The sequence below is a fragment of the Mastigoproctus giganteus genome, chromosome 14 (genome assembly GCF_048544385.1).
Source record: "Mastigoproctus giganteus isolate SK-2022 chromosome 14, ASM4854438v1, whole genome shotgun sequence".
Lineage (NCBI taxonomy): Eukaryota > Metazoa > Arthropoda > Arachnida > Uropygi > Thelyphonidae > Mastigoproctus > Mastigoproctus giganteus.
In genome coordinates, this window is record NC_143588.1 from 6539467 (window position 1) to 6611555 (window position 72089).

A 72089-nucleotide genomic window follows, 5' to 3' on the forward strand; every position below is an offset into this window, starting at 1 on the left:
AGGAGTCGCTGACCTGAGTCTCTAGGTCAGAGACTCCTAACCCACCTGAGTCTCTAGGTTATCTCACTGAGCAAGCCAAAAAACAGGAATGAGGTGATGTAATTTTATAGGCATGAATAATATGCACAATGGCAGCTCTGTAAGGTGGTAGATTGATTTCTATTGGCTACTTGGAATTTGCATGCCAGGATTGCTATTATATCAAATTGCCTTTGGCAACCCTTCACAATAAAATATTTGCAAAAAACATTTGCTTCTTTTGTCGAGCAGTGTAGGTGGTAGGCCAACTCTCATTACTCGGTGCAATAAGACTATTTTGTTTATTGGAGGCTTGAAGCAGTGAAATCATGTTTGTTCTCCAAAGCAAATGAGACAAAAAAAAAACTAATCGACCTCTGCCCATGGCAAACAAACTCGACATAAATCAAACCTCCTATAATCTCATAGGACTGAAGTGAACCAACAGTTTCGGTCCAGTGGCCTACCTAGCAGCCAACATTAATTTGAATATTAATGACCTCCTCCTTCCTCTACTGACTAGAAATCCTGTCTAGTTTTTCTTATGACATTACACTAATTAAGGTGTTTAAGACTGATTGGATTGAGCAAGCTCAATCTATTCAAAGTTAGCATTAGCAAGGCACATGATGCAAGAAAGCAAGCTTATATAGCACAGCCATAAAAAAAAAAAAAAAAAAAAAAAAAACCCTTATTTCATCTACCCCTCGCTCCAAATGCTTGTCAAGTTCTGCCTTCAAATCTATTTAAGCTATCAAATTCTATGACAGATGGAAGTTTGTTCCAGCAATCAACCACCAGCTGGCTAAAGGCAAACTTCCGCACATCTATCTTACAACCGTCTTTCCTCAATTTGAATTTATGCCCTCTCAGGTGATTATTCTGAGCAAGAGGAAGAATTTCATCAGCACTGAGTTTGCTCAAACCATTCAAGGCTTTATACACTTCAGTCAGATCACCTCACAGGTGCCTAGTCTCCAGACACTGTAACTTGCAAAACTTAAGCCTTTCTTCATAAGAGCAACCCTTTGTTCTGTTTACTAATCTTGTTGCCCTTTGCTATACTAGTTCAAACAGATCTACATCCTTCTTAAAATGAGGCTTGTTTGTTTGTTATTTGGTTTTTAGGAGCATTAGAAACTAAGGCCATGTTGCTTCGGGGGTATGCGGTGGTAATTCCCTGACCTTTCCGCATCCTCTGTATTTGGTGGTTACGGGCTCGAACTCCGGTCTAATCAAGAAGCGTGTGCTATGCACTGCTGCTCCTGCCCACCTGGATATCGAGGCGCCTTAAAATGAGGCCTCCAAACCTGCATACAGTACTCAAGGTGTGGCCTGACCATTGCCTTATACAAGGGGATAATCAACTCCTTATCCCTGCTAGAAAAATTCCTGTATATCATTGACAAGACAGCATGATCTACTTTTGCAGACCGTTTGCACTGCCAGAAAACTTCATATCTGCCTTCACAATTGTCCCCAGGGTCCTTTTCATTCTCTCTACCATTGTCAGTGTGGTACCACAGAGTTGATACGTTACTCGGGGATTACTGCTTTCCATATGTAGTACTTTACATTTGTCAATGTTAAACTTCATTTGCCACCTCTCAGCCAAACTGCTCAACCTTTCCAGATCCTGTTGCAGCAGTGTACTGTCATTAGTGTCATTAACAACCCTGCTAACCTTCATATCGTCTACAAACTTGGACATTAAGCCTGATATACCATCATCAATATCATTTATGAATACAGAAAACAACAATGGACCCAACGCTGAACACTGAGGAACTTCACTAATAAAATTATTCCATGAAGAGCAGTGTCCGTTGATTACCACTCTGTCTTCTCCCCCTCAACCACCCCTTTATCCGTAGCAGCAATTTGCCTCCAATGCCACACTGCTCCAATTTGTGCGCAGTCTTCCATGTGCAACAGTATCAAAGGCCTTTCTAAGATCCAAATATATGATATCAAAGTTATTCTTTGCATCCAGTTCCTTTGTGACTACATCACAGTATCCAATCAAATTAGTCAGACAAGACTTCCGCTTAACAAACCCATGCTGAGTCCGAGCTATAACTGAAGTCTTGTCTAGATGATCCTGTAGTGCTTCTTTAACCAGTGCATCCATTAATTTCCCTGGAACAGAAGTTAAACTAACAGGTCTGTAATCCCCCTTTGATCCTCGTTTGTGGATTGGGGTCACATTTGCACACCTCTAGTCCATGGGCACCTGGCACCTCCCTTGAGTCCAGGAAAGCTCTCATAATTATGGCTAAGGGTTTTCTTACTTCCTTTGCTGCCTCCTTTAACATAACTGGATAGATTCCATCCACCCCAGGTGCCTTTCTTATGTTTATCTTCAACAATTTCTCCTCCACTTTACTCTCGGTTATTACAAGATTATCTAGCTTACAGCCAGAGTTGAATACACCTCTGGCATTCCCCTCCTTGAATAACTCCTCATGTGTGAATTTAGATGCAAAATATTCATTTAGTTTGTTAGCTACCTGAGCAGGATCATCAACAGTTGAACCATCGATATCAAGTGGACCAATCTGATTCATCCCCTTCCTTCTAGAGTTTACATAAGTAAAGAACTCTTTGCTGTTTTTCTTTGCATCCTTTGCCAAAGATTTCTCATAATCTGCCTTCGCCTGCCTAAACTGCTTTGTAACTTGGCTACAGATCAGCTTATATCTATCATAGGCTTCTGTGTCACATGTTAATTTATATGCATCCCATGCATTTTTATTCTCTGTCACATGTCTAATTAGTTCATCTGACATCATTTAGATGTCAGATGAACTAATTAGACATAATAGACTAAATCTTGAACAATATTTCTTTATTGGTATGAAAAGCCTAGTAGCTTCCAAGATTAATTCTTTGAATGCTTCCCATTTTGAATTTGCTGTTGGTAACATCATCAGTTGGTCCCACCCTATAGAATTTAAATACTGTCTCAGACCACCGTAGTCACCTTTACAAAAGCAAAAACCCTTCCCTTTACCCTTGATGGTAGTTACCTCGTTGAGTAAATCCTACTTCAGCACACTGTGATCACTGCCACCTAGTGGTTCTTTTATCTGCAGATTCTTGATTCATGAAGAATCACTACTGATAATCAGATCAAATGTATTACTTCCTCTAGTTGCCTCCCGAACATGCTGCTGTAGAAAACAATCATCCAATAAATCCACAAAAGCCTTGCTAGTGTGTGAGTGACCATCCCACAAATTCCAGTCAAACTCTGGGAAATTAAAATCCCCTATTATAAGACTCTGATTTATTGGCCCATTCTATTTCTCTGCACAATTGCTCATTATACTCATCTGATTCATTTGGCCTATAACACACACCTACTCTCATTTTTCCTTTCCCAGTGCTTAAGTCACACCAAACAGACATTGCATTGTCCACCAACATCAATTGGATGCACTTCCTTAGATTTTATGTGTTTCTTAAATAACAGCATAACCCCTCCTCTCTTTCTGTCCACATTGTACTCCCCAAATTCCAGTTCTGCACTGCTTAAGTCTGTGTCACACCATGTCTCTGATATCCCAACAATATCTGCCTTTGATGAGCCCTTCAAGCTCATCGAATTTATTACCTATACCCCTAGCATTGGTGTACATGCACCTCTTTCTACTCTTAGTTACCCTAACACAGCCCATGTATTTACTTTTTCCACTATGACTCCCAGCATTCCTGGAAATCCCCATTGCCTTGCTTTCCAGGCTGCTGCTTAATTGCATTTCAATAGAAGTAGTGCAGGAATAACTTTTACCTCTGCCAGCGGCTACTGTTAATCTATTAGTCCGTGTATCCCCCCCAAGCTAGCAGTTTTCCGACCCATCTAACTCTGCCTTGATAGCATCAGCAAATATTCTTGCACCCTTTCTATTTAAGTGTATCCCATCCCTGTAGAAGCAGTCTCTCCTGTTAACAAGCACAGACCAGGCTGAGAAAAATTCTACCCCCTCGAGTCTTGCACAATCTCTCCAGGGCTGAATCGATCGACAAGGCTCTCATCATATACTCCCTCCTATCGTGTCTGGGCAGAATTTCAGACACTTTCAAAATCAACTCTAACCCACGGCTTTTTTTCAGCATTGACTTGTACTTGTTAAGTAATTCCGCCGGTCTCCTACTCTTAATATCATTAGTGCCAACGTGTACAACAATATCACCCTTTGTGCCCTTAAAAGATGATATCTGCTCTACAACATCATCAACCTTTTCCCTTGGCAGACATACCCTGGTCCTGTTCCATCTATCCTTTTTGCACAATATGTTCCCCGTTTCTCTGACAATAGAGTCACCTACAACAACTAGTTCCCTTGGGATTTGCGGCTGTGTTGCTTGATGTTCAAGTGCAAGCTCTGGCATTGATGTGGGCAGCTGAGAGCTTGGTGGACCCCTCAATTTAAATTCTTCGAGGGCATCCACCCTGTCCTTCAAGCTCTCATATAAGCCCATAACAATGCTGAGTTGGCACCTGATTTCCTCGCACTCCTTACATCGCGCATACACAAAGGCATTCCCCTTGGCAATATCCTGCCCCATTCCTGATTGCTCCACAAACATCAAACAAGTAGTGCATTTCGATAGACTGTGATTCAGAGGACAACTGTCCCCCCCATTCAGTTTTCCCCTGAGCTACAGCACTTCCATAAGTTTGAGCCTTTTGCTTTGTTGCTCTTGTCTGAGTTGTGATTTCTATTCAAGTTCAATAAAATTCCAATACAAAATATAACCCTAAACTTATATCCCAATGCAGTTATAACACTATATATATACAGGGTGTTTCAGTTAAACGTTTCAGAACTTCTAAGAGGGGTAGGGTACATCCTGACAACTCGAAATCATATAGCAATGTGGGGTCGGAAATGCTTTCCTGAAGCGGTGTTGTACACAGCAGCACCATAAAAAGGAAAGACCGTAAGTGAGAAATCGTTTTAATAATACATGAAAAGAAGCAAAAGGTACATGGATTAAAGTAAGTGTTCGAAGTTTCTTCAACCTCGTATTACTTTCGCACAGTGGTACCTTGGAAAATGTGCTACAAATCCCCTTTTTCCTGCTGAAGTGTTGTTTTCCGATGAGGCATCCTTCACAAGGGAAGGAATTTTCAACACGCATAACGACCATATCTGGGCGGTCGAGAACCCGCATGCAATACGACGTCGTGCAGCACAGATTCGATTTTCGGTCAATGTATGGGCCGGTATTATGGAGATCACCTCATCGGACCTTACCTGTTACCGTGTCGTCTAACCGGACCTATCTACTTGATCTTTCTGCAGCAAGTATTGCCACAACTTTTGAGAGATGAACAGATTTCTGCATCGACGCAACAGACAATGTGGTTCCAACACGATGGAGCCCCTGCCCATTATAGCGGAGATGTTCGTAACTACCTGGATGTCACATTTGGTCAACAGTGGATCGGACGTGGTGGTCCTGTGCGTTGGCCTGCTCGGTCACCCGACCTATCATGTCTTGATTTTTATTTCTGGGGTCATATGAAATCGCTAGTTTATGACACCCCTGTTGACAATGCTGAGGAGCTGGTTGCAAGAATCGCAGTAGCTGCCGAAGAAATTCGAAATTTGCCTGGAGTATTCCAGAATGTTCGAATGTCCATGCGTCGGAGATGTGAGGCGTGCATTGTAGCCCGTGGAAGAAACTTCGAACACTTACTTTAATCCATGTACCTTTTGCTTCTTTTCATGTATTATTAAAATGATTTCTCACTTACGGTCTCTTTTCTTTGTGGTGTTTCTGTGTACAACACCGCTTCAGGAAAGCATTTCCGACCCCACATTGCTATATGATTTCGAGTTGTCAGGATGTACCCTACCCCTCTTAGAAGTTCTGAAACGTTTAACTGAAACACCCTGTATATGTATTTCGGTATTGAATGATATCTCCGAGTTACGTTATATGACTTTCTTATCCCCTGTCAACTTATATGTATTAATTTATGATGTTACGTTTGTAAAAACGTGGTCACTATATTTATTTAGTTAAAGTACAATTCAGAGGACAACTGCCCCCCCCCCCCTCAGTTCTCCCCTAGGCCACAGCACTTCCATTAGTTTGAAGTTGGTGGAATTTTTCTCTTACTCAGACTACATAGAGGAGGGGGGCATATATTCAAACTGAGAAAGGATGTTTGCAGGATAGATGTGTAGAAGTTTGCCTTCAGCCAGTGGGTTGTTGATTGTAGGGACAAACTTTCATCTGTTGTTATGAAAGTGAGTAATTTGAGTAAATTGAAGGAAGAACTAGACAAATTATTGGAGGGATGGATGGTGTGGAAATTTTTTTTTGTTATTGCTTTATAAGCTTGCTTTCTTGTATCATTCACCACTACTAATACCTTATGTTCCATCTTCTAGCTTCAGAAATCAGTCTCAGCACAAATTGCTTAACTGCTCAAATTTCCATTGAATCCTTAAATGCCGATCCACCTTTGATTTTAACCAAGATCACACATCTGGAATCTCTCTAATAACATAATGTTATTATACAGACTTCCTGCTGTTCAAAATCACTCTCAACACATTCCTCAACGATTCAATATTCAATATTAACTGTGCAGCTCTAAACCCACAGAAATGCATATTCTTCATCATTATCCCTTCTACTTCTGATCTGTGGAACAACTTTTCTTCACCCATTATTTCTTGAAAATTGTAACGTACAGAAATTCAACTCCAATATCACCACATATCTTGTTTTCTTAACCTTAGAACCATACACAATACTAAAGTACTACAGGTTTTGTTACCTTTTGTGTCTGAGATTACATAAATTAAGTTTTACATAATTCAACTTGTAAAAGCTGAATTATATAATTGATGAATGCTTAATATTTTTATGGAAGCTGCTAAGTTATTGGAAAATTATCGAGTATGCAAATGTGATATTTTCTCTAAAAATACTTTCTTTTACAAAGAAAAGGTGGCCAAGGTAAAGAAAGCCAACACGAGAACCACGGCAAACTTCAGAAAACTTACCAGATAAACTGGTTTGCCGCTACTGCAGTTTCTCCCTGCATTCTCGGTAAACAGATGGTGTGTGTTAGTGGTAGCGGCCGTAGAAGTCGAGAACGATATACTGATTGACACTTAGGCATGACAGATGACGTAATGATTAGTTTTTTCCTCATTGTTAAAAGCGGATTATTGGAGTTCATGAGTTTTTTTGCTATTAAAAAAACCATATTACCTGATTTCTTTGAACGTTTTTAAGGTTAGGAAATAATAGGAAATGAAAGAAAGATTCTTTTTATATATATATATATATATACACCATAACATCAATGAAAAAAACTTAATGTTGTGATGTTATTGTCTGTAAAGTCTATGTGTCAATCTATATATCGTTCTTGACTTCTACTGCTGATACCGATAACACACCATCTGTTTACCAAGAATGCAGGGAGAAACTGCAGCAGTGGCAAACCAATTTGTCCAGTAAGTTTCCTGTAGTTTGCTGTGGTTCTCATGTTGGCTTTCTTTACCTTCAGTGAAAAGGTTATTACAGAAAATATCACATTTCAAAACGAATTAAATATATATTTATTTTTGAAAGTAAATAATTAACATTTTCACAAATGATGTACAAAGGAAGATATAATTATTGATTTTCTGATATTGATTTTTTATATAGTATAAAGAATAATTTAACCCCAGGGGCTCACATGTGGTGAGTATGGGCTTGGCACACCAAGGATCCTGAGCTGGATATCACCATTCTTCTCTTTCTTGGTGATTCCCTTCTACTTTTGACACTCTCGCTCTCTCTCTCAAGGTAGCTCAAGAATTTTTTTTTTTTTTGGCTGTTGCAGCATAAGCCTCAGGCTTTCTTGCACTATATAGCTAATAATAATAATAATAATTCTTGACAGTAAGAAAACACTTGCTTCATTCTTCAGAAAATTATGTGAGTCACACTATCACATCATATGAAGGGATTTTTTTTGACTATCTCATTAATTCAAAACAGGAAAATATCAAAAAAATGCATCACCAGGAACAACCGAGCTGGAAGCAATATAAAAGACCATATGATTCTCCTTAACATAAATTATGGGATGTGGACTATTTGTTCCTTAGGGGTACACCTATCAAGGTGTAACATCACTTCTTGTGCCTCCATGTCAAAAATTAATTTGTTAAGAGATAGTCATACCACAAGCCAGGGTCTAACTACTGGAATTCAGTGGATGCATATGAAGTCAGATGCTATACCAACAGCAGCCACAGCACAAGAAAAAAAAAAAAAAAAAAAAATCTCCTATTTGTAGTTTTTAATATGCATTAAAAAAATGTACACTGAGTATTTGATATACGATTCTTTTTCAAGCAATCACATTTTGAAAATGCACGCATTAGTTCCAGATGGATTAAATTTGAATTTTCAATGGCAGTATCCAGTGGTCCAAATGGAACATTCAATAATTTCAATAAGCTAGTGTAAATGCATCATGTCTGTACAACACAGTAAATTAACCAAAATTATTACAGTGGTATCATTTAATTACATCTCATATTATGAATGACTTTTATATTTTGAATAACTAATGCTCCCCCAATAGAGAAAGCTATTTTTACTTATTCTCAGTCGAATACCACTTATTTATTTCTCTATTTTAGAAGCATTACTTATCCGGAGTATAACAGAATAGACAACTTATGAAGGCATTCACAATATGAGATGTAATGAAACGATGCCACTATAATAACTTCAATTAATTTACTGTGTATAGACATGTATTTGCATTAACTTATACATCTGTAAATTTTCCCAAGTCTGAGGCACTTTCGCCCTGAATTTTTATTAAGTATCAATCTCAATAATTAAATATTCCATTAAATAAATAAATTCAATAAATAAGATTAATAATTTCATATTATTTTTAATATGAAATATTAAAAATAATATTTTTAATATCAAGTACGCACATGACATTCCTGCATATGAAGAATGGGAACAGCATTCTGGTCCATTCCCAGCATTTGCTTTGTCCAAAATAAAAGTCAACATTAAGGATGCCAAACTCAAAGGTGCTCAAGACCATGCTACTATAAATACAGAACACACCACTGTGTATTAATGTAGGGAAGAGATACAGTTCAGGGTTTAGACCAAAATGGATATCAGATGACCTGATCAGACTAATAGCAGAGAAGAAAAATGTATGTGATTATAAATTATCAGGGGACAGTGACCTAGAATGAGTATAAACTAGTCTACAATAAAGTTGCTTAGGAGGTTATGCAGGCTAACACAGATTGCAAAAATTCTTTGCTAAGAATGCAAAGAAAGGTAGCAGAAAATTCTTTGCTTATGTTAAACTAGAAGAAAAGGTATAACTGTTGATATAGAGTAGTATAATTATTGATGATCCTCTTTAGATTGCTGACAAATGATTAAATATTTTGTGCCTACATTCATGTGTAGCGGAGTGGTCAGAAGCAGTAGTACATGCTCTTTGAGTAGACCGGGGGTTCAAGCTCCTGATTGCTAAACTGGACCAGTGTGGCAGATTACAGCCCATTTCCCTCGACATGAATTGTTGAGGAGGCTTCCATCCTCCTCAACAATTTGTGATTTTTGTGATAACCAAGAGGAAAGTGGAGGAGAAATTTTATTAAATTTAAAAACATAAACAAAGACACCTGGGGCTGACAAAATCTATTCAATTGCATTAAAAGAAGCAAACTTACAGCCATAATTATGAATTCAGGGGAGATTATGTTCTCCAATTTACAAAGTGGAATCAAAGGGTGCAGTGAGTAATAACAGACCTGTTAGTCTGACTTCTGTTCCAGAAAAAATAATGGAGTCACTAGTTAAAGAAGTAATGAAGTAAGGGTCATTGAGATAGGAATGCAGTTATATGGCAGTCACAGTATGGATTTATTAAGGGTCAATTTTGTCTGACCAGTCTGATTGTATACTGTGGTGCAGTAACAAAGGAACTGGATGCAAAAAAATAACTTTTGACATCATATGTTTAGATTTCAGCAAAGCTTTCAACACTGTACTACATGAAAGACTGCTGTGCAAATTGTAGCAGTGTGGCATTAGAGATAAGCTACTGCTCCCCTCCGGATAAAGGATAGCCGAGTGATTTAGGTTTAGATTTTATTGGTGCTTAGCAACTAAGGCTATAATGTGCTAAAACCAAGGCATGGAAAAGATTATGGTAAAATATTTCAGTGACCTAAAAAAATTAGGTTACTATGTCAAATGGTATTACAAGATAAAGGTATAACAGCGATAAAAAAATATACATTTTTAAATAAGACTAAAAATGTTTAGGAACTTTAAATAATTAAAAATGGCTGACACATGGTTGTTGTTGGATAAAATCTGACAGTGTATAAGGCTCAGTCAGGTGACTAAAAGCAGTAAAATATAAAACATGTTAGCATTAGCATTAGCATTAGTAGAGGCATATGATGCAAGAAAGCAAGCTTATTCAGCATCAGCCAAAAAAAAAAAAAAAACCCTCTCCCATTTCACCCCTCCGTTCGTTCGAAGTACCTGTCCACTTGAGCTTTAAATTTGTTTAGGCTATCAACTTCAACAACAAGTGATGGAAGTCGGTTCCACCAACCAACCACCCGCTGGCCAAAGGCAAATTTCCGCACATCTATCCGACATCCGTCCTTCCTCAATTTGAATTTATGCCCTCTGAGGTGATTATTCTGAGAAAGATGAAGAATCCCATTGGCATTGAGCATGCTCAAACCATTCAAAGCCTTATACACCTCTATCAGATCACCTCGCCAGTGCCTAGTCTCCAGACTCTGTAATTTGCAAAACTTAAGCCTTTCTTCGTAAGAGCAACCCTTTGTTCCATTTACTAATCTTGTTGCCCTTCTCTGTACCCGTTCCAGCAGCTCTACATCCTTCTTGAAATGAGGCCTCCAGACCTGTATACAGTACTCAAGATGTGGCCTAACCATTGCCTTATAAAAGGGAATAATCACCTCCTTATCCCTGCTAGAAAAATTCCTGTATATCATTGACAAGACACCATGAGCTACTCTTGCAGCTCGTCTGCACTGCTCAGAGAACTTCATATCTGCCTGCACAATTACCCCCAGGTCCTTTTCATTCTCCACCACTGTCAGTGTAGTACCGCAGAGTTGATACATTGCTCTGGGGTTACTGTTACCCATATGTAGTACTTTACATTTGTCAATGTTAAACTTCATTTGCCACCTCTCAGCCCATCTGCTCAACCTTTCCAGATCCTGTTGCAGCAGCATAGCGTCAGTAGTGTCCTTAACGACCCTGCCAACCTTTGTATCATCTGCAAACTTAGACATTAAACTTGATATCCCATCATCAATATCATTCATAAACACCGAAAACAACAATGGACCCAACACTGAACCTTGAGGAACTCCACTAATAACATTAGTCCACGTTGAGCAGTGTCCATTGATTACCACTCTCTGTCTTCTGCCACTCAACCATCCCCTTATCCATAGCAGCAATTTGCCTCCAATGCCACACTGCTCCAATTTGTGCAGCAGTCTTTCATGTGCAACAGTATCAAAAGCCTTTCTAAGATCCAAATATATAATATCAAAGTTATTCCCTGCATCCAGTTCTTTTGTGACTACATCATAGTATCCAATCAAATTGGTCAGGCAAGACCTGCCCTTAACAAAACCATGCTGCGTCTGAGCTATAACTGAATTCTTGTCTAGATGATCCTGCAGTGCTTCTTTAACCAGTGCCTCCATTAATTTACCTGGAACAGAAGTTAAACTAACAGGTCTATAATTACTTGTGTCAGCCTTTGATCCTCCTTTGTGAATTGGGGTTACATTTGCACATCTCCAGTCTATGGGTACCTCCCCTGAGTCCAAAGAAGCTCTCATAATTATGGCTAGGGGTTTGCATACTTCCTTTGCTGCCTCCTTTAATATAACTGGATAGATCCCATCCACCCCAGGTGCCTTTTTTATGTTTATCCTCAACAATCTCTCCTCCACTTTCCTCTCAGTTATTACAAAATCATCCAGCTCACTGCCAATGTTTACTTTACCTACATCATTCTCCTTCCTGAATAACTCCTCATGCGTGAATGTAGATGCAAAATACTCGTTTAGATTGTTAGCCACCTGAGCAGGATCCTCAACTGTTGAACCATCAATATCCAGTGGACCAATCTGATTCATCCCTTTCCTTCTCGAGTTCAAGTATGTAAAGAACTCCTTTCTGTTTTTCTTTGCATCCTTTGCCAAGGATTTTTCGTAGTCTGCCTTTGCCTGCCTAATCTCCTTTGTGACTTGGTTACAGACCAACTTATATCTATCATAGGCTTCCATGTCACCCATTAATTTGTATGTATCCCATGCATTTTTCTTCTCTGCCACATGTCTCATTAGTCCATCTGACAACCATTTAGGCCTAAACCTTGAACAATATTTCTTAGTTGGTATGTAAAGCCTGGTAGCCTCCAAGATTAGTTCCTTGAATGCTTCCCATTTTGAGTTTGCTGTTGGTAACATCATCAGTTGGTCCCACTGTATAGAATTTAAATACTGTCTCAGACCATCATAGTCGCCTTTACGAAAACAAAAACCCTTCCCTTTACCTCTGATGGTAGTTACCTCCTTGAGTAAATCCCACTTCAACACACTGTGATCACTGCCACCTAGTGGTTCATTTATCTGCAGGTTCTTAATGCATGAAGAATCACTACTGATAATCAGATCAAGAGTATTGCTCCCTCTTGTTGCCTCACGAACATGCTGATGTAGAAAACAATCATCCAATAAATCCACAAAAGCCTTGCTAGTGTGCGAGTGACCAACCCACAAATTCCAGTCAATATCTGGGAAATTAAAATCCCCCATTATAAGACTCTCTGATTTACTGGCCCACTCTATTTCCCTGTACAATATATTATTATACTCATCAGAGTCATTAGGCCTATAGCACACTCCTACTCTCAATTTTGATTTCCCTATGCTTATGTCACACCAAACTGACTCGACACTGCCCTGTCCATCGATGTCAACTGGCTTCACTTCCTTTGACTTTATGTATTTCTTAATTAATAGCATAACCCCTCCTCCCCTCCTGTCCTGTCTATCCTTTCTATATACATTGTATTCCCCAAATTCCAGTTCCGCATTACTTATATCTGTGTGACACCACGTCTCTGATATCCCAACAATATCTGCCTTTGATGTTTTGAGCAATACCTCAAATTCATCAAATTTATTTACCAAACTCCTAGCATTGGTGTACACGCAGGTATACATGCACCTGTTTCTATTCTTAGCTACCCTAACACAACCCATGTGTTTACTTGTAACGCAATGACTACCAGCAGTCTCTGAAATATCCTGCATCTTGTTTTTCAGACTTCTGCTCATTTGAATAGAAGCAGTGCAAGAATCACTTCCACCTCTGCCAGTGGCTACTGTTAATCTATTAGTCCTTCTATCCCCCCCAACTAGCAGTTTTCCGACCCACCTAAGACTGCCTCGACAGCATCAGCAAAAATTCTTGCACCCTTTCTATTTAAGTGTATCCCATCCCTGTAGAAGCAATCTCTCCTGTTAACAAGTACAGTCCAGGCTGAAAAAAATTCTACCCCTTGAGCCTTGCACAATCCCTCCAGGGCCGAATTGATCGACAAGGCTCTCATCATATACTCCCTCCTATCGTGTCTGGGCAGAATTGCAGACACTTTCAAGTTCAACCCTAATTCACAGCTTTTTTTCAACAGTGACCTGTACTTGCTAAGTAATTCCGCCGGTCTCCTACTCTTAATATCATTAGTGCCAACGTGTACAACTATATCACCTTTTGTGCCCTTAAAAGATGATATCCGCTCTACAACGTCATCAACCTTTGCCCCTGGCAGACATACCCTGGTCCTATTCCACCTATCCTTTTTACAAAGCATGTTCCCCCTTTCCCTGACAATAGAGTCACCAACAACTACTAGTTCCTGTGGGACCAGCGCATTCTGCCTAGGGGGCTGCCCCTGTGTTGCCTGATGACCAAGTGCAAGCTCTGGCGTTGATGTGGGCAGCTGAGAGCTTGATGGGCCCCTCAATTTATTTCCTTCGAGGGCATCCACCCTGTCCTTCAAGCTCTCATAAAGGCCCATAACAACGCTGAGTTGTCGCCTGATTTCCTTGCACTCCTTACATCGTGCACACACAAAGACATCCCCCTTGGCAGTATCATGTCCCGTACCCGACTGCTCCGCAAACATCAAGCAAACAGTGCATTTTAATAGACTGTGATTCAGAGGGCAACTGCCCCCCTCAGTTCTCCCCTGAACCACAGCACTCCCATTAGCTTGAGCCTTTTGCTTTGCTGCTCTGGTCAGAGTCATGATTCCAATTTAATTCAATAAAATTTAAAACAAAAATTAAATCCTTAAGTTATATCCCAAAACAGTTATGTTATATATATATATATTTTTTTTTTTTTTTTTTTCGGTATCTAGTGTTCCCTTTATACAACTTCCGTATCACGTGTACCACTATAGTTATGTATTAATTATTTGTTAAGATTAAGTCGTTATATATATATAGAGTTAAAAATACAATTTAATTGACAATAAAGTTTATCAAGATTAATAGATTTACTGATTAATTGACAATATTATATTATGCAGTATACTACACTGCTATCGTGTAAAAATGGCGGGAATTCACGAACGGTATTTCTACGGACTCGTAAGTATTGATTAGCTTCGAAATCTCGCTATCTCAATTTAGAATAAACTAAGGATCCTGACTAGGTCTATAATCTACTTATAGAAGATAATTTGATATAACAATTGGTTAATAAATCGACTAAATTTGGTTAAAAGACCTCTCGTTCAATTTGTGACACGTGGATTTGATACCGTTACCGATACTAAGTAATATCTACGAAATCTCTGTCTAAGTTAAACTTTAAACTAAGTATCGTAACTAGGAATATAAAGCTACTCTAGAAAATAAGTTAATATGACAATTTAAACTAATAAAGCAGAAATAAATCAGGAAAAACTTCTCTGTTTGAAGAGCTTTAAGGAGCAATGTCTGCCCAGGCTAACCTCGCACCCAGACTCCCTGGTTATGTCTATAATGTGGACACTCAGTTACAATATTCTGAATGCTTAAAACATTTTCACAATTCTCACACATAGGAGTCATATGCCCTCAGTGTGAACAAATGTGTAAGATAACTGTGTCCTATGCAGAGGCAAGCAAAAACAACTCCCTCTCTATGGTTCCTGTGCAGATTAGACTGCCAGTGTTGGATTACAGGCTTTATCTGATAGAGTTTATTCGTGACCTGCCCATCCCAAGATTGTTGCCATTGAGAGAATAATTTGGAGTGTATCATATGCCTGTAGTCTGTACAGGGGATTAACAGGCTATGACTATTATGAGTTTGTGATGATCTGACTGTGGCATCTGGTGGCTGGGTGGTAAAAGTCAGAGACTGGTAATTAATGGGCAGACTAATAGCAGAGAAGCTAATATTATTAGTAAAATCCCTCAGGGTTCAGTGCTGGGCCCATAATGTTTGAAGTTTGCAGATAGCATAAAAGTTGACAGGGTGGTTAATGACAGAAATCAAGATATACTATTCAATATGACCTACAAAAATTAGTAAGATGCATTGAGAAGTGGCAATTTAGATGTGTCTTACATTTATCAATGCTAATCATGCACAAATGCTATATTAGGTTATTCTGTGGTAGCAGTAACCACAGAATAACAGACCATTTGGCTGTCCCACATTCAAGATAGTGGAGAACAGTCTGACATGACTGTACAACTGATATGAAGTTCTCTGAGTGGCACAAACAAGCTCCTAGGACAGCTCACGTAGTTCTGTTAATGATAAACAGCAATTTTGCCAACAGGGACAAGGAGGTGATTATCCTGTTGTATAAGGCAGTATCTTGATTACTGCATATATGGAAACCTGCTTTCAGGAAGGATTTGGATAAATACAATATGTTTAAAGTTCTTAAAAATTATGTACTCTCACCTGTATTACTATATTCAATAATTATACTGAATCAACGGAACAATAAATTCACCTGCTTGAATTTGTTGAAATATCTTGACAATGAAATCAATGATTTATCAGGTGTCACAAACTGCTGCTTATTATTCTGAATTTTAGAACTTTCTAATCTTTTCTAATCTCTGTAACTGTGTCATATGATGTGTTTGAAGATGATTCCTGTACGAAAGATAAAATAATTTAATCATGGATTATTAATATATGAAATTAAAAAAAATTAATTTTTTACTAGCGTCTCTTAATAAAGCAAAACAATGAAATCAACTGATTTCATTGAAATCTTCATAGATTAATTTTCAGTACATTTTCATAGAGAAAAGTCAGATTGAAGTCGATGCTTATTTTACTACTGGGTTTAGATGAACTATACAGTTGTGCAGTTTTGAAAATCAGTTGTAACCAGACCTACTCTGCTGACAGCAATTTCGTCCAGATATTTGTAAATGTTGCTTCTCAGATTAGACTCCAGCGATTTTGTGCGTGAAAGTATCCACAAGTTTTCTATAAGAAAATAAATATATGAATAAATAATCATATAACATCATATCACATGCAAGTCAGGGGTATGTAGATAAAGAGACTGGACAAAAAATTAGCCATTTGTGTATTTATGGCATATAACAGATTGATCATGTTTGTCTTCTACATTTGTTTGCTTAAAGCACTGACATTAGAGTATAAGGTCAACCCTTGTGACTTAAGATGCAAGGGTTTTCACCACTAAAGATGGGGCACAAAAAAAGATACTAGTGAGTGACAAAAGAGGAGTGATAGCATCCTGTTAAAGAAGTAACTAAATTTTCAGGTCAGAAAGAAGAGTAATAAGAGTTTTTAAGATATGGTGTGAAATAAATCAGAAACCCGCAACAAAATTGTAACTGAAAGCCTGTGCTAAGTGATCATAACCAGCTGACAAATATCACACCTAGTAAACAAAAATGAAAAAGATTTTAAACAAGACAAGAACTGTTGAAAACCATAAATCATGTACCTCATACTGTGAAGATAATTATGCAACATTGATATTTGCAATAGGGTATCCTGAAAAACACCAATGTTAAAGTTACACATAAGAAAGCTCAGCTAATGGGCCAAAAGACATAAAAACCAACTATTACTGATGTGGTCTGATGAATCCTAATTTTTCCTACACTCTACTGAAGCATTTCATCCAGACTGTGTGCAAGATGCTGTACTAGTGTAGTGGGTCAATCAGTGATGCTTTAGGGATGTTCTAACTATTATGAAGTGAGTTCTTGAAATACCTACCAGGATGCATCAGGCTTACTATTCAACTATTCTGGATGATCAGGTTCAGGGGAAATTATGTCCTTTGCTCAACATTTGAGGGATACTCGTGATTTCAATACACTGTATTCGAAGATGACAATTGTCTGGTTTACAAGGTCTCTACTGTTTTAAAGTGACACAAGGAAAACAAGTGATGGCAGGGCATTTAAATTAGCCAGCCAATTGACCAGATTTAAATACCATAGAGAACATATGAGACTATCTTGAACAGAAAGTGAAAATAACAACAGCATCACAAAATCTGAATGAATTACAGGCTCAACTGTTCACAGAACGGCCTAATATTGATATAAATTATTTAATGGGTCTATGTGAATCCCTATGAGAATTTGTGACATGATTCATGTTAATGGATTACACTATTACTTGAAATTAAATTTTAAATTTTTTAGGAACCACAGGTGACTAATTTTTTGTTGGTGCTTAACTATCGGCATATTAGTAATGGCCGCATGGTGCAAGAAAGCCTATGGCTTATGCTGCACCAGCCAAAAAAAAAAAAACAAATAAAATAATAAATAAATAATAATAATTAATAAAAGAAAATGAAATTAAACCTATCATCCTATGCGCTTCCCTCACCCGAAGGTACTATCCAAATGACCTTTGAATTTCCCCAAACTGTCAGCCTCTACCACCCATGTAGGCAACTTGTTCCAGTAATTTATAACTCACCGGCTAAAATAAAACTTCATGCAGTCCAATCTAAACATTTCCCCCCATAACTTGAATTTATGTCCCCTAGTTCTAGCATCATTTATAATCTTGAAAATTTCGTCCTCATTCATTTTACTGATGCCTCTCAGAGCCTTAAACACCTCAATCAAATCTCCTCTAAGGTGTCTAGTTTCCAAACTCTGCAATCCACATATTCAAAGTCTTTCTTCATAAGGATGCCCTTTTGCCGACCTCACCAGGTGAGTTACCCGTCTTTGCACCCTTTCAAGAAGCTCGATGTCTTTCTTTAGGTGCGGTCTCCATACTTGAACACAGTATTCCAAGTGTGGTCTAACAAAAGCCTTATATAATGGGATTATCACGTCCTTATCTCTACTTGCAAAAGTTCGATAGATCATCGATAGGACACCATAGGCTTTCCTTGCACCCTGTTTACAATGCTCAGAGAATTTCATGTCTGACCGTATCATAACACCCAAGTCCCTTTCCTCCAGTACTGGGTTTAGTTGAACTCCACCAAGTGAATAAGTTATTTTGGGTTTACTGTTTCCCATGTGTAATACCTTACACTTTGTTGGATTAAAGCATAGCTGCCATTTTTCTGGCCATTCCTGAAGCCTATCTCGGTCTCTCTGAAGAAGCTCAGCTTGACAGTGACCATTAACTACTCTACCAATTTTAACATCATCTGCAAATTTAGACATCACGCCCTCTATCCCTTCATCGATGTCGTTTATGAAAATTAAAAACAACAGTGGTCCTAATACTGATCCTTGGGGAACCCCACTTCTTACATCAACCCAATCTGAGGAATAGCCATTTATCACAACCCTCTGCCTCCTTCCCTGAAGCCATCCTGCTATCCATCTAAGGATTTTCCCAGTGATTCCAACCTGTTCCAGCTTATAAAGCAACTGCTCATGCTGAGTCAAAAGCTTTGCTGAAATCTAAATAAACAATGTGGAAATTATTCCCTAAATCCAGCTCGTGAGTGACCCTTTCAAAATAGCGAACCAGATTTGTTAAACATGATTTTCCCTTTACAAAACCAGGCTGACTATCGTTGAGAATTTCAATTCGATCCAAATGATCCTGAATTCCACCCTTGATCATTGCCTCCATGATTTTCCCTACCACTGAAGTCAGACTGACAGGTCGATAATTTCCTACTTCACTCTTAGAGCCACCCTTATGTATGGGAGATACATTGGCACTTTTCCAATCCAACGGAATCTCCCCAGAGTCTAGTGATGCTCGCATAATTAGCCTCAATGGTTCAATGCACGCCACCCAATTCACTTGCCGCCTCCCTTAAGATTATAGGGTATATTCCATCAACTCCAGGAGCCTTACTGGCCTGTAGGTTCGAAAGTTTTTTCATTAAATAATCTTGCGAAATTTCAATATCATTAATTACATATTTTTCAACTTCGAAAAATGAAAATTTAGTATCTTTACACAAAAAGAATCAAAAGAAAGTCACATGGATTAAAATTCAAGATTACTTGTATGGCCTGGGCTGCCAAAACAGTTTCCTTGGAAGGGAATCCCGTGACCTGCTAGCTCTTTCACCGAGATTTGGAGGAAGATGTAGTTTTTCAATTGAGAACTTTTTCCTCTTCAGTCTAAAAGCCAAGTTTTGGGTTGGGTGAATGTGATAAGTCTACGAATTAAGTTGTGGAAACTAATGCAGATGTAGTAGTCTTTTATACAATGCAGATGTAGTAATCTTTATACAATGGATTTGTTTTCTTTTCTGATCCTGCAAAATGCTCCAAAATAATAATAGTATCACTCATTTGATGCAACCTTGATGTGAAAGCTGAACTTTGTATGAAGTTACTAGAAACTGTAATCACAGCTGCAGATTACAATGACCTTAAGATAACCTTTAAAAAATATACAAATTTCAAAATTACTTCCATTTCACAATTAGTCCACAATTAGTCAAAAGTTTGTCCAGTTCAGCCTTGAATTTATTTAAGCTGGCAACTTCCACAAGGGCAGATGAAGTTGACACTCCTTCCTAACTGTTTTAGACCTCACCCAACTAATACCTTAGACTTGGCGCACGATAGCCTTAGATGCTGATGCACCATTAAACCTCCAATAACCAACCAACCTCCCCCAACTGTTTTAGTCTCCTCCTTAACAAAATCCTGGAACCCTGATTAGAACCAGTGAGAACTGGTGTGTGTAACGTTTGCATACATTGGATAATCTTTCAACAGAAAATATGTTTGTCTCTTTTGCTATCAAATGTCAACATTCCAAACAAAATGTTTCCTAAGTCGACATAGGTAAAACCTACAAGAGAGAAAAATAAATGAATAAAAAAAATACAAGCAGGCTAATGTAAACATGCTAGAAAGTAAAAACAGGCCATCTTATTTATTTTCCTCACATGATAATAATGCAATTATATTATATTTCAACGAAGCCTGACAATGAACACTTACCTGTATGACCAAATAAGTGGCTATAACGAGGCGACTCGAAACAGGCCCAAATCACAGCATAATCAACATAATTGGTGTCGAGCACTCTGTATTTCATGAACAGCTGCACTACAGGCATATTAAATGTATGAAATAAATAAAAAGAAAATAAATAAAAGAAAATAAATTTAACATTCTCACTTAAGAATATAAACTGTACATATATTCACCAAGAACAAACCTTTGTGAATATATGTACTTTTGAATTTAATGGAGTGCACTGCAAATGAACTCCAGTTCTTGTTCTCAGAATAACAAACACTTAAATTATAAAGGCAACTTATACATACAAATACAATATAATCATCAGTATAATCAACTGGACAATTCCCAATGAGTAAATATTAAAAACAATGTTTATTCCAAGTAATTGTGCAGTTTACAGTAGTGGACAACAGCACAGTGAATTTGTCCAATCAAATTTCTTAGCAAATAATTAAGCATCTAAGTCTCTTCATCCTTAATGGCAGTACAATGAATACTCATAATGGAAAAGGTCTCAGCACAATTTAGTTATTCCCTTCAGTTATTACAAAATCATCTAGCTCACTGCCAGAGTTTAATTCACCTCTGGCATTCTCCTCCCTGAATAACTCCTCATGTGTGAATGTAGATGCAAAATACTCATTTAGTTTGTGAGCCACCTGAGCAGGATCATCAACAGTTGAACCATCAATATCAATATGAAATTTACATTCTGCAAATTTCAGCGTCTGGAGACTAGGCACTTGCGAGGTGATCTGACTGAAGTGTATAAGGCCTTGAATGATTTGAGCAAGCTCAATGCCGATGGGGTTCTTCCTCTTGCTCAGATTCTGCACCTGAGGGGGCATAAATTCAAACTGAAGAAAGAGAATTGTAGAATAGATGTGCGGAAATTTGCCTTTAGCCAGCGGGTGGTTGATAGTTGGAAAAAACTTCCATCTGTTTTATTGGAGGTGACCAACTTAAATAAGTTCAAGACAGAACTAGACAAACATTTTGGTGAATGGATGGGTGAAATGGGAAGGATGTTTTTTTTTTTTTTTTTTTGGCTGATGTTATATAAGCTCGGTATCTATATGTTTTTGCCATTCTTTTTTCCTTTTGTACTTCCACTCGTTAATAGGCTGTATTTTACACTTTCCTCAATTTTACCTCCTTAATGTTTTATTAGATGTTTTCCTTAAGTGTTTTAATTTCTATAGTTTCTACTGCATGCCTTTTCTAGATACTTCCATGGGAATTATTCTTCTGAATATGCATTTGTAATTCCTCACTTTCTTCCAAACTTGTCCAAATATGCTACAATCAGTCTGCATCCATTCACTGTCCAACTCCAAACTCACTGAACCAACTGTTCCTCTTCCTCATTTATCCCTTCTCCTTCCATTCTCTGGAACAGCATTCCTGCAATGAATTTCTCAAAAATTACAGTCTACAGAAATTCAATTCTGTTCTAAATATGATCTGTCTTGTCAGCCTTCAAACTATGCATGGTGCTATGTAATACAGATTCCAATACCTTTCATATCTGGGTTTTCCATAGAAAGAAACAGAACACAAATTACACAAATATGTACCTTATGCTTTTTGATGATCAAACAACTGGCTGCAGTTTATTTGCTACTTCATTGAGAAAAAAACTTCAAAGTGAAAAGGGAAACAACTGTAGAGATGAAAGGTAATTCCAGACTTGTATTTGCCATAAACTAATTTTATTATTATTATTATTATTATTATTAGCTATATGGTGCAAGGAAGCCTGAGGCTTATGAGGCGAAAAAAAAAAAAAAAAAAATTCCCGAGTTACCCTGAGAGAGTCAAAAGTAGAAGGGAATCACCAAGAAAGAGAAGGATGATGATGATATCCAGCTCAGGACCCTGGGTGTGCCAAGCCCATACTCACCAGATGTGAGCCCCTGGGGTTAAATTTTACTGCACATACACTAAGTTTGCACTTGACTGCTAAAAAGTCAATCATGTGTTACAATCTTTTAAGATGTATTAAAACTTCATTTCAAATGCATCACTTCAATGAAGTTAAATTATCAAAACTGGCATGTGGGCCCCTTTGATAACTGCAACATAATGCTGTAAATATGGTATGCAAATATAGACACAAAAATAAACTTTAGTGAAAATAATTTTATAGGGGTATATAAATTTTATTGTTCCTTTCCTGCAATAACTTGCAGGAAAGGAACCAGCGGATCTGATTATACTTAAAAAGACAATGGAATATGCGATTAAGAATAATAAGAGAATAGAACTTATGGGAATAAAATCTTTGTAGAGAAGAGGGAAGGGAGTACGGAAGACATGATTTGAAAGTAGAAAAGAAAAGGTTACAGCAAGATATAGATTGTATATTGCAGGACAGATGGAGTGGTTCTGCTAAGGGGCGTGTTACCTTTGCCTTTCTGCCTGGAGTGAAAACTATGAAAGAGATTTCATCTTGGTCTGGTCTAGGCATGTTCTAAACAATGTTAATAACTGGACATGGGTTAAAGAAAAGACTGGTAGAGCTTGGTGTAGAAGAAAATCCAATGTGTATTTGTGGGATGGTAGAGGATACAGAGTATATTTTACGGCAGTGTGTAAGATATGATACACCAAGGAATATGTTAATTAGGCAGATTGGCTCCGACTCATGCACCTGGAGTGACTTGTTTAAGATTACAAAATGGAATGAAGCTTTTGCTGAGTTCACTGGAGAAGTAGGCAGGATTAGACAATTGTAAAAATTTGTATATATGCAAATAGTGTTTTTATGGAGTTGAGATTTAGTTGGAATTGGAATTTATTAATCTTATAGTTTATAGTTGTATAAAAAGGAAATGTTGAAAAAAAGTCTAAAATACAAAATATAAAAATATATTGATGAATTTTATTGTTTAAAGTTTTATATTGATTTTAGAGTTTATAGTTGCATAAAAGAAAATGTTGTAAAAAGTATAAACTACAAAAATATATTGATGAATTTTAAATGTTTAGAGTTTTAATTTGGCTGGAACAAGAATCACAATTTATAGAAGTTTTCCTTTGAAATTTAAAGTTTAATTGATCTCTAGATAGTGGATATCCATCTCTTTGGGGCAGGGACAGTAACATATTCTCAGTGTTTGATTTATCATAGGGAGGATCAAAATTAAGGATAGGATAGAGGAATAAACCGCGGATGGGCTTATTGCTCAGGAAGCGCAGGTACAAGTAGGTGTTAGGATAGCGATGATGATGATGCACTAACTTCAGAGACACTGTATATAACTTAAAATGAATGTTATGGATGGAAATGGTTTTGGAAAAGATTTTCATTAATTTCTAATAAAAATATTTTGTACAACTAATGTAAATTTAATTTAATGGTAAAAACATCAGTCTCACTAGACAAACACATTCGCCATCAATATTGAAATGCACAAATTTCATTTAAGAACAGTATAAAAATAATGCACTTACAAGGACCAAGAACCAATTCCATCTTTGCAGGTTCCTCTAAATTTGGTATATGTAAAAAGCCTCTCATTAAAGTCAAACTTCTGTTTCTAAATAAAAAAATAATAAACTTTTAACAAGAAATGTCATACTAGGTTCAACTTTCTTAAAGAAATAACAACAACAGCAAAACCTCTAACCACTGAATGGTGAGCAGCAGACATTGGACTGCTGCCAACAGTTACAACTAATGATGGCCATAACTCAGAGGTGATAATCAATTTCAATTATACTCATATCATTTGAATGATTAGTAGTTACTTACTACTAATCATTATGGAATTCAAGAATCAAATCGTTGAATTATGATTATTCGATTATACACATATCATTCAAATGACTAGTAGTTACTACTATTAGTGAGCATAATTGAGAGGCTATAATCCATTCATTCCATAATGAAAAATCATCTGTTTATACTCCTATAATTCAAAAGATTAACAGTTGGTGCATTTACTTTGTAAACATCTCTAAGTAAAGAATTTTTCTTGCTGTGGTAATTCTGATTGACTGTTAGAGAATTGTGACTCTTCCTGTTTTGAATAATTTTGTTCGGTCAAGTTCAAATAATTTTAGTTGTGTACATTTTTCATCCACCATTTGCATATAATGTGTGTGTGTGTGTGTGTGTGTACAGTAGTGGCCACAAATTTCATTACCTTCTTAAAGCTGAAGAATAATTCCTTAATAACACCCTCTATAGGTAAAATTATGCCAAGCCTGTTACATGAGCCTGCAAAACTAGTGTGATGCTGCATCATCAATCTGCAATATTAGAGTGGTATTGCATCATCATGTTTATAAAAGTATCTACTTAGTTAACTCCAAGGTAGAAAAGGATAATAACTGTTCTTAATAGGGAAGGCTTTTCTAGTCAAAATATAGCTACAATGTTAAGGTTATTTACAAAGAAATGGGAGACTGCAGATGCCAAAAGAAAATCTGGAACCATACTAAAACACAAAAGTACTGCAGCACAGGACAGTTTAGAAGTGTCTATATCTCCGTGGCTACTGTGCAAGTTCCCCAGACCTAAAATCCATGTGGAAGGAAAATACTGGGGTAAATGCAAGTGGTAGAACTGTCCAACAATAATTTGTGATGAGTGGTCTGAAAGCATATCAACCTCATAAGCACTTGGTAACAACAGCCATGAGATAAAAATAACTAACCTGAGCTAAAAAACATAATTTGGGCAGATGGGCTAAGAAGTGGCAACTGAAGTTTAACCTTGACAAATGCAAAGTACTGCATATGGGTAGAAGTAACCCCAGAGAAACGTACCAACTGTGTGGTACTAAACTTAAGGTGGTAAAAAATGAAAAAGACCTGGGAGTAATTGTGCAGCCAGATATGAAGTTTTCTGAGCAATGCAGACAGGCTGCCAGGGCAGGTCATGGGGTTCTGTCAATGATATATAGGAATTTTGCTAGCAGGGAAAAGGAGGTGATTGTCCCTCTGTATAAGGCAATGGTCAGACCACGCCTTGAGTACTGCGTACAGGTCTGGAGGCCTCATTTTAGGAAGGATGTAGATTTACTTGAGCATGTACAGAGAAGGGCAACAAGATTGGTGAGGGGAATGAAGGGATCCTCTTACCAAGAGAGGCTTAAGTTCTGCAAATTGCAGTGGCTGGAGACTAGGCACCTGCACGGTGATCTGATTGGGGTGTATAAGGCCTTTACACATTCAAGGCCTTGAATGTGTTGAGCACGCTGAATTCTGATGGGATCCTTCCACTTGTTCAGATTACGAAACTAAGGAGGCATAAATTCAAATTAAGAAAAGACAGATGTAGAATAGATGTGTGGAAATTTGCCTTTAGCCAGTGGGTGGTTAATTGCTGGAACAAACTTCCATCTGTCATTGTGGAAGTTGATAGGTTGAATAAATTTAAGGAGGAACTGGACAGGCATTTGGAGGGAATGGTGTGATTTTTTTTTTTTTTGGCTGATGCTGCATAAGCTCATACACATGCTTTCTTGCATCACATGCCACTACTACTACTACATGCTAATTGATGAAGGTATATAAAGCTTAATGTCAAAGTTTGCATATTATTATTATTATTATTATTATTATCAATAGCCATATGGTGCAAGGAAGCCTGAGGCTTATGCTGCACCAGGAAAAAAAAGAAAATGAATGATACAAAGGTTGGCAGCATTGTGAATAACAGTAATGAGAGTATGCTGCTGCAACAGGATCTGGACAAGTTGGGCAGATGGGCTGAAAAGTGGCAACTGAAGTTTAACATTGACAAATGGAAAGTACTGCATATGGGTAGCAATAACCACAGAGAAATGTACCAACTCGGGGTAGTGGAGAATGAAAGAGACTTGGGGGTAATTGTGCAGCCAGATATGAAGTTTTCTGAGCAGTACAGACAGGTTGGCAGAGTAAGTCATGAGGTCTTATCAATGATATACAGGAATTTTGCAAGCAGGGATAAGGAGATGATTATCCCCTTGTATAAGGCAATGGTCAGGCCAGGCCTTGAGTACTGCATACAGGTCTGGAAGCCTCATTTTAAGAAGAATGTAGAGTTGCTAGAACGAGTACAGACAAGGGCAACAAGACTGTTGAAGGAAACAAAGGGGTGCTCTTATGAAGAAAGGGTTAAGTTCTGCAAATTGCAGCTTGTGGAGACTAGGCACCTGCGAAGTGATCTGTTTGAGTTGCATAAGGTCTTGAATGAATTGACTCTCCTCAGTTTGAATCTATGCAATCTGAGGAAAGACAGTTGTAGTATAGACGTGCTGAAGTTTGCCTTTAGCCAATGGGTGGTTGATTCATTAAAAAGGCTTCTGGAGTCAGGAACTCTATAATTCATCTGCAATGTTACTAAATAACACCGACTCGAATCTATACAACGCCTTTATTATGATAAGATAAAATAAAATAAAATAAAATAAAATACATGCGTACTGTTCGTATAACTGTATATTAAAATATTAAAACAAAATCAAATAAAATAAATGTTGTATAACAAGAATAAACTACAATAAAATATATAAAATTAAAACTTGTTTAAAATCACTAGAACCACTAACACAGTAGCTTTTGGCAGCAGCGTCCACCTTCATCAGCTATAGTTGTTCCGGAATGACCGACAATCTATATGTACCACATACATCTCAGCAGGTCTGCATCATGAACTATGGTGTCTGTGCACAGTTCACTTCTCCTGCATTGGAACCGCAAACTGGACGGGCCACTCTAAACCGTTCATCTCTTCGTAGGATAAGGGCTTCAAAGAGTGGATGAATGCGACAGCCGTTATCCCTATTAAGACTGTAGCGCTTGGACGAACATATTCTTAAACTCTCCAGCCATTTCTGGTTCCAAAAGCCATGTGCCTTATCCACAATCACGGCTTCTTTAGCTGTAATGACATGCCCAGTTTCCCAGGCATGTTCCGCTACAGCTGAACCTCCATAATTTGTAATCTTAAAGGCTCTATTGTGTTCCCCCGGGCGATCTCACAGTCTGCATTTCGTTTCTCCCACAATCAGGACACTCAATTTCATATATGACCCCACTAGTGTCATTACCTGCAATAGGATCTTTAGTTGCGGACATTACTGTGTGCAGCCTCCGAACTGGCAGCTGCACACAACGTATCTTACACGAATGCAAGATACGGGAAATGGGTTTCGAAATGCTTGGATAGAAGGGGATGTATGCGGTGGAAACAGGAAAAAAATGTCCCTGCGACTGTTGTTCATACCTCTTAAACACCTCTCTCAATGGTGTTCTTAGGGGGGGTAACCACATGTTACTAGGTCCGCTGTAACATATTTAATCTCATCACCTCTCTCTTCAGACGAGGAGCAGTGTGACCCACCCTTTCCTTTAAGGACTTAACCAAACTATTTTTGTGGCAAATGGTCTGAGCTGTTTTGAAGTGTGTGTATTAGCCCCGACACAGAAGTTTTATGTAAACCTTAGTTTTCAAGTGTCTGCCTTCTCTGTATACACACACATGTCTAAGAACGGTAGGGGCGCCCCCTGCTCAACCTCTGAAGTAAACCGAATATAACGCGAACTGCTATTCAACCAATTGAATAGTGGTTACATCCCCTACTATCCGGGAATTTCGGAACCCATTTCCCTTATTTTGCGTTTGTGTAAGATAAGCTGTGTGCAACTGCCAGGTTGGAGGCTGCACACAGTAGTGTCTGCAACCAAAGATCCAATTTCCTATTTCCGCAACCAAAGATCCAATTACCAATTTCGTGTCCTCTTTGTATCACACCATGAACGTGTCATCAACGTATCTCTTCCATGCATGTAATGGATGAGGAGAGCTCCCCAACATCCTATCTTCAAATTCTTCCATGGCTAAGTTGGCTACAATTGCAGTAATATTAACCCATGGCCACTCCATGAACCTGCTGGTACATAACCTTTTGGAATAACATAGTGGTACTAGATAAACATAAGCCAACACCTTCACAAATATCTTCACCACTTAGGGCTGTCCTATCTTTCAAAGTACCATCCCTACTCAAAGCATTCCACACACAACCCAAGCCGTGTTTGACAGGTATACATGTGAACAAAGAAATGACATCAAAGGATGCCATAATCTCACCCTTTCTATCTCTTGAGCACGGACGAACTGTACAAATTCCCTGCTGTTTTTAATAGTACGATCCTAGTGTATGATCCCCATAGTAGGGGGATACAAGTTCAGGCAGAAATCTGGATAGTGCATGCATCGGACTGCCAATAAATGACAGAATGGGTCTGAGAGGTACCCCAGCCTTGTGCACTTTAGGTAGACCATGAAATCTAGGTAAGTGACAGCCCAATGCATGCAACCTCCAGGAAACCTTCTCAGATATTTTTCCTGCCTTAAGCCAACTCTGGACCAACTTATTAACTCATTGTTCTAGTCCGCTCAGGGGATTCCTATGAATGATCTTATACGAAGACCTATCATTCAGTAAACTAAGGGCCTTTTCTCAACAGTCATCTTTGTTCAGCGCTACCGTAGTCTACCCTTGTCCACATGTAATTCTCTTAATGCTTTTCTTTGTGCAACTGTCAAATTGGAAGAGGCTTTGTGTGCTGAACCTAATGCACACAATGTCCTAATCTGGATCTCATTAGCTGTGACCTCAGGCAAATTGGCTACAGCTCTCTCTATACCCATTACAATATCTGCTCTACTGACAACAGTTAAAAACACAGAGGAGAAATATATGCTGACAATCTCCATTGACTTTGCTGGGGCATTTGACTCACTCTGGTGGTGTAATGTCTATAGGAAACTCCGCCAGGCAAATACCCCCATAAAACCTCTATAAGGTAATAAACAGCTACCTTACAGACAGAAGTGTCTCAGTATGCACAAGGTTCCAGGAATTCACATGCCGTGAATAAAGGCTGCCCGCAGGGTACAATCCTTGGCCCTTTCTTCTGGAACATTGTTCTGGACGAATTTCTGGCCTTGGATCTGGACCTCATGGAAAGCTTGGCCTTTGCAGATGACATGATTTTCCTTGTAAAAGGTAGCATGCAAGTGGTTGTAGAGCAAAGATCAAATGCCACACTCTTGCAGCTGCAGGAGTGAACACAAATGCACATGCTCAAAATATCACCTGAAAAAACCAAACAAATACTTCTAAAAGGCAATTTGGACATAAGAAGACGTCCACAAATCAAAATTAACACAACCACTATAAAAATAGTAACAGAACTAAAATATCTTGGAGTGGTCTTTGATTCAAAATTAACTTTTTACCCCCACTTGATCTACTTGGCGAAGAAAGTGAGAAATTATGCAGGCATGATTGCCAGGATCAGTCGAGCAGACTGGGGACTCAAAAGAAAGACCCTGGCAATCATATACCATGCAATGTTCCTACCCGTTATCACCTATGGAGCCGGTGCATGGTTCACTCGCTCGGCCATAGTAAAAATTGGAATAAATTACAATCGATACAAAGGACAACACTACTCACTATTACCAGAGCATGTCGTACAGTAAGCACACCTGCACTACAGTTGCTGGCTGGAGCTCTCCCACTTTACCTGGAAGTAGCCAAAAGAGGCTTATATTATAGATTTAAAAAGGACATACCCACAGAATTTCTGGAGATAGCCCTTGATACAACCAACACCTTCAATGCTGAAAAAAAAAATAGCCACAAAGCTCCATGAGCTATGGCAAACAAAGTGGGAGCAGGAAACCAGAGGTCTCGTTACCAAACGGTTTCTGCCAGGTGTCAATGGTTAGCCCAAAGCCACCTAAATGGTACGCCCCTGGACTTTTTACAACATTTATATTGACAGGTCACGGCTCCCTAAAGGTGAAACTAACCTCCTTAGGGCTGACTGATGACCCAAACTGCACCTGTGGTGAGAGTGAAGACTGGGCACACATTTTATATGAATGTATAATATATGCATCCCCAGAACAGAGCTAATAGCACAGATTGGTCCCCTTCCCAGGGGAGAAGAACATCTGTTCATCATAGAAGAGCAAAATTATAAAGCTTTTACGTCTTTCACACAGAAAGTATTTGAAATGCGTAGAACAATCCAAAGAAATGAAATGAAAACTAGAAGAATGAATGAAAGTGTAAGTGTGTGAGAAAAAGAACACAAACCATAAATGCTACAGTTAAGTACACACTAACCCTAGTTTTAATTAGTATTTAAATTTACACTACACTACACATCATTGCATCCCCCCGGTGTGTGAGAAAAAGATGAATGAGTGTGAGTGAAAGAAAAAGAAAAAAGAAATAATAAATAAATATATATATAAAAAAAATTATAAAAAATAAGAAAAAGTATAAAAAAAAAAAAAATAAAGAATGGAAGTAGAGTGAGAATGCAGATTATGAATGAAGTAAATGTGTGCCTCTCCCACCCCTTCGCCTGGTGGGTTCCTGCTGCTAGCTAACATATCACACCCCTAGAGCGAGATGGGCAGCTTGACCTTCTTACCGGATTCGATACTACATGGACATGACAACCATCACCGACAAAGACATACTGCGGCTTTGCTGCCAACACGCCATTTGGCGATCTGAACTGGGTACTCTAACCCAGTTCCCTTTAAAACCCCATCCCCAGGCAGGAAGGAGAGGAGACAGAGACCTGTCTCCTCCCTCCCCTATCTCCCCCCCATACTTTGCCTGGTGGGGTTCGTCTCCACTGACCCCTTTAGGGATGCCTACTCTATCGTCCCTATTCTTCTATCTGTTTCCCCCAGTATTCAGTCTCCCCCCCCCTCTCTCACTAAACCAACTGAGTACACCCCCTTAACAATGCTGCCAAATTCTAATCAATGTCTAAATAATTCTACCGCTTTCGTGTAAATCTCTTTTGGCCAAATTCTGGTGTACCTTCCCCCCCCTTTTTTTTTCAGGCTTGCCACTGAAATCCTTGGAAATTAGGTGGTGGAGCCTCCCAGAGTACAGGCTGACCTCGATTAACGCGATTAATTCGTCTCGCGAGCGCATCGTGCAAAACGGAAACGTGTTAATCGAATATAATAATCAATAGGAAAAATTATAATTGGTCCTTGACCTTCTGGAATGTCCAGAAAGAATTTTTAAAATACCCTTTAAATAACTTTTTAACTGTATACAATGTAAAAGATAATGAAAATAATTATGGAATTAAATGTTTATTGCATAAAACAGCAGTTCCCAAACTGTGCGCCGCGGAATATTTTAAATTTTCAAGAGAAACACAGCGATACTCGACATCTGTCAGAACTACTAGCTTGAGGTAGTTCACAGTTTCAACATTTCTTATTAAGTTGTTTGGACCTAACTACTAAACAGAACTGTTAGGTATTTCTTTTGGTCTGGGTGTACCATGGAAAAATTACTGAGACATTAAAGGCGCCGTGAACCGAGAAAGTTTGGAAACCACTGACATATGTTTATTACACAATACACAAGGAAGAGGAAATATTTGAACAGTGTTGACTTTCTCTTTTCATCAATCAATTTCCGATAGCGGACAACAATCTTCTCTGGACCCCTGGCGAAATAAATATCGCAGAGAACCTCAAACCTTTTGTTTGAAGTTCTCTGCGATATGAAAGATTTCATCTAGTTCTTTTACCGTTATCTCCTTCGCGGTAACATTTTCATCTGGCTCATTTAAAATTTAAAATTTTTAAATGCAAGTCTGCACTGACTTTATTTGCGGGAGACAAACAAGTAACACATCTTCTTCCGATGGTTGTTGGAACACACCGAGGTGGGCAGCAGGCAAACGTTTGTTTACTGCCCGTCAGACGTGCGGTAAGCTTAACGCGCAATTCAAATGTTTTTCAACTATCGCATTAAAAAAAAAAAAAAAGATCGTGTTAACTGGAAATTTGCATTGTGTAAAGTGGTATAATTTTTTTCAAATAGCGGTAACTGAAAAACACGTTAATTGAACTCGTGTTATACGAGGCCTGGCTGTAATTAAATAATCTACTGGGTGCCTGACCTGCCTCCTCGTGGCAAAGTGTGGGCAACAGTGATTCTCAATAGGGGCCCAATGGCTAAATGGTCAGAGAAACAACAGAACATAATGCTACACAACAGACCACTCCCCACACACTTTTTAAATCTCTGGCCTCCACAGAGTTCTGTGTCACTCACAAAGAATACAATGCGGAGATGGGGGAACCCCTGGTGCCGTCAGACAACTAATACTATTATCTTTCATCTAGCTTATAGCCTCACACATCTAAATTTAATAACATCAAAATTTTGCCTGACCTATTAGGCCTTTTAACACATTTCTCTAGCATTCAACCCCAACCAGCGATTTCCTAACAGCAATCTTAAGCATTATTGTCAAACGCGTGAATTTTTTTTTAGATCCTAGTCACTGATATCCCCCTCAAAGGCGCCTCCGTAGCCAGGTGGACAGGAGCAGCAGTGCATAGCACTTGCTTCTTGATTAGACCGGGGCTCAAGCCCATGAGCCACCAAATACGGAGGATGCGCAAAGGTCAGGGAATGACCACGGCATATCCCTGGAGCAATATGGCCTTAGTTGCTAATGCTCCTAAAATCCAAACAACAACTGAAATCCCAGGAAACTAGGTGGCAGGACCTGCCAGAGCAACTTGTTGTGATACTGGACACACCCAGCTAGCCTCCACATGGTGAGGTATGGGCAACGTCGGGCCCCACTAGGGGCCTGGTGGCCACTAAGCCGGACAAACAAACACACTTTGAAGTCTCTGGCTTAACTGTGTACTGTCCTCGATACAGTGAACACACACGGAGATGGAAGAAATCCCAGGTGCCGTCTGACAAGAACATACCTTATACCATACCTTATACCTTATGCAATATCTGCTATGGGGAGTCTACGAGGGATTAAACTGAAATTGGGGCCTAGATTTAATAATTCTATCTGTTTGTTTGTTACCTCCTTATCACTCAGGTTATGAATGAACTAGGTCAAATATAATAGATTAAGAGAATCCAGGAGAGAAAGTGATTACATCACTTTCTCTCCTGGATTCTCTTAATCTATTATATTTGACCTAGTAACGTATGGTTACCCCAGAGCACCATTGAGAGGTGTTTAAGAGGTATGAACAATAGTCGCAAGGATGCTTTTACACCTGTTCCAGCGCATTCATCCCGTACTATCCGAGCATTTCGGAACCCATTTCCCGTAGCTTGCGTTTGTGTAAGATATACTGTGTGCAGCTGCCAGGTCGGAGGCTGCACACAGTAGTATCCACAACCAAAGATCCTATTGCAGATAATGACACTGGTGGGGTCATATATGAAATTGAGTATCTTGATTGTGGTGGGTGCTATGTGGGGGAAATGAAACGCAGACTGCAGGATCGTGATTTTAAACTACTTTTATCGCTTTTAATTTTATATATTTTATTGTACTTTATTCTTGTTATACAATATTTATTTTATTTGATTTTGTTTTAATATTTTAATATACAGTTATACGAACAGTATGACTGTTCGTATAACTGTATTTTATTTTATATTTTATTTTATTTTATTTTATCATAATAAAGGTGTTTTATAGATTCAAGTCAGTGGGTGGTTGATTGCTGGAACAAACTTCCATCTGTTGTTGTGGAAGTTGAAAGCTTAAATAAATTCAAGATAGAACTAGAGAAACATTTGGAACAAATGGATCAGTGAAATGGGAAGATTTTTTTTCTTTTTTTTTTGGGCTGATGCTCTATAAGCTTGATTTCTTCCATCATGTGCCTCTACTAATCCTAATGCTAAATCTGGCAATTATTATTTTTTATTTTTTCATTCATATCACAAAGTATCCGTATGCCATATACTTTGGCTGAAGCAATGAATATTATGTCTGTTGCCATGCATTTGGAGTAATGAATGAATGAGCAATGTAGAAGAAGTATAAAAACTAAATTTTTTTGATTCAAACATAAGTCAATGCTTTTATATTTTGTATATTTCCCGTTGGTTTCTTTGTTAAAAATATTTCTTTCAGATATAACTGTACTTGTCAGTTTTTTTTTTTGTTTTTTTTAATTTCATTTTTATATTTATAAGAATAATCTGTAGTGTGGCAATTTTTTTAAAAGTTTTAAATTTTAGTAACATTTTTATATTGCACATCTTTTGTGTTTATTTCCTTGCAAATGAAGATCAGTGAATTTTGTGTCCTTCATTCTATTAGATAAAGCCGTATTTATGATTTTATTTTTAATATCATACTCAGGTGAGTTCTGCAATTGTGCTGACATTTTAACCTTATTCAAATTATATTTCAAAGGATCATTATTCAAGATAATGGATTACATGATTAGCAATGCATATCAGTTTTTTTTTTTATTTAACCTTTGCAGTGTATTTTTTACATTTTGAAAAATAAAATTATTAATTTCACATCTTTTGCATTTCTTTGAGAATAAAATATCAATGGCATTTTTGATTCCAAAATATATATCTTTTTTCGTTATTTCTTATTCAAATTATATTTTAAAGGATTCATTTTGTTTCATGTTTTAAAGAAAATGGAAGGACAGTTCTTGCAAGTTGTCATGTGTGTTGCATCTTGAAATTCACTCACACTTCTCAATAAAAAGATATTTTATTCAATCATAAGAATAATCTATAAAAAGTAGTGTTTCTGCGAACTCACATAATATTGATTCCATTTCTTTTGAAGGAGGCCCGTCCTCTTTCTTTATTTGCACTGGATATTGTAGTTGCTGCACACCTAAGTCCTCCCTCAACTAGTGCAAAGGTCCTCTGGATCTCATACCAATTTCCTTCAAACTAAGAAGTGAAAATAATAAACAATAGTGGTTATTTATGAGCACCTTTGGCAAATATTTCATTTTTATTTGTAAAATAATAAGAAGAGTTTACCTCAATATAGTACGTACACTTCCATATGATACCCTCCAGAAATTAAAACGAAAAAATCGAAAACTTACATTAGAGTAAAAAATAAATAATTAAAAACCAATTTAACACAATTTAAATCAATTTAACGCAATTAAAAATTAAAAGTTTAATAATTTTTCACTTGATTAAACTGTTAGTTGAGGCCAACTATATCACCTTTCGCGACATGGTGTACAAACAAATTGTTGGATTACCAATGGGTTTGAGCCTGAGCGGCATAATGCGAGAGATCTGTCTCTTAACGATTGAGCATATACATTTGACACCTTTTCGACCCCGTATCACATACTATGGGAGGTATTTAGACGATGTTCTAGTTATTACTGATACTAGTACTATCCAAGACATTTTACATTCGTTTAATAATATTCATTCTAGACTCAAATTTACATTGGAAAGGGAGGATACGGATACAAAGTCATTAAACTTTCTAAATTTCACTCTTACTCGGGACTCGAATAAAATCCAATTTAGCTTCTATCGAAAACCTACGAACACCGGTATGCTTTTACATTATAATAGCTATCACCCGTTCACATACAAAAGATTGATTATCTTTAATCAATTTCTAAATGCCTATAAATATTCAATGATGGAATCTCCTTTGGGCCCAGAAATACAAATATTAACTAGCAGGTTCTTAAACAGGGGTTATCCCCTTGCCACAATAAACCGAATTAGGGTACAGGCTAAGGATAGGATACAAAATACACCAACCAACAATAGTAATATCAAAAAATACTTTATTTCTGTCCCATATGTTGGACAGTGGCACAAACAGCTTAATAGATTCTTTAAAGATATCGAATTTAAATTGTGGCCAGGCCAATACGGAAATTACACACTATACTGAACAATCGCTCGGTTCTTTCCGCGTTCGCAACACAAATTAATGATCTGGTATACAACATTTCTTGCGGTGATTGCGACTCGTCTTACCAAGGTTCGACGCGATTTTCTCTTAATATTCGTGTAAATCAACGTGAAGCCTCAGTTCGTGCTTCTCGTTCAGCAGCGTCAGAATTAGCCTTTCATGCCATTAACAAAAAACATACTTTTTTATTTAACGAGGCCAAAATACTTAATGTTCAAGGTAATTATACGCGACTATTAATTGCAGAAACCGTAGAAATTAAATTACGCGAGAATTTTCGTTAGATTCTTTTTAATTTTTAATTGATTTTAATTGTGTTAAATTGGTTTTTAATTATTTATTTTTTACTCTAATGTAAGTTTTCGATTTTTTCGTTTTAATTTCTGGAGAGTATTATACGGAAGTGTTCTACGTACTATGTTGAGGTAAACTCCTCTTATTATTTTACAAATATTAATATCAATGTAGAACGTATTAAGTATTAACAGCTCTGATTCATACTAGCTATTTCATTTTTATGGAAAATTTAAGTACTGGTACTTTAAACTATTCTTTAAGGAGTCTCCCAAGCTGAAGGAAGTACTTTTCAATACTTCAGCTGGGTAACAGTTAGAAAGGTTATTACTTTATTATTCTGAAAAGTAATAGCCATGTTACTCTGTGTATATTGTCTATAAATTGCGTTTGCCTTTGGCCAGCAGGTGGTTGGTTGGTGGAACCAACTTCCATCACTTGTTGTTGAAGTTGATAGCCTAAACAAATTTAAGGCTCAACTGGACAGGTATTTCGAATGAACGGAGGGGTGAAATGGGAGTGGGTGGTTTTTTTTTTTTTTTTTTTTTTTGGCTGATGCTGAATAAGCTTGCTTTCTTGCATCATATGCCTCTACTAATGCTAATGCTAATGCTAACTGTAAAGGCTATTTTTGGAATTATACAGCACTTCTGGTTCAGGTAAAACCGGGTCTTGTAGACATTGTGATTTCTAATATTGGATTAGGTTAGAGACAGCAAACCAATGGGCATGCATAAGAAAATGTAACATATGACTACCCATTTATAGTTTACAGTGTCTATAAAAAAGGTTTTTTTTTTATTTGAAAATAAATTTGATTTACAGTCTATCAGTAACATTTGGCAGTGAAAACCATAACTGTAATTATGTGCAGATTATACATCATAATGTTCTGATCAAGAACTTTCACGTATAATAATACACATGCAAATTATTACATGTAATTGCATGTGCCACATATATACACACATAACTAATCATTTTTGAAGCTCTCTTTTGAACTTTGAGCTTCTTTCATTTAAGAATCTGCATTCAAAAAATAAGATTCTAATTGTTCTGCTGACATTATGCCCTCCCATATGCTTTTTAGTGTAAAATTTGGAAGTTTAGAATTTATCTGCTCTATCATCGTCTGAATTGATTTGCTTTTACCTCCGATGCCATTTCCACCAAATCTGCTTCATCAGCCTCTTTTTCTACCAGTAATTCTTGAACGTCTTCAGTAATCATATACATGTATATATATTTTTTGGAGCATTGGCGACTAAGGCCATGTTACTCTGTGTATATTGTCTATAAATTGCGTGCATCCTGTAATCGATTTTCTATTTTGCTGGACGAAAAACCCGAGTTTCAGGAGAAAAAAAACCATGATACCCTGGACCAAGCCTGACTAACTCAGCCATGTTGTGAAAATGACCCATAAAAATTCCTCCCGTCATCGATTGGATTCGAACTCAGGTCTTTTCCACCCAATGTGGGGAGGAGGGCGATTCTATCAACTGTGCTACCTATGGGGGGCTTCAGTATTCATATCATCAAAACCTTCCCCCCCCTCCTGCTAACATAGCAAGTTCTACTATTGCACCGATTCCATTTTCTGCCAGTTCGACCATATTTCCTGAATGAACTGACTCAGGCCATACATTTTTCCACACGAATTTAACGTTGCCGGTTTTACTTCTTTCAGCGATAAAGCTATGATTCTGATACAGTCCACAATTGATAAATATTTTCATGCCTCCATTACTTCAATAGATTCGGAATCATTTTTTCCAAAATCCATTGTAATGATTTTCTGATGTAATGAGTTTTAAAAGTGGATATAATGTGGAATAGTGTCCGCAAGAGTCTGTAGAGCTGGAGTTGATACTGTTCAGCAAATGTGTCTGCTTGTGCAGCACAGTGGTATCATCACCGTCTTCCCCACACCGCGTGGAAAGGGCCCAGGTTCGAATCCCGTCGATGATGCGAGGAACTTTAGTGGGCTTTTTTTTCACTCCGTGGCTGAGTTAGTTGGTCTCAGGTTTAGATAGCAAGGTTTTTTCCCCAGAAACTGGGGTTTTTTTCGTCCAACAAACAGGCAAATCGACCAGAGAACATACACAATTTACAGACAAAATAAATATATGGTTAGATGTAATCATTTATGGGGACCCTAATATCATAATTTTTTTTTTTTTTTTGTTTGGCAAACGTGAAGTAGGCCAAGGAGAAAACAATGTTGAATAGTGGATAATTTAGTTTTACAGTTTTTTGGTTGGGAATAATTTCAATTTGTTCTTACGAGGACCAGGACGATAGTTCAAGTAGTACTTTATTGGCATAGAGTTCTAAATCAGATCTTGAGTTTCCATTCACCAAAATGACAAGGTCATCTGCATACGCAAGTTGTTGCACATTTTTAAATTCGGTCGTCCTAAGCAGCCAATCATCAAGAACTAGGTTCCAAATCAAGAGACCCAAAATTGATCCTTGGGGACAAACACAAGAGACAGATCTGCGAATCTTCATGCGTTTAGTGATGATGGTGACATTGCAATCAGCAAAGCAATTTCTAACAAGTTTATAAAGCTGAAGAGAGCAATGATTGGAACGAAGTCTGCTGAGGGCGCTCTCCCACCATAAGGTATCAAAGGTGCCCTCAAAGTCGATAAAGATCGTCATAACGTACTCATAACGTACTTGATACTTCCAAGTACGTTATGACGTACTTCCAAGTACGTCATAACGTACTTGGAAGTATCAATAAGGTGGAGATTCTAATAAGACGTCTTTGCATCCAAGCTCTGCCAAAAACCGTATCGAAGAGAGGATGTGGAGCTTTTAGCACCCTGCAGTGTGGTTATTTTATTAGCGATTAGTCTCTCTAACACTTTTCCAAGGTGAGAGCAAGGCTATGGGGTGGTGAGATCTGGCATTGTCCACTGGTTTACAAGGTTTATGTAAAATCTTAAGAATGGCGTGATTCCATGGTTTGGGAAACGTTCCAGTATTTAAGCAGTTGTTCAATAATTTAAGTAGAACTTTGGGCCCAAGGTCATAAAAATGTTTGATTATTATCAATCAGTATTATCAATCAGGTCATCGCCTGGACACCTGTTTCACTTAATTTTATTCAGGATTGAAGTCAGTTCATCTGCAGTGAATGGACTTGTTTCCTCTAAAGGAAAGTATTTTTGGTTACAATCTCGAATAGATATATGGTATGAAGTGTCAATAGTGAGATCATCATTAGACAGCAGTTGGTCCAAGATGGCACTTATGGATTCTGTTAATGAAAGAATTTCCATACTGTTGGAGGCAATATATCTGATGTATATACATGGGGATTTCAGGGATAGTCGTGTGTTGTTGTGGCAGAACCCAGAGTTTCCCCCATTAGCGGCTATTGTACTTCTTGTGTTGAAGCTTATGCCAAAACCTGCCATTTGTATGGAGTGTGTTGGGCGTGTAAGTGTTATGATGTGTTCTGTTGTTATGTTGTGTTTTCAGTCAGTGCCTGGCTCTTAGCAGGTGAGAAGTAGTAACACCTGGTCACTACGTTCCACGCCCCATCCCTGCCACGTGGAGGCCGCCAAGATCTACTATCTCCTGCTGGACAAGCCCAGGGAATAAGATCTGAGAATGCCCAAAAAAGAATGATGTGGAAAAGGAAGAATATAGAGGGAGAAGTTTGGGAGTTGGGGAGGTAAAAGGATAGAATAGAGGTGGGTCAACAGAGGGACCCTCCAATAATTAGAAGTGAGAAGAAGTAAGGCAAGAATAAAGCAGGAAGAAGTGGACTAACTTCTCTAACCATGGGAACCTATCCCATGGAAAAGCCCATCCTAGGGACCAAGGGCATATTCACGGGTGGGCAGAGGGAGCATATGCCCCCTTAACCAAAAATTTGAAATCAAAGAAACAGAATGCAGGAGAAGTTTAAAATAAAAAAAAACCTCAAAATCCTGGTCGCCATACCCCCCCCCCCCCTTTACGATGATACCTGGATATGGCACTGCTAGGAACTAGGACCAGCAAAACTTCTTCAGTTGTAGAAGAAATAATTGATCTTCTAACAAAAACGCAGTGAGTGCTAATTCCATGAATTCTGAAAAACTCCACAGAAAGACACTATGTACAATACACAGATATTGATATTTATTACTTAAAGCGGTCCCAGTCAACCAATAGCAACCCCGCTGTCAGTTACACATAATTTAGCAGTACTCTTATATACTCCCTCTCCTGTTTGCCCAAGTACAGGGAGGGAAAAAACCTGCCATGACCAAAAAGATTGATATGAACAAATTGAAAAATAATCAAATTACATAAAAAATAACATATACATATAATTAAATTTCAGACAAAGTCCAAACTTCATTGGAAAGATCTACATCTGTTCACAGTCTGTTGGAAAGCCAGCAGCGCTAGGAGCTGCTGAGAAGAGAAATACCAGCGCCATGAGCTGCCGAGAAGAGAAATACCAGCGCCATGAGCTGCCGAGAAGAGAAATACCAGCGCCATAAGCTGCTGAGAGCAGAAATTCCAGCACAAGGAGAACAGAAATGCCAGCACAAGGAGCTGGAGTTGCAGTGGCTATAGCAGATTCAAGCCTCCACGATTTCATAGAACTTTAGGTAATTGAGCACAAGGAGCTGGAGTTGCAGTGGATATAGCAGACTCAAGCCTCCACGATTTCATAGAACTTTAGGTAATTGAGCACAAGGAGCTGGAGTTGCAGTGGATATAGCAGATTCAAGCCTCCACGATTTCACAGAATTCTAGGTAATTCGGCATACACCATACCGCATTACAAATCCAAGGCTTCCAGATGCAGAAGAGTCTTCCACCTAAGAAATATTGCAGTTGCAAAGGCTTGGAAAGCCAAGAAGTTCTCCTGTTTATCGACTAGAATTGTCTCGCAGCCTTCTGCCATAAGATTGAGATTACTAACCCGATTTACCAATTCAATTCGTAGATTGCAGTACCCCTCACAGGTGTACACAATATGTTCCCATGATTCTCTTTCGCCACAACGGAAACTAGATCTTTCATTAATTCCTAAAACATGCAACTTTACATTAATCTAACCATGACCAGTTAATAAGAACATAGCTTGTAAGTTTGGGGCAAACCATTTGAATTTTATCGAGGCTGCATTTCTTAAATCTGGGAAAAATTTTTGTGTAATCTGCCCTTTATCACAAACACTCCAACGCTCTTGTCAGACTTTTACCAAAGCATCCCAGATTCTTGTCCTTTCCTTTCCTTCCTGGGATCTGCCAAAATGTCCACCTGTATATTCAGAAAAGAACAGGGAATGTCACGGTGGATGAAGTCAGCCAATGCCCAATACAGTAAATGCAGATCAATAGTCAATTTTCCAGTCACAATGTGCAAAGCTGGGGTTGACACAGTTCTGCATGCCAAGCTCATCCTAAGGAGCATTACTCTTTGAATGGAACTGAGCTTTCTAGTAAATACTTTTCCACTTACACGTTCAAACCAAATTGGTGTGCACCATACGTTACCATGGGGATAAATACACATTCATATAGCAAGTTAGCACCTTACCTTTTATTCCCCAGCCAACTCTAGTGATTCGAGTAATCATCCCAATAAATTTCCTCACCTTTTCTGATAGATAAGTAACATGTGAGTTGAGAGTCAAAGATTCGTCAAACATAATGCCTAGATATTTTAATTGCCTTGCCGAATTTAGGCTCGACCCATTCATTCTAACAACCGGGGGCCTTCTACTCGAAAATTGATCCTTAAAGACCAGTGTCCTTGTTTTGGTTCCTGATACAGTCAGTTTATGTAACCTACACCAGTTATTAAGTTAAAAAAAAACCTGCTGTGACCTGGTTTCTAGTTGCATCCGTGTATTTCCTTCAATAAGCAACACAAGATCATCGGCATATACCACCACCTCTGTACAGAGATGACGTTATATACGACAATACACAATAATTTGCTCTCTGTACAATACACAGAGAGTGTAGAGTGTGTGTGTGTTTAGTGTCAAACGGCACCAGGGGTTTCCCCCATCTCCGCCAGGTCACAATACACAGAGAGCAAAAAAATGGGTGAATAGAAATGCAATTTTATTTTTAAACATGTAACAAAAATTAACACCAGACACAACCACTGATAGTTCTCGCCGAACATTAATTTAAAACATGTAAAATTTCCAGCGCGCGCTAACCATGCACCACAGGAGCTAGAGTTAACCTTTATAACGCTCAGGATTTCTTTCCCGTTTAAACGAACCAACTGATGACCGAACTGCGAATCTCCAACGTTAGGACTCTTGGTTCTTCTCATTCTTAGTTTCATAATCGTTAATTTTTATGTATGACGATCCAAGCGGAAAAGAGTGCACTTTTTCCTCTCGATGAATTTTTTTAATTTCTTCATTATATTTTAACGGATTAGGAGGCAAGTTTCGTGATATTTATAAGCAATGCTAAAAAATTGAAATGCTAATGTATGAAGAATGGAGCTATAAGCATATGCTAACAAATAAGTTGCACATGGTAACACAAAAAATACTTACCCTGAGAAAAAATTAAAATACGGTATTTATTATTATTATTATTATTATTATTATTATTATTATCTGTTTATTTCCATAAGGAACCACCCCGGGACGGCAAAGTGCCAAGTACATATCAGGGTACGAGATACTACGTGCAATTGGTTACATATACTGTACACGTAGTCTCGTCCCAAAATATTTTGTACACATTTTATGTTTAATACATACATTTTATGTTTAATACATACAGTATTTACACATTTATGATTGTGTACAAACATTATACAGCTTATATATTTACAATTCACTAATAATTCCACATATAACTTACCTATTTACATAACTGTTACAGAAGGTGTATTTTTCCGGTCAACAATTATTATTGTTCTTAAAGTAGAAAGTTTCTCTTTTACTCTCAATTCTTTGGTACTTTGCAGCCGATTCATATTTCGGTAAGTCTGTACGAATTCTGGAAGATCTCTTTCCGGTATGTTGCATCCTCACACAGTTTTTCAGCATCTATGTGTAGTGAGTTAAATATTTTCGCTGTATTTGATGGGAAGAATCTTTGCAGGCTACTAAGATTGTTTAGGACTGGACGGAGTGGATTATTTACTTCCCCGCAACGTCTAGCAGTGGCACGCGGTTTAACTAGAATATTATCCAGGACTGGAGCATCCACTCTGCCTGTGAGCATTTGTGCGAGAGTGTGTATGTTCCTGTTAATTGTCCGCTGCATCCAGGGTGTGATGTTAAGGTTTGAGTAGAGAATGGCCCTTGAGATAGTAAAAGGGTGGCCAGCAACTCTGTTAAGCCATCGCAAGAATCAGTACTCAATCCCAAGGACGGACTTATAATGTGAATCTGGAGCTGATGACCAGATTTGCGAGGCATACATTGCAAGTACGGTCAGTCCTCGTATAACACGCGTTTACACTACACGAATTCGATCATACACGATTTATAAATACGGGAACGATGTCATATATAACACGAACCGAATTCGCTTGTGCACGATTCGCCTTTGTGTTTGCAAGAAATGGCAGTCGAACTCGGGAATCATCCCAAACTGAAAGAAGAGAAGTTTCTGAAAATGCATTTATGTTTTTCATACGATTGAAGAATTCATACGAGTGAAGGGGAAACATATTTCACCATAATAACACAAAACCCACAATTCCAGCTATTGGTATTATCGCAAATGCAATTAGATCGAGTTTACTACCCATTTATAACAGATTCCACTAGCAGGAACGCAACTGGAAATTGTTTTTATTGTTTTATGGAAGTAACCTCCAGAAATGTGTTTTAGTAAAATGTGAGCTAGCGAGAGGTGATAATAGTGTTTCTATCTTTACTGCTTTCTTTATTCAGTTGCTACAAGCGGGCAGCTTTATGTGTATCAAGCGTGCCTTCTCATTTTTGTCCTTTTTATACTGTAATTGTGTTTTATTCTCTAAAAATGAGTAAAATACTTGAGAAAAGTATTTTAGAAATACTTGGTCTAAAATACTTATTTTAGAAATACTTGAGAAAAGTATAGGTGTGAAAAGGAAGCGTGCTGGTGAAGATTCTACAGATTCGGAGAGAAAAAGAAAAGCAATATCAATAGACAGTCAAAAATTCTTACCGGGGAAAACTTGTAGGGGCCTCATACAAGTGTTTATGGCCAAAATCACACCGGCCTCCGGTAAGGCCAGTCCACCTCTGTTGATAGAGGGGGCAAAAACGAAATTATGAAACGCTTTGAGCGAAATGAAAGAACATGTGATATTGCGCTTATCGCTAAATAGAAAATTTCCCTAAACAGAGGTCCTACTTGTATATGCCATTGCAGAAAACAGAAGGAACTGGAAAGTTGCTGGAGATGCCCTCATCCTGCAGTGGATTGAAAATGGCTGATAATAAATAAATAAATAAATTTTCTGTTTATACTCCGGGACGACCAAACGGTCAGAGGAGTTCACAAGATAGATGAATACAAGAAACAGCACCGTATTTAGTAGTCACGGGCTTGAACCCCGGTCACTCAAGGCACGTGTACTTATGCATCCGCGCGCTTGACCACTAGGCTACGGCGGCCTCGTATGAGGAGTATACAACGCACAGAATGCGTGCGGCCCATTCCCTTACATTGTGCGCCCACGTCTATGTACGCAATTCTACGTGGTGTACGTCCCCGAGTTTATGACTAGGGTATTACAAAATGTGATACCTAGTCTAAAACTTGGGTGTCACCAGAGTCGGATTTACTGTGAAGCTAATGAAGCTTAAGTTTTAGGACCCGAGCAATGTTCTCACATGTTTTTGTAAAATTTGCAAAAGTAAGATATCTTAAACACAATTGGTTAAGACCACTGTCTCTTTTTCACTCTGACCTCCCCTCCGTCACACTTCCATTTGTGTCGGGTGGCGTTGGAGTGGCCAGCAACTTTAAGAAAAAGAATACAAAGAAATTTTTGTATTCTTTTGAAGTGAAACTTCTTTAGATTCGCCCCAGGCAGTTTTCCCATGGGAGTAACTTGCGTCCATCGATTGGCAAAAATCGCAACGAAAATGCGACACTAAATGACGTATGCCGTACGTAGCACCGACGCATGACGCAATGCGCCCCTACAGCGCGGCGATGGTGTAACTCGTAGGCGTGTCGCATTTACGTTTTATATTGCTATATGTCAGCTTCCAGCAATCTGATTTTAAAAATTTAAAAACTAAAATACATCTTTCGTCATTCTCTACCATATTTCAAAAAATATCGACCGAAAACATGTATAATTCAACATGCCGAAGACTAATAATGAGCGTTGTAAGGCGTATTAAGCTGGTATACGTGCAATGCGACCACCAAAACTACCTCCACTGAGTACAAAGGAGAGATCTGTAAAAACTTTGTAATAAACTTGTAAAACAATTGTAAAACATTAAACCACCTGCTACATTGAAATCATAAAAGTCTCACAAGATTCTAAAGAAGTTTCACTTAACTTCCACTATGCGTGCTCGGCACACATACACAATTTTTTTCCTCAAAGAGGGCCCCAAAAATTGTATAAGCTTCAAGCCCCACAAAACCTGAATCCTCCCCTGGGTGTCACAAAATGATTTCACATTGACTTTTGAAAATATCCATCTTCAGTCATATTCGAGTTTTCCGTGTTGCTTTCTTATGGTATTCTGTTTATACTCCAGCATTACTATGAGATCAAGAAGATTCGACAACGAACGCAATCTTAAACATATCTAGCAGTGACGCCACCAAGAACCACGATCTAGTGAAACAGTGCGTCCTCGCAATGGACTACTTGCCTACGATTGGCCTAAGGCCTCAATTCAATGACCCGTAGAAAATTTCGCAACATGGCTGAGTTAGTCGATCTCGTTTTCTAACCCCAGAAACACGAGTGTTTTTTAAACACAGCAAAATATAAAATAATGTCACTGGAAATATTTGGTATGACTATAAAGAGACGGGCTGAACTCCAGAATGGGTGAACCAGAGTTACCGCGTTGCAGGCGTGGCCGAAGAACGGAGTGATTCGAGCGGGCGAGTTCTGTGATTGGCTGATTACTGGGAATGCGAAATTTACTTCATTTTGCCTTTCTGATTTGATTGGGTGCAAATTTGTTTCTGATCTTAGTGGGAAATGCGAAATTATAATTTGCTTTGTTTATTCGTGTATTTAGTCGTTACTGCGCTCGGTTATTGTTTAGTCGTAATTTTTGTGTTTTTTTATTTGTTATTCCGTGTTCAACCCTAATGGAATACAAATGTTTTTGTTGTGGATGTTTGATTAAATTGGCCGCGCGAAAGGAGATTATGGATGGTTTTGAGTGGGTATGTAGAAAGGGGCCAATTCTGAATGGAGTTCGTGAAGTGTACCAGCCGGCATGCCAGGACTGATGAAGTGGGATTTTGTATTCAAATTGTTTTTTTAACGATTTGATTGTTTTCGCAATTATCGTATGAGTTGTTATTATCAGGTTCTCTTGATATAGTACGGGAGTGTGGCGGCAGCAGCCCATACAAACAGTGTTGCCAACTCTTAATGAAGGTATATCAGGCTTAATTTCAAAGTTTGCAGATGATGCAAAGGTTGGCAGGGTTATTAATGACAGTAATGGCAGTCTGCTACTGCAACAGGATGTAGCAAAGTTGGGCAAATGGGCTGAGACGTGGAAACTGAAGTTTAACGTTGACAAATGCAGAGTACTGCACATGAGTAGAAACGTACCAACTGTGTGGTACTACACTTAGGGTGGTAGAAAAAAAAAAAGATCTGGGAGTAATTGTGCAGTCAGATATGAAGTTTTCTGAGCAATACAGACAGGCTCCAGAGCAGATCAGGGGTATTGTCAATGATACAGAGGAATTTTGCTGGTAAGGAAAAGGAGGTGATTATCAGGCCACACCTTGGGTACTGCATACAGGTCTGGAGGCCTCATTTTAGGAAGGATGTAGAGTTGTTTGAGCCTGTACAGAGAAGGGCAACAAGGTTGGTGAGGGGAACAAAGAGGTACTCTTACCAAGAAAGGCTTAAGTTCTGCAAATTGCAGCAAATGGAGACTAGGCATCTGCGAGGTGATCTGATTGAGGTGTATAATGCCTTGAATGTGTTGGGTACGCTGAATTCTGATGGGATTCTAAATTAAAATTGAGGAAATACAGTTGTAGAATAGATGTGCAGAAATTTGCCTTTAGCCAGTAGGTGGTTAATTGCTGGAACAAACTTCCATCTGCCGTTGTGGAAATTCATAACTTAAATTCAATGAGGAACTGGACAAACTTTTAGAGGGAATGGATTTGTGAAATTGTTTTTTTTTTTTTTTGGATGACACTACAAAAGCTCATACTCTTGCTTTCTTGCATCACATAGCTCCATTACTACTACTACTACCTTGTAAAAATTTAAAACCATTATAACTAAATTTATGCTTTTGAATAAGTAGTGAAAAGTAAAAAAATGCATAAACAACTATAGAAATATGCTTAAAAATACCTGAATAGTAAAACTATAAGAAGACTAGCAAAGCTATAAGATACACTCTTGTAGGTAGTCTCTAATCCTTTGAAATCAGTTCTATTAGCATTATACTCATTTTAAAATGTACATGTAAACCGCAGCATTCTCTCCGACCAAGGTGAGAATTGGTTACCCGCTATTACGCTTGACATAGTCTGACTGTGATATTTGGTCTTTTATGCAGTAATACGGAAGAAAGTAGCGATAGAGGCTAGCAAACCTTCAGCTATTGTAATGAAGGCATCCTCAGATTCAGGTGAAGTCGCTATAGATTGGAAATGTGTAAACATTTTTCCGGTTCAGAAAAGTGGCCAAAGGAAGATTACTTGTGGATACCTGGGGTTCTTAATTGTAGAGTCATACAGACAGATTGGAATACAGGATGTTCATATGGACAAATCAAAGCATGGTTTTGTGAAGGAGAAATGTGTGAAATCTAATTAAATGATGTCAAAATTATTTTCTCATCATTTACTTGATTTCAGTAAAGCTTTTGCCACTGTGTGTATAAATTGTAGCAATATGGCTTGAGGACTGGATAAAGGGGCGATTAATTGATAAGAGACAAGAATATTTATGAATGACCACAGCTCTTCGTGGATTATATGGTTCCTTGCTGGGTCCGATAACTGTTTCTAAAGGTACATTTTTACCGCAACCCTCGCGTTTGAGGTAAAATGATTAGTGTTTTTTATTTTAATAAAACCCACCTACTGTTATGGAAATTTGTCATTTACGGTGGGAAGGGAAGATTGGATAAATACTAGGAGTAAAACAGAAAATTTTATTTTTTTTTTACTTGAAAGTATTAGAAAAATGAAGTGAAGAAAAGTGATATTGATTACTTTTTTTAATATATAAGTATAGCTTAAATCATGGCATCATTTTTCCAATACTGGTACAGGACTAATAATTTACACACTGACTTGTATCATCCTTAGTTGATTTGAAGCTAAAATGAACAGCAAAGTCCGTCTAAACTCCAGATTTTTGTTTCATTTTTACACTGGCCGTTAATGGGCTTTACAAAACTCATTGAAATACATATCTTTCGTCAGGTGTGCACATTTCTATTTCAGAAATTAATTTATGATAGTGTCATGACTTGTAATGTGAGAATAAGTAGATTTTTCATAATTATTGATTCATATTATCTATTGTTATACCTAAATATCACAAATTTTAAGCCCGGGCAGAGATATGGGGATGAGAAGCTCGTCCCAAATATTGTCGGCACGAAAATTTCTTCTCGAACCGATCCTGAAGTTTGGACCGTATAATTTAAAACAGTTTGCATAGTTGAGTCTTCTTTTGCTGAATGTCAGACTTTCCCGTTTGATTACACATTTATAGTTAAAGTTTCGCATGAAATGGATAAGCTTACCCTTTCGATATTGAAATCTTTCATGACCTTAGGTTCGGGACACGAATCGGGATACAGAGCTAAGTTCATAACACTCGTGACACTGAAAACCATTAGAATAACACTCTCAGCGCCGCGTCGCATAACTGGAGGAAATGTGAACTTGGTAGCTGTGTTTGAGAAAAGCTCGGGTCAAACGCCTTATTTTTACCGTCTCAATGTCGGGGTCACAGCTTGTACTAGTCTCACGACTCTCCTCAATACTAGCTTTCATTCTGCCTCTGGCAATGACTTGTCGTGTTGCGAATCGAAAAGCTACCAAAACGATCAACTTCACGAAAGAAAATAATCTCCCAGTAAAACTGAGCACGAAGAACAATGCAACGCAATGAATATTTTTATTAACAGGTCCCGCATACTCATCTTCTATTTCCAATAATCCTTTCAATAATAAAAACACGAAATCGTTTTTAACTTTGAAGTTTAACAGTAGGTGGAACTGTGCGCTACGCAGTTCCATTTAGGCCCCAGTGGTTGTCAATGCTTAGTTGGCAGGTTCCCAATACGCAATTTTAGAGGTGATAAAAAGTCAAAGGAACTGCGGAGTGAGCAGTGCCGATTGAACAGTGCACCAAACTTGAATTAAAAAAAAGTTATTAATCTATTTTCAACCAATAAAAGCCGAAGAATGGATTTTATTTTTAAATAAAATTATGGTAATGTCCAGTTAATGTTTTGTTGTATTTTTAACTTGCTTATTATTATTATTACCATCTATGTCTACGTGTCTTATAATCAAGGCAATTTAATATAACTTTAAGAAACAGCACCTCATACATCAGAGTCACGAGCCGCCACTGATATTTATCTGCATTGTAATATTCAAAGATTGCATGAACATGCAAAGAAGAATAAGATTATTACAATACAGTACTGTACTTGTATGTTTGATTATAATTTGTATAATTTTTTTTTGCAAATTTTAATCAGTTATTTTCATATTATTAAATTCTGATTATTGTTGGTAATATGGTTTTTGATACGTGTAAAAAAATTATGGAGGTCCTAAAGTCTCGAAACTTTATTAGACAGTTGGACAGACAACTTGAGTAGTCGAAACCCGCTAAAATATACCACTTGAACCCCCAAGTTTATATTCTTCCCCCCCCCCCCCGGTGCAAACGCTCTGGATTCAACACTGGTGCGCTTACCAAGAAAGGCTTACGTTCTGCAAATTGCAGTGTCTGGAGATTAGGCACCTGCAAGGTGATCTAATTGATTGTGGCTTTAAATGGTTTGAGGAAGTTGAGTGCTGATGGGATTCTTCCTCTTGCTCAGATTACTCACTTGAGAGGGCATAAATTCAAATTGAGGAAAGACAGTTGCAGAATAGATGTGCGGAAATTTGCCTTTAGTCAGCGGGTGGTTGAATCTCGGAACAAGCTTCCACCTGTCGTTGTGGTAGTTGATAGCTTAAATAAACTCAAGGAAGAACTGAACAAACTTTTGGAGCAAATGGGAAGTGTTTTTTTTTTTTTTTTTTTAATCATTTTTGTTGTTGTTTGGCTGATGCTGTATAAGCTTGCTTTCTTGCATCATATGCCACTACTAATGCTAATAGTCCTTCCTGGTAATGAGAAAAAGAAAGAAACTACCACAAGTCATCTAGGGAACACATGGTGGAGGTTTCCAGATTTTTAAAATATACTTGCTAAATATGCTTCTGATAGAAGGAAGGGGTCCTTGTGTAAACATATAAATATTTATTTTTAATGTAACAAGTTTTATAGTTGGAGAGTGTTGTGCATTAAAATGAAAGTATTTACAAATTGAAATAGGCCTCTGTTCTCAGGATTATTCATTATAATAATAATATATTTAGCTTGCTGAAAAAAAAAAAAAACCGGATAACATAGATTTTAGGTAAAAACTCTATAAAGCACAGGTTGAAATAAGATAAAAATAAAGTAAACAAATCACCAAAGCTTTCGGACAGAGGTTGTCCTTCCTCAGTGGGGAAAAGCGGTAATAAAAGGTAAAGTGCAGCCATTATCAACCCACTGCAGGATGGAAGCCTCCTCAACAATTCATGCTGAGGGAAATGGACCATAATCTGCCAAGCTGGTCCAGTGCGGGTTGGCAGATCGACCGTATTCAGCAGTCAGGGGTTTAAACCCCGGTCTACTCAAAGAGCGTGTGTTACTGTACTCCCGCTCTGACCACTCGGCTATGGAGGCCGGTCTTAATACAAAAAATATAAAGAAGAATGTTCGGTGATGGTAGTCTTGTGCGTATTTATAGAGTTTATACAGTTGATAAATGCGAGTTGTTTATTTTAAATATACAGAGTTTTATTCGTTCATCTATTTATTCTTATATTATAAGAGTGGATCTTACATGGGCAGGTGTATTTGAGTCTCGGCGAGTGAAAGTGTAATTAAAGAAGGTTTAATTTAGCATCGACGAAAATTTTAGTATAAATTTAAGTGTTCTAAGTGACATTGTCACTTAGAACACTTAAATTTATGTAAAATGTCATCTAAGTGACAATGTCACTTAGATGACATTTTACATAAATTTGTCAAAAACTTTGTGATGTTCTAAGTGACACTTAGAACAACATGAAGTTTTTGACAAAAGGACGATTAAGAGCTCAGTCATAGATAATGGAAACGGAAAGGGTTACTTACAGTAACGAAGGGATGCCAGAAACCACGGCAAGTAAGGAGCCTGGCATAAACCAAGCAACAGGAAAGGCTTAGTGGTCACGCCGAATAAGTGCAGGCCCGTGACAAATTCTGGAAGAGGTCGGCTGTAAGCGATTCTCTGGGAGGGATGGAGAGCAAGGAATTTTAAAACCAATAAGAAATAGCAATAAAGAATACGCTATTCTTAGTAAGAAAATAGGCGAGAAATAAAAGTTAAGAAAAAGGAATTCGACGTGATTGGTGGAAGAGATCAGGCGATGAAGGACGAGCGAATAGATGAGAGAAAAATTAACATGTGATTTTGGGAGAGAGAGAGAGAGAGAGAGAGAGAGAGAGAGAGAGAGAGAGAGAGAGGGTGAGACATAGGGAAGTCAGAGCGCAATCGAAGTAGTAATCTGAGTATAGGTTGGATCAAGATCAGTGATGCAGGAGAAGTAAAAGAAAATATTGATTGTGAGCGTAAAGCTAAGATAATTATGTGCCTTGCAGTGAGAAAGAATCCCCAAGTAAACCACAATCTACCACAATCCGCCAGCAGTACAGCCTACTAAACTGAAACGAAGGCCATCTCTTAGATGAAATAATCGCCAATCACCAGAGGTAATTCGGAAAGGTGGAGGCAGCAGAAGTGAATGTACTAGAACTAAGGTACTTGTATGTTTATATATAGGCATATATTAAAGCTCTCGTATCCCTGAGTAATAGATTGAGTGCTTTAGGTGAATGAGATGTTAAGAGAAACGATTAAAGCCAGGTTTACAAAAAAGGGGATCATACCCTAAATTAAGGCGGAACAGTTAAGATAATTACTATGAAAACTGGGAGGTTATGTGAGACATCTGTGCATAGCCCGATGAAGTTGTGTTAATTAAAAGGACAAGGTAAAGTAGCAATAAACGTTAGGGAGAGCAAAGACAGTTAATGCTTTATAGTAGGGAAATTTTACGCAAATTAAGAAACCTGACACTTATAGAATGTATTTCGTACCGAAGGTAGAAATTAAAGTAGATCACGGCTTGTTACACACATCTAGCCAATATCTAGGGGTATTTAGGGATAGGATAAGTGGATTTTGTATTAAACTGAATTAGAATGGCTTCAAGAATAGAAGATTCCCATAATGTTGGAAGGAATTATATGTATATTTGGTAAGGTAGCCCTAACATGTTATAGGGTAAAAATAAATAGTGGAATTGTTAAAGTATGCCTATGTTGTTCACCAAGAGAAGGTAACACCAATGTTATAACCAGATTAGAATCTGTTGGTGTAGTGTTTGAACTGTTTTCAATTTGAGAAGGAATTATAGATATTATACTTATGAAATTTATAACATGTATTATAGTGTACTTGTATATACTATGATATGTATTAAAGTTGTTTCAAAGTTATTATAATTGTTTGTAATTATTCATAGACTCAGACACTGGCTTGCTGACATAATTAGGTTCCATCAGGGCCGAGGGAAATCACAATACTCTCTGGACAGGGAAAATTCTGATTTAGATACTGCAGTCAGGTAGCGTAAGTGGGTATCAGAGGTTTGAGGGCACTTCTCTTTATTACTAATTATCTCATATAATTGAGTAAACAAATCAATAGTAATACAAAAAAAAGACCTCCCCCCCACGATATATTTGTGGGTTTAAAGTTTATTTTATTTATTTATAAGCGACTTTAAAGTGGAAGAAGAAAAAGTTTTAAAATTTTATAAAATGGTGCAGAAATAATAATCTCTTGATGTGCGAGTTAGATAGTGATGATCCGCCTCCCGTAATGGCGGGGTTTGATAGTTCAGACGGACAGGCGCGGCTAAAGATCAAATTTACCATCTGGTTTGGAAATTAAGAGTAGAGATATTAAGCGTGGATGAGCGTATTGCTCTGGGAAAGGGTGTAATAACAAGATGAAGTCGCAGAGGCAAAAATCTCTTTCTGTTCTCTTAAGAATCAGGATTTTATAATGTACTTTGTTTGTTGCCTCTTTGCTAGGCAACCTGTAGCAAGAAATTATACAGCAATTGGGATGGGATGTTTTTGTGTATGTATTCGTTGCCAAAACCTAAAGAGATAAAATTGTAAGATTTGAAAATCTTACAAAAATAAAATATTTTTTTTAGACTTTGGAAGTTAGTTTTCCTTTTTGGATTCTTGCCGTTAGTAGGATAATATGGCAATAGCGTCAGTTTCAGTAACAAGAATTATTCAGTAAGAATTATAAAATTAGTGTGTAGTAGAAATGAAAACAGAGCCATTAGCATTAACTTCCATTAAAGCCGGGAATAGACGGTGAATACTACGCAAAAGCAGAAAGTGGTTTTTGCGAAACAAACAAGTTAATGTTTATGCAAGGTCAAAATAGTAGGGGCAATTTATTTCAGTCGCTAGACCGGAAGTCGGTTCTTAAACGCACACACAAGTTTCCAAATATAGATGCTGTGGTCACTAATGTCACTTTTGTGGTTTTAGAACGCTATGGAGACAAGGTGTTATATGAGAGGGATAAAGTTGTTTTTTTGGCACACCGGATGGCCGCAGATCCAGCAGGTTGTAAAATAGGGGTGTATTGATCACGTGCTACTGGGCCGGCGGAATAAGGGGTTTTCCAACAAATGGAATGAGATAGAATCCGAAAGTAAATGTAAGATTGGTAGAAGTCACTGGGAAATGGGCGTGGCGAAATCGGCAGTAAGAGGTAGGAAAAAGGCAGTGAAAGAGTGGCAAAACACACTAAGTTGAGATTTTGGCGGTGTGGATGAAAATGGTTTAAGGACACAAAGTTGAGATTTTGTCTGTGTGAGTAAGAATGAGTTTAGTCAGACACATAGTTTAGATTTTGGTCGGTGCGAGAGAATGGGTTAGTCGTTGAGAAAGTCAGAGTTCTTTTTTTGAGTGGAACATAGTCAAATGTTGGCTCTTTGAGACGTCTAGGAGTTGGGAAGAAATATGTGAAAGATAAACGAGACTCTCACAAGCAAAAGGTGAAATCAAATCTGCCATTAAAGACCAAGATTCCTGAAATCTTGGAAAGCAAAGTGCTGGAATCGGATGGAATCGGAACCCCGACCGACATGATAGTAGCCATTCCGAAACAGGAGAGGTGCATCAAGCGGGCTGAATAAAATGGAGCCGAAACCTACCTGGCAGCACCATTACCAGTGGACATGTGGACATGTGGACATGTGTATATGTAAAGGGCGGCTCCTAGAACGTTTGTTCAACTCCGCCTCGTATCTCTGTGAAGAACAGTAGCACTACAAATGGGCCAGATATGTGTGTGACGTCGGTTTGTGTGTATTATGTGTGTGTTTTGTTGTTCTGTTCTGGCCGCTTGGCTACCCAGAAGCATCAGTCACCTGGACAGATGATTCTGGGTACTCGTCCACACCACGGGAAGGTGGGCCAGTCCATGTAAAGCACGTACTGTCTCAAGAGAGACTCTGACCCACCTAATGTTGTCAGAAGGTAGGCCAGGATCCTCTGGGGGCACCATTACCAGTGCCTAATTCTTCAAGAATAGTAAGACGCCGCCCCAGATAGTGAAGATAAGCTGTACCTGATAGGAAGGATGAAAGATGACGCCCCGCCGAGTTCTACAAGTAAGTCGCTAGTTTGTAGTACATAGTACCTTCACACACACCAAGAACTGTAGAAATCCAGTAAATTGGTCAGCAGGACATTAGAAATACCCAATAGTAAAGATAGTTTAGGGAAGAATCAGGAAGGAAGAACATTAAAAGGGGGGAAATTATTAGATATAAGATATTTAGAATGCTGGATATATGATAATGTAAAAAGGAATAGAATGGAATTAATGTTTCTTATTATTGATATTTAAATGAAGCAGTAGAAAGTATATGTAGAAAGGAATGGATGGAACTGATATTTCTTGTTTAATTGATGCAGTATTAAGTATATGTAGGGAGGAAGGAAATGGAATTGATAATTCTTGTTAATAGTATTTAATTGATGCAGTATTAAGTATATGTAGGGAGGAATGGAATGGAATTGATATTTCTTGTTTAACTGATGCAATATTATACATGTAGTATGGGATAGAATGGAATTAATATTTCTTGTTAATAGTATTTAATTGTTTAATTGATGCAGTATTAAGTATATGTAGGGAGGAATGGAATGGAATTGATATTTTTTGTTTAACTGATGCAGTATTATACATGTAGGATGGGATAGAATGGAATTAATATTTCTTGTTAATAGTATTTAATTGGTGCAGTACTAAATATATGTAGAAAGGAATAGAATGGAATTGATGGTTCTTATTAATGGTAATTAAATGAAGCAGTATTAAGTATAAGTAGAAAGGAATGGAATGGAATTGATGTTTCTTATTAATGGTATTTAAATGAAGCAGTAGAAAGTATATGTAGAAAGGAATGGATGGAATTGATACTTCTTGTTAATGGTATCTAAGTGGTGCAGTACTAAATATATATAGAAAGGGATAGAATGGAATTGATATTGTTTTACTAATGGTATTTAATTGATGCAATATTAAGTATTTCTAGAATGGAATGGGATTGATATGTCTTGTTGATGGTATTTAATTGAGGCAGTATTAAGTATATGTAGAAAGGAATAGCATGGAATTGATGTTTCTTGTTAATGGTATTTAACTGATGCAGTATTAAACATATGTAGAAAGGGATAGAATGGAATTGAGATTTTTACTAATGGTATTTAATTGATGCAGCACTAAGTATATGTAGAAAGGAATGGAATGGAATTGATATTGTTTTACTAATGGTATTTAATTGATGCAGTATTAAGTATTTCTAGAATAGAATGGGATTGATATTTCTTGTTGATGGTATTTAATTGAGGCAGTATTAAGTATATGTAGAAAGGAATAGCATGGAATTGATGTTTCTTGTTAATGGTATTTAACTGATGCAGTATTAAACATATGTAGAAGGGGATAGAATGAAATGATATTGTTTTTACTAATGGTATTTAGAGGATGCAGGATAAAATATATTAACAAAGGAAGGGATTGATATTAGCTTGTTGATGATTTTTACTGAAGTATGAATAGGATGTATATATACACATGTAGGTGAGACCAAATCATGTTGTCATATGTATGAATTCAATTATTATTTGGTTTTAATTATGCTCATGTAAATATGTCTAATAAACTGATTTTTTTATATACAACATTTGTGTGGTTTTTGTTGTTCTGAGTACAAGCCTATCCACAGGGAACTAAACACATTAAGGAGCTTTCCCCTTGAACTTAGAATTTTCTGTGAAGCAATAGTCAGATGCGCAAGTGGGGAGATATTATAAAGGGGATATATATGTATAAATAGGGGAATTAACAAAAGGATACAAAGATATATAAATTATATACATATAATCATTACATCCCCCCCCCCCCACAAAATGCAAATTCAGAGTCCAGTTGGCTTATATGAACGCTTAAAGAATAGGGTAGATGACTTTGAGAATATTAAAATGAGAGACATATCAAGTACTGAGCTGCTCAGCTCAACGCCAAAGTATACACTCCAGCAGTGGCGTATCCAGGTATCATTGTAAGGGAGGGCATGGCGACCAGGCTTTTGAGTTTTTTTTTAAACTTCTCCTGTGTTCTGTTTCTTTTATTTCAAAATTTTGGTTAAGGGGGTATATGCCCCTCTGCCCACCCCTAAATACGCCCTGCACTTCAGTTAAACAAGACAACATCCCCAAGAGCAGCGATCGCTGGTCCTACTCGAGGTACGTACTATCTGTGAATTAATAATGGGGAACACTGGTGAGAAGCGCTGATGATGTTGTACAACAGTTATCATCTTTTAAAGGCAAAACAGGTGATATTGTACATGTTGGCACAAATGATATTAGGAATAGCGCAACGTTGGGAAAAAAATCGCGTGTGTACCCTGTACGCACGAAAAAATGTTCATGTGTAAACATCTTTGATGACACCTACTAAATTTCGAACAGCTAAAACCGAAATCATGAACGATGTCATTTATGCTCACGCCCGCTACTTACTCTACCGAATCAATGTTAGTGATAAATAGGATACACACACCCGCTGCTTACTCTACCGAATCAACGTTTGGAAGAGGTTAGGCCAATAGCCTAATTACCCGTTTGATTGTAGCCATTTGTTGAATAGTACGATTGCAACAATACAAGTGCTCATACTTGACTAAGCATGCGGTAATGACCGGCATAGCCTTGTAACGCGACTGCGAGAAGAAGACTCCTTTCTAAACTTTTACAATCATCCAAACAGCGAGAGGAATGATTGTCTAAAGCTCGCCAAGCTCAACCGACCCAACGCAATTGCAAAGAAACGCGAAGCGTTTATGACCAACAAGGACTTCTGCAACTTAACAAGGAAAAGATTCTATTCATACATGTAATTTGGAGTCCGTTATCTCCCAATCACGAACTGATTCAAATATTCTTGACCGGCCCAGCTGGTTGCAGAAAAACGTTTATGATTTGCCTCTTGATGGAAATATACAACCGCTTCAGTAATACAGACTGGTGCTGTAACACCTACATTACAATTACATGCACTTCAACTGGTAAGGCTAAAGCGCATGTAATGTAATGATTTTGGATGTGCTTGGAGCTGACATAAACCAGCTCTGAGCACATCCAAGATCATTGCCCTCAAGAAATGAATTTCTCTGGTTACCAAAAGGGTTTCTGCCACGGGTGGCAATAGTTAGCCCAAAGCCACCTAACGGGCTCACATCTGGTGAGTATGGGCTTGGCACACCAGGGTTCTGATCTGGATATATCATTCTTCTCTTTCTTGGCGATTCCCTTCTACTTCTGACTCTCTCTCTCTCTCTCTCTCTCTCTCTCTCTCTCTCTCTCTCTCTCTCTCTCTCTCTCTCTCACGGTAATTCAGAATTTTTTTTGGCTGGTGCAGCATAAGCCTCAGGCTTCCTTGTACCATTTTGGCTAATAATAATAATAAGTGGTATGCCCCGAATCATAAACGCTTTTCCGCAACCAACTGGTTTATGCCAGCTCTGAGCACATCCAAGTTCACCTCCCATGATACTTTGCTTTACTTTACTTTACTTTAAATTTTGCAAGGTATTCATTTCTCCAGTTACCAAAAAAGGTTTCTGCCACGGGTGGCAATGGTTAGCCCAAAGCACCTAAGTGGTATGCTCCGAATCATAAGGGGCATGCCCTGAATCATTAACGACACCGTTCTTTTTGCCTTTCCCACGTTATTTCCGCAACCAGCTGGTTCTGCCAGCTCTGATCACGTCCAAGATCACCTCCAATGATCCTTTACTTTAAATGCTTTACTTTGCTTTTTATTTTGCAAGATATTTATTTCTCCAGTTACCAAAAGGTTTCTGCCACGGGTGGCAATGGTTAGCCCAAAGCCACCTAAGTGGTATGCTCTGAATCATTAGGTGCATGCCCCGAATCATTAACGCTAAGAGAAGCAGTCTTTGAGTATGGAATCTAGTGATAATAACTCATGCAGTTTCTTTAATGTGTGGTCATTAAAGAAACCACGTAGTTTTTTTTAATGCAGCCGTGTACGTCTGTCTCTCATTGTTTCAGCCAACGGGAGAGTGACAGTGGCACAAATCACCACCGAATTCAGCGAGGGAGGTATCAGAAACGTCTCCACCAAGACCATCAGGCGATCATGAGCCACAATAGGTTATGGGACCACAATAAGTAATGGAACGATTTTCTACTCCACTAGTCGGGGTGTTCGGAAGAACCACATCCTGAATATGACCTTCTGCCCTTTGGCGATCTAAACCGGGTGCCCTAACCTGCTTTCTTTAAATCCCCTGCCAGGGGGAGAGTGGACGGTTCCCGTCTCCTCCCCTCCCTTGCCTCCTCACTCTTCTCCTAGTGAGGCATGTACCCACTGATCTTCAAGGGGGTGCCTTCCCTATTGTCTCCTTATCTCTATCTATTCCCCCCAGCCTTCAGTTTCTTCCCCTACTCAAACTTAACTTACCGAGTATGCCCATAAAGTAACTTAATTGAACTAGTGCAAAATTTAACCCCTATCACTTACACCTATACCCCAATTCGGCTGTAAATTCACTGCAATGCTCCCTTGTTTTTTGTTTTTTTTCTATGGGTTTTTGCCACTGAAATCTTTGAAACTAGGTGGCAGGGCCTGCCAGAGTACTTTCTTTGTTGGTATGAAAAGCCTAGTAGCTTCCAAGATTAATTCCCATTTTGAATTTGCTGTTGGTAACATTATCAGTTGGTCCCACCGTATAGAATTTAAATACTGTCTCAGACCACCGTAGTCATCTTTATGAAAGCAAAAAATCTACTGGGTGCCTGATCTGCCTCCTCGTATCAAAGTATCGGCAACGGTAGGTCTCATTAGGGGTCCAAAGGTTAAATGGTCAGAACAACAGAACAAAATACTACACGACATTTCCACTCCCCACATACTTTTAAATCCCTGACTTCCACAGAGTGTTGTGATGCACAGAGTATACAACACGGAGCTGGGGGAACCCCCTGGTGCCGTCAGACAGCTAACACAGTTTACACTACACTTTTTACAATAGGTTATGGAAGCCTCCACCCTCCAGAGTCCCATTGCTAACACCATGACACAGGACTTTACGCCTCAATTGGGCGAAAGGACATCGGCACTGGACCTTGGAAGGTTGGAGAAGCATCTCCTGATTCGATGAGCTCTGTATCCAGTTATTTCGAGAGGATGGGAGGGTGTGTATCTGGTGGAAATCGCATGAAGTTATGCACCCGTCATGTCAGTAAGGAACTTTTAGGCAGGTGGAACCACATCCACCTGGTAATGGTATGGGACATGTTCAACTGGCACATGTTGGGACCTCTGTTATGTCTAGATGCATCTCTGAACGGTCCATGTTATATGTCCATCCTTGCAGACCATCAGCATCCCTTCGTTGTCATCGTGGACCCACAGAACAATGGCCTGTTCCAACAAGACAAAACACCTCCCCACAGAACCATGATGACTAGAACATGGTTCAAAGAGCATTCCGCAAATTTTGCCATCATGGAATGGCCTCCGCCTTCACGAAATGTGAACCATGTGGAGCATCTTTGGGTCGCTGTGGAAAGGTCTGTTTGAGCTCTGGAACCTCCATGCAGGAATGCGACAGTGGTGCAGCAATTATGGAAATACCTGTGCAATTCTTTCGTGAACTAGTACACTCAATACCTCATTGTGTGACTGCCCTTATCTAGGCGACAGGTGGGCCTACCCACTACCAGGTAGGTATCCCATGATTTCTGTCCTCTCAGTGTACTTGCATCTTATGACTTTGTACCATTATACACCAATGTGGACATTGACCACATATTAAAGAAATTGCATTTGTTGCATCAATAGATTCTTCACTCAAAGTCCACAAATTTAAGACCCTTAAACTGTTGGACTCACCTTTACGTTTTTGTGGCCAACCCTAGGATTGAGAGCATGTCCTTTTTTAATTATCCGCCGTAGAGTGATATTCGTCAGTCTGAAAGAAATATTTAACCTTCTTCAGGTCTTTGCATGCAAGACCAGCAGTAAACAGATTACGCCTTTCTCTCTCCACCATCACTATTGGTCTCAGACTGTCTCCGAGGTGGGATTACTGTTGACACTAAAAAAAAAAAAAAAAAAAAAGGTCTAGGAGGGATTCCTCCACATCCTTTATAGCTTTTTTTAATTTGTTATTTCATTAGCGTCTATCCTAGCATGCGCATGCAAAAGAATGGTTGAGTGACTGAGTCTGAATGTGTGCTGGATTCCAGTTTCTGGAGTAGGATTACATATCATGTTTTTTTTTTGTTGTTGTTGATGAACCCCAGCTGGTTTTGGGCATTCGGTATGAGATTGTAAAGGTGGGCTACGGTAAGTAAAGAGTTGTGACTCACCTTTAGAGTTGGCATTCGAGGTGAGCGGACGCGCTTCGCTATGGGTCCTCAGTTAAGTGGATTAGATTACTGTTGATTAATGCTTTTAAATATTTGATTTATTTAGATATTGTTGGATTATTTTGTTATAGGTTTTCCTGTAACAGTTTGATTTTAATAATATTATAGATATAATTTTTTAAACTTAATTTTCATTGATATTTAGCTAATTTTATAATGGTAGTTACGAGATCTGCCTTAAACACGTCACAGGGTATCGTGACTCACACTGAAATAGCCGATTTTGGTGCGCTGATGGAGCAATTTGAGTCCCTGAAGAAACGGTTGCCCTCGAGAATAATGCATCTGGGAGCTCGTCAGGGACTCAAGACCCCAGCAATCTACCAAGTGATGCACACCCGATTCGGGCCTCAAAACAGAAAAACCAAGTGCAAACTACTCTGGTTAAAAAGGACATTGTTTTATTAGGAGACTCCATTGTCATGGAAACGGGGAATATTTTTTTGTAATAAGGATAGGTGGAGTAGAACCAGGGTATGTCTGCCGGCAGCAACTATTAATGATGTCACCAACAGATTGCCAGATTTTAAGGGGAGTAAAGAGAATATTATTATTCATGTGGGGACGAATGACATTAAACGTACACGATCTGACGATTTGTTGGAAAAATACAGGACCATGCTGAGGAAATTCCGCGAGCTAAGCCACAATGTCTATGTGTCTGCAATTCTGCCCAGACACGATAGGAGGGATTATATGTTAAAAGCCTTGTGGATAATTGCTCCCCAGCCTGTTCCACTCAGTTTGCGCAAGATGTTATTCCTAGTTATCTTTTCTGCAATATTACAAAGGTGTTGTTTATACGTCAGTGTTCGGTCCATTGTGATTCCCAGATATTTTGGGCAGGGGTTGTATTTCAGTCGTTGGCCTTTATATTCCATTTGAGGCATATAATTAGCCCTTTGATTATCTAGATGAAAGCAGCTAACTTCAGTTTTATTTAAGTTAGGTTTAAGTCGCCATATATGAAAATATTTATTCAGGTTATGAAGATCCTTTGTGAGTACAATTTCGGCTGTTTTGAAGTCAGTAGACTGGGCAGTCAGAGCTATGTCATCTGCGTACATGAATTTCCTAGAAGCAGTTGCTGGAAGATCTGCAGTATAGATATTAAATAATAATGGAGCAAGAACTGATCCTGTGGTAAACCATCATTTAATATATAAGACTTGCTCACTCTGCCGTTTAAATGTACTTCAAACACTCTATTGTGTTTGAAGTACACAACAAAGCATATTGTTAAATAGGATCGCGAGGGTCTTACAAGGAATAATCTTCAAAAATTTCAGAATCATTCCTTGTCGCCATACTGTGTCATAAGCTGATGTCAAGTCCACAAAGACTGCAATGGTCTTCTTCTTCTTATCTTGAAATCCATTCTCGATGTGGCTAGTAAGTGCCAGTACCTGATCACAGCAGCTTCGGCTTGGTCGGAATCCGGCTTGTTCAATTGGTATGTGTTGGAAGATTGTAGTTGAGATTCTATTGTAAACCATTCTTTCAATTAATTTGTAACATATTTAAAAGTGCGACTGGACGATAATCTTCAGGGCAAGATCCACTTTTCCCAGGCTTTAGAATGGCAACTATTTTGGTTCTCTTGAACAAGAGCGGGAACCTACCATTCAGCAAGATGTCATTAAAGAATTTAACTAGCCAATCCAGAGCTCTTGGACCACAGTGTTTCAGGAACTCTGGATATATTCCGTCCACTCCGGCTGCCTTGCCTGGATTTATTTCCTTCAGAGCTGTTGAAATCTCTGCGACTGTAAATTCTGAGAATTAGGAGGTTGGTTCAGCCAAGGATAATCTGGTTCTTAGCTCCTTGAGTTTTTTGACTTCATATTTGTTGGTATCGGTTGGTCTCTTGAATATGCTGACAATTCTATTGGTTACTTTTCCTGGGGATACTTCTGAGCTCTTATTAATATGTTTGGAAGTACTACCTCCGAGTTTCCTCAGAAGTGTCCATGCTTTTCTACTTGAGTGTTGGAAATTCATACCTGCTGTCATTATGTTCCATTTCTCTTTCCTAGCAGAATCTAAGCAATACAATAGTTAATCGGCAATTTCTGTTCTATTGCTAAGTTGGTATTCTTCAGGGCAAGATCCACACGTTCACAAACGTTGCTACACGTCCGTAGGTATAACCTTAAATTGCCTTACACGTGTCTCCCGGGCGGTGACACCCGGGAGACACGTGTAAGGCAAACTAAGTGAGCAACGGCGTTGGCTGCTCTAGGTTGAAAAAGCAGAGCTCTAGGTTGGACCTAGAGCTCTGCTTTTGGATATCCCAGCAATTAGAGGATACACTATATCAACACTTAGAACATAGAACTTTAGAAAATTCTGTACTACACCATACTGCATTACAAATCCAGGGCTTCCAGATGCAGAAGAGTCTTCCGCCTAAGAAATATTGCAGTTGCAAAGGCTTGGAAAGCCAAGAAATTCTCCTGTTCATCAACTAGAATTGTCTCGCAGCCTTCTGCCATAAGAAGGCTGCGAGACAATTCTATTATTTACCCGAGATACCAATTCAATTCGTAGATCGCTGTACTCCTCACAGTTGTACATAATATGTACCCATGATTCTCTTTCGCCACAATGGTAACTAGATCTTTCAGTAATTCCTAAATCATGCAACTTTGCATTAATCGAACCATGACCAGTCAATAAGAACATAGCTTGTAAGTTTGGGGCAAACCATTTGAATTTTATCGAGGCTTCATTTCTTAAATCTGGGAAAAAATTTTGTGTAATCTGCCCTTTATCACAAACACTCCAACGCTCTTGCCAGACTTTTACCAAAGCATCCCAGATTCTTGCCCTTCCCCTTCCCTTTCTGGGATCTGCCAAGATGTCCACCTGTATATTCAAAAAAGAACAGGGAATGCCACGACGGATGAAGTAAGCCAATGCACAATACACCAAATGTAGATCAATAGGCAATTTGTATATTGCCTAGTATGCAATTAGTATACCGCATAGCCTGCAAAGATTGTGACAGCTGCTACATAGGAGAGACCTCTAGACGTCTTCAAGACCGCCTTGCAGAACACGACAGATCGATTCGCCTTGCTGAGACCGACCAGCCCGCAATCGCGGGCTGGTCGGTCCAGCCCTGAGATCGACCAGAAGTGTTTCGCAATCGCGAAACACTTCTGGTCGACCCACCATGATCTCAATCCCAAGCGCGACTACAAAGTGATTGACCGGTCCCGACACTTTCTTCACCGAATCTAGTTAAAGTCACTTAATATATTGTGTAATTCGAGAGCCATGAACCGCTTCAAAGCCATGAGACTACACCCCATCTTGGAGGCAACTGTTTTAAGTCTAGATAAGTGCTGGAGACAAAACTACGCACGTCCATTCAGCAACAATGAACACCAGTTTAATGGTTGAATGGCCTACCTCGTGCCCTCGCACGCCCAATTGCTCGCACAACTCTATGTCCGTTAAAATAAAGTTTCCATTCTATTTGTTGATAAAGAGGCACGTTCAGCCTTAAACTCCGAAGTATTTATAATTAAAGTTAGATATTTTACTGGATATATACGTTATCATTATTTCCTATAGGCATTACCCTTGTATTTATTGTTTTATTATTATTAGCTATATGGTGCAAGGAAGCCTGAGGCTTATTCTGCACCAACCAAAAAAAAAATTTCTGAGTTACCCTGAGAGAGAGAGAGAGAGAGAGAGAGAGAGAGAGAGAGAGAGAGAGATAGAGAGAGAGAGAGAGAGAGAGAGAGAATGAAATCACCAAGAAAGAGAAGAATGATGATATCCAGCTCAGGACCCTGGGTGTGCCAAGCCCCTACCCACCAGATGTGAGCCCCTTCACTGTATATGATTCGCCGATCGGTTATGACACTCCTAGGTGTTGCGGGATGCGTCCACCCATCGGGATAGGAATGGTGATAATGTTTTGGGTCATTAGCATATTTCTTGTATGAATGCATTAATGCAGTATAAAGAAAGCTTATACAGCATTAATGCATTCATCTGCATACTATAATAGTGAAACGGAATCGTGAAGAGATACCTTTTCACATATATCTGCCAGTTACCTACTAATTTATAATTTAGGATAATTTATAAATTTTATGATGACTTTTGCATTTAATTTTTGTAAAAACTATTCAGAACGTAAGTTGGGTTAATATTTTAAATTTAAAAATTTTAATATTTAATTCTTAAGGCTAGTGAGTCTATTATTGTCAATAGCTTGTGGTCATCTTAAACATTAGAGTTGACATAACTTTTCGGATATACAGAGAGACATGTAAGACAACTCTTTCCAAATTGCAAATACCTACCTAATCCAGGGCAGTTACTAATACGGACGGGAACTTGCAACCCCGGATCACCTGAGCACCAACTGTATTTTCTACAATCATATTTTGTTTACTGTCCTTCCCCTAAAATTCTTCAACACTCTGAGCTATTAGTGCAATAAGAGGGCAGGAGTGTCTATTGCTTTCCTAATCTATATGATATTGGTGTAAATACACCTCTTAAACGAAAAAACTACGTTTGTTGTGTTAAAGGGCATCATTTTATCTGTATCTCATATTGTGCTCATCCTTCACAACGAGTTGCCATGCATTGCACTACCTCGAATAGTGCCGTCTGGGTGGTGGTGGTGGTGCCCACTGAAAATAAGTAATAATAGTCTTCTCTTTTAGTGAAGCGTTGCTTATTCGAGGTAGTGCAATACATGGCAACTTGTTGTGAAGGATGAGCACAATATGAGATACAGATAAAATTATGTGTTTTACACATAATTTTATCTGTATCTCACACCCTTTCACACTACAAACGTAGTTTTTTCGTTTAAGAGTTTTCTATGGTGTATTTACACCAATATTATATAGATTATTTATACTCTTAAACATATGATGCCTTGTTGCATTGACTTTGACTTAAACATTGCTTTCTTCAGTACTTTCCTTAGTACTTAAGAAATAAGTTGGTCATATAGTAAGCAGTTTTCCCTTCGTACTATATGACCAACTACTTTTAATCTGTTTTCAGAAAGAATTTGGTAATTTTCTACATTTTCAGTAATTTTTGTCTATATAATATCGGTGTAAATACACCATAGTTAACCCATATATTTGAGCTACGATTGTAGCGTAGAAGGCATCGTTTTAAATGTATCTCATAATGTGGTTGCCTTCACAACAAGATAGCTACTATTGAATTACTTCAAATAAATAACGCTTCTCTAGTAGAGAAGACTACTGTTATTTATTTTCAGCGGTACCACCACCCAGACGATCGTTTCGAAGCTTTTTGGCTTCGTCATCAGTGGGCGGGCAGGTACCCAGGTAATACAACAAGCCATCTCAGTTGCGATGGGTTTCAGCGGTACCAGCTGGGTGGTGGTACCGCTGAAAATAAATAACAGTAGTCTTCTCTACTAGAGAAGCGTTATTTATTTGAAGTAATTCAATAGTAGCTATCTTGTTGTGAAGGCAACCACATTATGAGATACATTTAAAACGATGCCTTCTACGCTACAATCGTAGCTCAAATATATGGGTTAACTATGGTGTATTTACACCGATATTATATAGTTAATTATCAAAACCCATAAGGATTATGCCTAGTGCATTTAATTTTCCAAAGTAATTTTTGTATACTTTTAACTTCACCTCCCTCTAGCTATATAGCCAGACTGAATGGACGTGCGTAGTGGAAACCACCTACACTTAGTAAAGTCAATACAAAAAAAAAAAAAAAAAAAAATATATATATATATATATATATATATATATATATATATATATATATATATATACAGTATATGTATATATATGGTAATCCTCCAGTGTGGCGTCATGGTCACGGCTACCTCGCAAGTAACCGTCAGCTCCAACCTGTCGTCAATCGCATTCTGATGGAACAGTTCCGACTTGTCACCGAACCTGTAAATCTGACGGAGCATGCGCGGCGCTCGCTGAATTAGAAATAATGAAAAATAAGATCTTTTAATTTTTTCATATACTTTTAATCTGTTTTCAGAAAGAATTTTGTAATTTTTTACATTTTCAGTAATTTTTTGTATACTTTTAACGCGTTTAACGCATCACGGCCAGATCGCAAGTTACTATCAACTCGGACTTGACCGAGCATCTACCGGTTTATATACTGGCAATGTACTATGTACTCGTAGTAATATTTTTTTTTCTCTTATCTGTATTCTGGGAAAATAGCTATTTCAACGTGTTTTCAGAAAGAATAAAAAATAATTCTCAGGAAGTGGCTGTTGCATCATATTGTTCTTTTAATTACCTACTTTTATTATTTTACAATCGAATTCTTATATAGTCAAGGCGTTTGTTTTTATTCTTTTTGAAAACGCGTTGAAATAGCTATTAGCATTAGCAAAGGCACATGATGCAAGAAAGAAAACTTATATAGCATCAGCCAAAAAAATAGGCGTGTGTTTTTATTCTTTCTGAAAACGCGTTGAAATAGCTATTTTCCCACAATGCAGATAAGAGAGAACAAAAAAAAAAAAAAAAAAAAAAAAAAATACTGCGAGTACGTAGTACATTGCCAGTATTAGACCGGCAGATATAGTGAGCGTCGCACATGCACTGTAACAATTCCCAACACATCTTCTTCTTCTTCTTCCAATCATATAGCTCCTTGAGGAGCTGTTGTGGCCACCAACAAATTCCTGCAACTGCATCGATCGTGGACTATACGAGCAGCGTCGCAAAGTGTCATGCCCAGAAGTTCACTGTTCCCATCCTTGTACCTAGTTGCAGGTCTTCCTCTGCACCTCTTCCCCTCGGTTTTTCCTTCCATTATAGTCTTCAACAGAAAGTTTTCCCTTCTTACTATATGACCAAAAAACTCTACATTTCTTTTGTTGATGCTATGAAGAAGAATTTTAGGCCTGCCAATTTTATTCAATACCCACTCATTTGTTCTTCGATCCAAGTAAGAATTACGCAGTATTCTCCTGTAACACCACATTTCAAATGCCTCAATTTTCTTCCTGTCAACTCTTTTCAGATTCCATCCTTCCCATTCATAAGTGGCAACTGCAAAAATTAACGAATCGATGATTCTCAGTTTTGTCTTTAGGGGCGGATCATGATCATATAATCTAGTCTGTAATCAAGTCACAAAGGAGGTTAGGCAGGTGAAGGCAGATTACGAGAAATCTTTGGCAAAGAATGCTAAGAAAAACAGCAAGGATTTCTTCGGTGTTGGATCCACTGTTGTTTTGTATATTTATCAATGATATCGATGAAGGGATATTAGACTTAGTGTCGAATTTGCAAATTAGCATTAGCATTAGTAGAGGCATATGATGCAAGAAAGCAAGCTTATGCAGCAGCAGCCAAAAAAAAAAAAACTTCCACTTCACCCCTCCGTTCGTTCGAAATACCTGTCCAGCTGAGCCTTAAATTTATTTACGCTATCAACCTCCACAACAAGGGATGGAAGTCTGTTCCACCAACCAACTACCCACTGGCTAAAGGCAAATTTCCGCACATCTGTCTTTCCTCAATCTGAATTTATGCCCTCTCAGGTGATTATTCTGAGCAAAAGGAAAAATCCCATCGGAATTGAGAAGGCTCAAACCATTCAAGGCTTTATACACCTCTATCAGATCACCTCGCCGGTGCCTAGTCTCCAGACCTTGTAATTTGCAAAACTTCAGCCTTTCTTCGTAAGAGCAACCCTTTGTTACTTTCACTAATCTTGTTGCCCTTCTCTGTACTCGTTCCAGCAGCTCTACATCCATCTTGAAATGAGGCCTCCAGACCTGGATACAGTACTCAAGGTGTGGCCTGACTATTGCCTTATACAAGGGAATAATCATCTCCTTATTCCTGCTAGAAAAATTCCTGTATATCATTACACAATACACCATGAGCTACTCTTGCAGCCCGTCTGCACTGCTCAGAGCACTTCATATCTGCCTGCAAAATTACACCCAGGTCCTTTTCATTCTCTACCACTGTCAGTGTAGTACCACAGAGTTGATACGTTGTTCTGGGGTTGCCGTTTCCCATATGTAGTATTTTACATTTATCAATGTTAAACTTCATTTGCCACCTCTCAGCCCATCTGCTCAACCTTTCCAGATCCTGTTGCAACAGCATAGCGTCAGTAGTGTCCTTAACTACCCTGCCAACCTTTGTATCGTCTGCAAACTTGGACATTAAGCTTGATATACCATCATCAATATTATTTATAAATACAGAAAACAATAATGGACCCAACACTGAACCCTCAGGGACTCCACTAATAACATTAGTCCACGATGAGCAGTGTCCATTGATTACCACTCTCTGTCTTCTCCCGCTCAACCACCCTTTTATCATAATAGCAATATGCCTCCAATGCCACACTGCTCCAATTTGTGCAGCAGTCTTCCATATGCAACAGTATCAAAAGCCTTTCTAAGATCCAAGTATATAATATCAAAGCTATTCCCTGCATCCAGCTCTTTTGTGACTGCATCATAGTATCCAATCAAATTGGTCAGGCAAGACTACCCCTTAACAAAACCATGCGGTGTCTGAGCTATAACTGAAGTCTTGTCTAGATGGTCCTTCAGTGCTTCTTTAACCAGTGCCTCCATTAATTTTCCTGGAACGGAAGTTAAACTCACAGGTCTATAATTACTTATGTCAGCCTTTGATCCTCTTTTGTGAATTGGGGTCACATTTGCACTTCTCCAGTCTATGGGTACCTCCCCTGAGTCCAAAGAAGCTCCCATAATTATGGCTAGGGGTTTGCTTACTTCCTTTGCTGCCTCCTTTAATATAACTGGATAGATCACATCCACCCCAGGTACCTTTCTTGTGTTTATCTTCAACAATTTCTCCTGCACTTTACTCTCAGTTATTACAAGATTATCTAGCGTACTGACAGAGTTGAATACACCTCGGGCATTCTCCTCGCTAAATAACCTAAATAACTCCTCATGTGTGAATGTCGATGCGAAATATTCATTTAGTTTGTTAGCTGCCTGAGGAGGATATCAACTGTTGAACCAATGATATCAAGTGGACTTGATATAAATATATAAAGTGGACTTGATATAAATATATAAAGTGGACTTGATATAAATATATAAAGTGGACTTGATATAAATATATAAAGTGGACTTGACATAAAGATGATACAAAGGCTGGCAGGGTTGTTAATGACAGTAATTGCAGTGAGCTATGTAACAGGATCTAGAAAATATGTGCAGACGGGCTGAGAATTGGCAACTGAAGTTTAACATTGACAAGTGCAAAGTACTGCATATTGGTAGAAGTAACGCCAGAGGAACGTACCAACTGTGTGGTACTACACTTAGGGTGGCAGAAAAGGAAAAAGACCTCGGAGTAATTGTCAGTCAAATATGAAGTTTGCTGAGCAATGCAGACAGGCTGCCAGAGCAGGTCATGGGGTTTTGTCAATGATATACAGGAATATTTCTAGCAGGGAAAGGGAGGGGATTGTCCCTCTGTACAAGGCAATGGTCAGGCCACGCCTTGAGTACTGCGTACAGGTCTGTAGTCCTCATTTTAGGAAAGATGTAAATTTGCTTGAGAGTGTACAGAGAAGGGCAACAAGATTGGTGAGGGGAAGCCGCTCTTACCAAGAGCGGCTTTAGTTCTGCAAATTGCAGCGGCTGGGGACTAGGCACCTGCGAGTTGATCTGATTGATTGAGGTGTATATGGCCTTGAATGGGTTGAGCACGGTGAATTCTGATGGGATTTTCCACTTGTTGAGATTACGAACCTAAGGGGGCATAAATTCAAATTGAGGAAAGACAGCTGTAGAACAGATGTGCGGAAATTTGCCTTTAGCCAGCGGGTGGTTAATCGCTGGAA

The 72089-nt window shown here is 38.4% G+C and overlaps 1 protein-coding gene across 1 annotated transcript; it reads right to left on the minus strand.

Moving 5' to 3' along the window:
- Positions 1 to 16452: 16452 nt before the first annotated feature.
- Positions 16453 to 49653, minus strand: LOC150074960 (apolipoprotein D-like). The gene is made up of 5 exons (XM_090388948.1): positions 49579 to 49653; positions 35211 to 35347; positions 24045 to 24130; positions 20565 to 20672; positions 16453 to 16617 (listed from the first exon to the last, which is right to left on the minus strand). The coding sequence occupies exons 1-5, from the start codon at positions 49645 to 49647 to the stop codon at positions 16481 to 16483; spliced, it is 537 nt and encodes a 178-aa protein (XP_090245074.1). The 5' UTR covers positions 49648 to 49653; the 3' UTR covers positions 16453 to 16480.
- Positions 49654 to 72089: the final 22436 nt, after the last annotated feature.

Coding starts and splice junctions, on each gene's coding strand:
- LOC150074960 (XM_090388948.1), bottom strand. CDS start 49,647: ATGAACTTAGCTCTGTATCCCGATTCGTGTCCCGAACCTAAGGTCATG. Junction 24,131..35,210: donor AGAAATGGAATCAATATTAT/GTGAGTTCGCAG, acceptor TTTTTTATTTAG/AAACAGAAGTTTGACTTTAA. Junction 20,673..24,044: donor GGAATTGGTTCTTGGTCCTT/GTAAGTGCATTA, acceptor ATATGCCTGTAG/TGCAGCTGTTCATGAAATAC.